We start from the raw sequence: 58,607 nt of genomic DNA on the forward strand, positions 1-58,607 counted from the left end.
ACAGAGGTGACTTGCCCAGCGTCAAGGGTGCTCTGCGCGCCGGTGAGAGCAACGCATGCAGGGGGTAGTTACCTCAGTGGCTTTCAATTCCTTCCCTTCTCAATATACCGTGCCCTTCCCACACATTGTCCCTTAGAAACAGGACTCGTTTTATTTCCTGTTCTGCTATTTAGCCCTTTTCAAAAAGGAAGACTTTCTTCTGCTCCCCCCACTGCTTTTACTAGAGATATTTGTATATTTTTCTTGCCCTCCCACCCCTCAGAAAATTAGCTGTTAGGCCTTTTCCATCCTAAGATATACACTGTTCCCAAAATATTTATCTTTTCTGTTTTGCACTTTTATCTTCTGTGTGGAGATTTTAACCCTTAGGAACCCCTCTCCTACAGGCTAGCCCAACTCTGCTCTGGCTAATTGGTTTTAATAGCATACCTGCCCCTCTGCTGCTCCAACAGGAATTATTCCATCCCATCTCGGTTCCAGACAAACACACATCTGATGAAACCTCATTTACGTCTGACTCCAGCATTGGCCTGCTTCACTTTTTGTTTAGACACAACCAGTGCAGCTAAAGAAGCCGGTTTGCCTTCATCCTGCTGACTGAATCAGTTGCTCTGCACGGCAGCGGGGAACAAGAAGATGAAAACCCTGGTCTCTAAGCAGGGGGCTTCACCCGGATGCTTCCATTCTTCCCCCTCAGCATTTCCTAACCTTGCTGGCAGGCACAAATGGCCATATTGAAGAGTTTTTTCCTTACAACTTCATGAATAGACTACAAGGGGTTGTGAGCAAAGGACGTAGTACTGGTTGCTGCTCCCATGTTTTCATCTTCTGTGGTGATCTCCACCACCAAAGATGGCCACGTGACTGTAGCAAACCCGTCATCTGCAGTGAAAATCCACTGTTACAGGTAACGTTGGAACCTTTCACTGGGTCCGCTTCTTTCTTGGTAACTGATTTTTCCCAGAACAACGACCCTCGGTTGTGGGATTGCCAAGGTTGCATCCGCTACTGCCCTGGTTCTCAACCTTGTCATCATCTGTGTTTTGACACCAGTAACTGGGTTACCACACTGTGTCACCAGCTACAGTTTGGGTAGCAACTTTACTACATCTGGAAGGATCTTACCAGGAGGGTGAAGTATCAGGTAGCTGGATTTGGGAAATTATGTACTGGCGCTATCTACCTTCTTAGTTTACATTCAGGTAGAGTAACTCTGGTCACACTAACTGCTGGTAGGACTGCAAGGCACACAGCATCCAGCTGAAAGAGCTAAGGAGAGGTAGACAAGTTCTTAAATGGAAGATGATGGCTTACTAAGTTTCATAATGAACTGGGACAGGACACCTACTCATTACTGACTTTAACAGATTCTTTTGCACAGAATCAGTTATGTAGCAACCTCTGCCTTTGCCTTGCAGCAAAGCCCTGGAACAGGAACAGCACTTCAATTCTTTGTGAGCATATGGCATTTACTTTCTTAGCAGCATCTCTCAGGTCTAGCCTGCAGCTGAGCTGGCTCCTGGCATCTGTGACAGCTAAAGGACTCTCCATACTCAGTGCACGCCTACAGGAACTTTGAACAGGCTCTTCAATGACACAGGCTTTTCTGATACTCTTGTGAGAAGTTCTTCTTGGCTTGGTGGAGGCTGCTACCTCTCCCTACACACAGAACTGTTGGGACATACAGAAAATGCTTGCATGGATGTTACACCAGCTACTGTCCTGTCTTCACCAGTGCATAGCAGGAGAGGTGACATGCACTTCAGTGCTTCTGAAAGCAGGACCAGTTATCCCCCGGACCCCTAGCTTAGGCTGCCTTGTCAGTTCTGACTGGTCAAGTCCTTTTATTTTCCTCCACATAGGAAAAAAAGCAGGAAAAAAGCATGTTATGTGCTTCCTAGCACAAAACGGTGTGGCACATTTCGCCTCCTCAGTTTTGACTGACATCAATGCCTACAAGGTGCTGCTGTAGCAACTGCCTGCTGTTGGTACAAATATCCCAGATAACAAGGATACAGCTCATCGCCCTGGACAAGTTCACAGCAGCCCTTGACTCTTCGTTCCAGGATGCTCTTAGCTGAAAATCCACTTGCTGGCTGGTCCTCATCATTACAGAACAGTCTCATTTTTGTACACCCTCAGCGCCTACTCTGTCAGCAGAGAAGGGTAACGACAGGGACACACACCTAGCAGTAGTTGGTTAGGGGTTTTTTCCCCTCCTCAGTTTAGCATGGGCTTTAAGTTATACCAGAAATCTTCTAATTGCTGATGAAGACAATGGTAGAGAATATTATAGCATTCAAGGCCACAGAGAACAAGAGGAAATCCAAGTATTATGTTAATATCGTGATAACCTGCAATATCACAAGGACTGAAATGAACAATATGCAGTGGAAAAAAAACTGCTCAAAATGAACAGAAGCGAAAAAGCAGGATGTAGAGAAATTACTTAAAGTATTGGATTTCGTGGGGAAATTAGAGTTGCTGGATTCAGTCTTTAGCCTAAATGCTACAGAGTCTGGAGACACTCTGCAAATACATAAAACGTGTTGCAAAGAAAACAGGAGCAAGCTGTTCTGTATGCCCACAGCTAAGACAAAAAGAGGTTAAGATGCAGCAAGGAAAACTAAGCTCTTCCTAGTATCCACCTTAATACTAATAATACCGAAGCCCTACAAGAACTTGGAGAGGAACGATAATCTTTATCATTAGCAATTTCTTTCAGAGCAGTCAAGTCTCTGTCCTGCCACATATGGTCAGAAAACATAGAAGCCAAGATGAGCTTTTGGTTTCTGTTCAAGGGTTTCAAGATTTCTAACACCACTATTGTTCAGAAATCTTCCAGTTGAATATCTAAGCTTTGAAGCCTTTATCCACAACCGCTTTTTGGCCAATCATGCTTTTGCTGCCTCATGTTCCTATTTTTACAATGAAGTGAAACACTTGCAAAGCTTACCAGTTTTACAGCATCTGAAAGCTGGTTTAACAATGCAGCATCACATAAAAGGGAAGGAGGAAGCAGATTTTTCTTCCTGCTATTTATTTTAAAACTACTCTTGAAAGCTCAGATTTCTATTCCACTTGCTTGTGCAGGTATTAACCTCAAATGTCACAGCAAAGCTGAAAATGTATTTTTAAAAAAATCTGTTAATCTTTTTAATATTATTTTGTAATTAGCTTACCCCTTTTCCAAGCCTCCTTCCCTAAACTGCCATGTAACTTAGAAATTTTAGTGCAGCTAGGCCAGCAGACAAGAGAAACAGGTGTTAGGTCACTATACAAACAGCAGGTCTTTAAGAGAAGGGTCACACAGGCGTTTGGGGCAGCATCCTCAGGAGTTTTGACTGGGTTGAGTGACTCTGCTGAGACGGGAAGATCAGCTCAAGCAACACGCGAGACATGACATTGCCGTTTGCAAGGCAGAGGCTGAGGGACAGCACGCGTACCCAGGCAGGCGGGCAGCAGAGGCTGCAGCTCACAGGGCGCTCGGTACCCAAGACTGCTGTGGTGAGTGCTCCAACAGCCTCCATCAGACCTGTGCTCCCAGAGTGCAACCTTAATTGAACCGAACCTTTCCTCGTTTGTGTGGCATCAGGCTCCTGCTCTCCAGGCTGCACAGGGGATCCAGGGCTGGCATTTGGGCCCCTCGCCGCATGACTGGCCCTCCTGGCACCCTCACAGCACAGCAAGAATTTAAACATTTCTGCTTTTGGGCACCTAACTTTTAGTACCCAGCTTCTGCCACAGATTCCCAAGCCAAGATAATACGCACCACCATCCAGTACCCACAAAAGCCAGCACGCTGGGCAGGGAGGCAGCTCAGGCAGGTGGAAGGAAAAAATTTTAAATCCACTGCAGCCTAAGAGAATGAAAGATGTTTTCCTGCACTTGAGAGCTTGGGGCTGTGATTTTTCAGTTAAAGTCTTTATGACCCTATTTGCAGAAGAGGAGATTTTCTGGTTTCTTTTAGCCAGCTGGTTTTCTTTCAGCCAGCTGTATGAACATTTGCTCCAGGGACACGGAGTCCCTTCTTTACCTCATGGGACCAAAATGCCCTTCCCTACATCAGAGGGAAGTAGCCTAGGTTCCAGATGTACCACAAGAGGTAACTCTTGCCGTAGCAGGCTGTTGCACCGTAACTGGCAATCCTTCTGAGGACTTTTTTACTTGCTAAGAAAGAAATGGCGAGCATGTTTTTCTGAACGCTCCCTCACAACACTGCTTCTCTTGCGCTCATAGTGTTGTGCCAAAGCTGCAGCTCAGCCTTCTACATTATCATTCCCAAGTAATTTCTGAAATAATCTTGAAGGGTAGCTCAGACTGAGTTGCATGCTGAGAAACTACTGTTAAAGGAAGTACTCTTAATTCTTTTGCTGGTGCCTAGAGCAGCTGTACCCAGTATACACCTGACACTGACCTGTGCTTAATATTTTTCATTATTAGCATGCAGTGGCATCCCCCCAAACCAACCAACCAAACACTCCTTTGGCAGGCACATTTACAACCCTGTAAGCTGTTTCAGATCTGAAGTTATTTCCAACTAGTCAGGTGTAAGTCCTTACGTGCTCCTCTTGGCTTAAGGGGGGAAAAAAAACCTAACAGATTTGCCTCTGCACAACTTTATTGATTTGCAAGGAAAAGATGCACAGAAAAGTCTAAACATGTTTACAGAATATATCCTTTAAGGCAACAATTACCACCTTCATCCTCTCTTGTAATGATCACATTGATAACATCATGCTGAGCAATACCTGCTACAGGTAAGCCAAGCACAGCAGCAGAGGAAAATATTGCTAATAAAAAATCCCTACCAAGTATTAAGCATTCATTTTCACAGAAGGAATAAAGTACATATTCACAGTTCCTTTCCTTTAGCTATGGAAAAAAATTGACTTTTTTTGTTTAAATCTGATGCAAGTTTTCCCTTAAAAAAGATCAGAGTTGACACTGTCACACAGAAATTGACACTTAAACGTTATGACCAAACTAAGTTTAATCTAAACCTAGTTTACAGTTGCATCAGAGGAAGAACAGTTTCAGTCTTTCCAGTAAAAGAATGCAACAGAAGCTATGTCTGTGTCAGCAAATAATTCAGTATGATAGGAGTGAATCCACAGAATCAAACAGTTGATGTTCAACCTCTACGCCTACAGTATACAGAGTCTGGAAATGTGAAGGCCAGGTTCAGCCTGATCCTCCAGACATCGCAACACATTGCTGTGGACTCACATCACCGTTAGGAGCTGGGGGGCATTTGGTGCACACCCAGAGCCCCATTCCCAGTTTAGATTTCTCCAGAAAAAAAGTGAACTCAAGAGCACCGAAACCGCTTTGTCAGCCAGACCAGTATGTGGCAAGAGAGGGGCATTTATTTACTCCCAAACTGTACAAACTACATCACTGCCATAGATGCAGCTGGAGCCACCCCCAAAAGAGAACACATCTGTTCAGATGTTCGGTCTCATACAATAGTTTTAACCCTGGGCTGAATGACCATTTACTAATGACCTGCGTTGCAGTGTTCCCAACTGAACCAGCCGGCAGAATTGCTTTTGGCGTGTAGAGCATAAGAAGCAGTAGTGATGCAACCAAAATTACAACAGTTTTTAAGTTTCATTCTACCTGCAGTATGAATTAAGACAGACATATTAAAAAGGGGCTACTCAGGAGAAACTGAAAGCACAATTGTCACTCCTGTTGCAGATGTTCAGAAAGAACAATTGCTTACTTGCATAAGTTAGATTCCTTCGTATAAAGGAGCATTGAGATGCATAAGATGTAATACACTTCATAAACGCAAGCATTTTACAAGTCCACATTACAAGCCATAATGTCTAGTACATCAACATTCCACAATACAAAGCTTGTCTTTATATTTAAAAATAGAATATAAACAAACAGTAATTCACATTAAGACAATTGCCACAGCAAAATTTCTCAGAGAAAGTGCTTTACCTACACAAAATACCCTAAAGCCTACCAAGCAAGCTCTAAAGTTCTCCAATTTAACAGGGATAGGGGAGAAGCAAAAAAAAAGGGCAAGTGACATCCAAAACTTTGAGAGAAATCAAGAACTCTAAATGTGCCATGTGCTTCAGCCGATACTCAGGTCAGCTTCATCTGGGGAGTCATACCCCTAAATATGATACAGCACACCATTCTGAAAAAGTAGGAGAATAATTGATTTACTTGTAAATTGCTTTATTGAAGCTATAACTTAATAAATTTGATGTTCAAGGTGTAAAATTATCTCACAGACTAAAACACAACAGGAAAAATATAAGCAGGAGAAAAAGATGTAAGTAATACAAATCTACTTATGTCAACCTACTGGTAGAATTGAACCTGTAGGATGCTATTCTTTGAGGATAAGGAATTAAGACTATCGCAGGACTGAATAAACAGAGAGGGAAACACAGTAATAGAGTACTTCACAGTAAAATACCTCTTTATTAGGAATATATTTAAAACTAGCTTTTTATTTCAGGTAAGAAAAATAGCATTCTGACTTTTAGCCAGTGCTGATTCCGGTCATACTCAATATTCTAACAGCTAGAAAAGTTATTTGCACAGTTGTTGCCCATTAACCGTTCTACTGTCTTTTTTTTTTTTAGCTTGTTCTTAAATATGTTGAAGAAATTCTTCAAACAAGGTTTGTATTTAGATCTTTGTTAAGATTGACAAGCTGACTTGACAGTGACTCAGCATTCTTACTAGCTCACATAGAGCTTTTATAAGAACAACATAGGTCAATAGCTGATCTACGAAAACAATTAAGAGGGCAACTCTCCAGGAAGACTGCGGCAGAACAAATCCCACTCTCCTACTATACAGTTTAATACTGTAAAGTAGCAGCAATTTCAAGAACTTCAGTTAATTCTATACCCCTTTATCAGAGAGCACTGAAGAACAGAAGACAGGGGTATTGCTATTACAATTCAAACAGTAAACTACTTTGTGTGTACATTTTTATACTCAGTACAAGTCTAGACTCTCTCTTGCTGTGCTGTAACTTAACAGTTTAAGGTAATGAATTGGATCATGCTGTAAACAAAGATATAAAACCTTTGTGTAAGCTTTACTGGTTCAGGAGTGTGCATAAACACCTGCCTTCTAAAAAAAGCTGTTTAGTTTTCCAACATGAGTGTATCATTTGGTAGCATATTTTAAAACAGGTTTTCATCCAATTAAAAGTGAAATCTATGCCTTTCACAGAGCATTATACAGCATTTGGAATGAAGTCTGTGTGTTTAGACACCTGACGTCCATTTTCAATTGAGAATTATCAGACAGAAAAATGTATTATTTTTGGTCTTGTAATTTCTTCCATCCTCTGTAGCCAATATGAAGCTAAAAGATATCTGTTTTAAGCAGACTTCCATATGTAGATGTTTCTTAAATGCAGATGGAAACAATGGACGGTGATACTAAAACAATCTCCAAATGCACCGAGAATAGCCAATAGGCCACAAGTTTGTGGCTGTTTTAAGCAGTATTTTACAAATATATAGGAACACCAAGAATAGGCTATATCAGGAAGCAATCTGATACTCAAATAAATAGAAAATTTGCATTTTAATGTCACATTGAATTTTAGTACATTTCAATCAAAAAAAAGACAGACAGTAATGAGTACAGGATTATATATATTACAATATTCCTTGTTATAATACATTTGTGGCTTTATGATAAAAACACCTCAAGGGCAGATGGAATTTGAGCTCATTTAAGTAACTGTCAGGAACAAAGCATTAAATGCATTTCTGAAATAAGTACTTTTATTTAATTTCAAAATCTTAAAACAGCGTTAGACCTTGGCCTTTTCTTAAAAAAAAAAAAAACAAAACAAAAAGAAATTTGGTTACTACGGAGCTAGCTAAAGAAGTATTCTGAAAGGTTTAAATGATGTAGAAAATGCTTTTCCCAATTTTACATACAATGAAAGGATAGATGATTTCAAAACCAGCACCTATTGCTAACTCCATGTTGACCTTGACCTAGAAATGCACGTTACTGATCTCGACAAGGAATCCAGCAAATTTTGCAAGTTGTTCATTTCACATGAAAGCAAGAGAAAGGGTTATCATATGCAAAAATATTTTTCAAACTGTTCTTAACATGTAATTGAAAACTAAAGGCATGGTCTCTTCATCATAAAAAAATAAAGGTACAACAGAAACTCTAAAGGAAGATATTCAGCTATACTGAAGTTGCAACCCTCTGAAAAGAAAGAAAAAGGAAAAAAGTAAATTAGCTAAGCTTTGTGCTCTAACCAAACTACTTACAGTGATTTTCAATGGCAAAAGCCCATGCTGACTGGGTGATCTGACAGTTCCAAATACTTCTTGTAATAATTCTTATTTGTATACAAGGACACTAAAATGATCCAGTCATGCAACGTTCACTTTAAGCATTCTGCATCTCTTTTCCAATCTTATAGCTAAGGATCTTGTTCCAGTCAATCTTGGTGCGGGTAACTGGCAATTGTCGACGTAAGGCCTTGAAAGTAGTGTCCGACATAGTCTGGTAATTCTCACTGATAGCAGTCTGTTAAACACAAAGTCATACAAAACAAAGACACATGAAGAACAGAACAAGGATGCTATATAAAAAGTTAAATGATTGACTAGTCTGTTACATCTTAAACAGGCTTAATAAAAATACACCAAATTAAAATATTTTATGAAGGAAAGCTGTTAGACCTCGATTCAAACTATGAGAAGAAAATTAGCAAGACAGGTGCAATAAACCTGGCTGTAGCTTGGGTGTTTCAGCAAACCAGTGTGGTTAATCAGCAGCATGGATAAAGTGCTGATCAGAGTTAGCTCATACATCATTAATTTCAGACCACCAAGCCTTCCACTGTTTTTCCTGTGGTGGTGGTAAGAGTCAGTCCGCGACACTGTATGAACCTGAATATAATGCATGTGATACATATATATTAGATTTTTATTAAAGAGCATTTTTTTAAAAACTGACAGAACATGGTACCTGAAATTTTCCTTGTGTTCAAGACCTAAATGAACACGAATCCACTTATACAGAGGATATCTAGAAGTTATCCTTTTCTAACTTTAAAATGACTAATTGAAATGGATGATGCTTACAGTCATATTTAACAAAGCTGTCTAACAGAGTAGCTTCTGAACAGAATCTGTACAAAAATTCCACTTAAGCAATGCGTTAATACTGAGAGATTAAAGTGCCGATATTTGATCACACTAGGAACTTTTCTGCTCTCAAAAAAATGCCTTCTAATGTAATGTTAAGCAGGTAAGTACAATCACCAGAAGGTATGGGAAGGGAGGATGCAGTTAGCAGCATGTAGTCTATTTCTATGGAACTGCATTGTCTTTAATATCAAAAGCTTGCTAATTATAGAATACTAGCTTTGGTCAAGAATATAGTGATGTTATACATGTGAGTAAGGATACAGGGTTTTTTTCCCAACGTACCTGATATTCATTTTCTGCAGCCTCTACGATTTTTATAAATTCCTTTGCTGTCTGGGCTTCATTCTAGAAAAAGAGCATTTGAATTAGGTCTGATGTACAGCATGACTCTAAAACCAGTTGGATTCTGTTTATTCCTATAGTTAGAGATGTCAGGAAGACTCCACAAGAACACATGACCATTTAGTGGCTAAACCAAAACTGAACAAGACGTTAATCCAAAAGGCATATATCACATTATTATTATAATTATACTATTATATTAAAAAATAAAAACAGTCCACCTGCAACAAGCATAAAGATTACCGCGGAGCTCATTAAAATATGGGGATTTAAAACTCTATGGTATGATAAGAAGACATATGGAACAGAATAGCATTTGGAAATATGACAATGCACACACACAAGTCTCTAAAAACATACAGAGTATGGGTATTAACATTAGTAATGTTAAATTTCTAGTACAAATTCAGGAAAAGTTGAAGAACACCAGCTAATCCAGAAGCATGCAGAATCCAAAAAAGCAAAACAAATTTGTTCACCTCTAAACATTCTGAATCTGGAGACTAAGCTGAGGCAAACACTAGGCTTTATATATCTGATCTTCTAAAACCATTCCCAAGTGCATCTTGCAAAAATCAAGGTGCAACACACCACCATGTCCTAATTTCATCATGACTGATAAACAGTTTCTTGGCTTTGGGCCTCACCCTTAAGTATGCAAGTGTGTGTGTGTGTGTGTGTGTGCGCGCGTGCGTGCTTCAAAAATTTAAAAATGACCCGTCAGTCAATCTGGAGATAAACGTAGCTGAAGGGCTTGAAGGAAGTCTCAAGAAGGAAGTGGGGGTTCATGAATTTTGAAACATCCAACCTGACGTTGGAGACATCCCTAAGGGTGCTTTTGCAGATGCTGTTGAAAGAGAGGAGTGTTCTTGCCCCATGTGACCCCTCGTTCCTACAAAGGCAAAGACTGGGAGAAAGCTATGGCAGCTTCAGCTACAACTGGTTCAAAGTTTTAGTGAAACTGCGCCTAGCAGCTGTGAAAGCACTCCTGGACACCGCAGAAAGAGGTGAAGGAGGCAGCAGAGACCAGGTAGAACAAATGAAAGGGTTTTGACTTTTCAGTGAACTGAGGCAATGATTTCAAGGGATCTGCTAATGAAAGGAAGTATTCAGGGGTATGAGGTCTTATTTGGCTCAGAGAGAAATTGGGGATAAGAACGTAACCTACAGCAAAACTATTCATAGCTCTAGCAACAAGAGAACTCTTCATTTATTTCAGTTGTGCCTACTGATGGTACAAAATTGTTTCTTTGCCAAACAACAAAAAAGGGAGTCACTGGGGTTCCTTTCAATCTACCTACTATTCCTTCTGTGTGAAGTAAGAACCTGTACAGCCTCTGTCCTCTATGAAGCTCAAAGCCAAGGCTAAAAATTGGTGACCAGCAACATATTTGCTTTTCTTCTAGCAGGAGGTAGGAAAGTTAGGAAAGTTATGTAAAAGGTATTTTTCTATTCATTGGTCTTCTGCTGCTTCACTAAATTGTGGAACAGGATTAGGTTTCTTTGGAATAGAAGGTGAAGAAAAAGCCAGTCTTCTATTGCTTTATGAAATTGCGGAACAGGATTAAGTTTCGTCCCAATAGAAAGCGAAGCAAAAGCTATTGAAAGGAGAACAACTTCTACATAAGCTTCCCTGAAGCAACCCTCAACTGAATGAAAGACTAAACAGATCCCTTCGCTTAGGGGGTCAAAAATAATTTTGTATCTACAGCTTCAGAAGCATTATCAGTTGGCACCACATTCCCCCATTCTTTATGGTGCCATTGCAACTGGAAAGCCAACAAGCCTTGCTTTGTATTAACAAACAATGTTCTTTATTGATGAATCGAGCTTTTGAGCCAAATTGGTCACTACTAGTCATTATCATTAAAATACTTCCACTGTTCACTTTTACAATTTCCCTTTGCCAGTTTAACCACACTGGCTTAAGTTTTATTAAAGAACACTCCAACAGAAAACGTTACTGTTTATAAACACTACCTCTAGTAGGCAAGAGCATTATTTCAAAAGCAGTAGTTGTTCACGTTGCAACATCACCAGCTCTTAAAGGATACATCTGGTACTATTCCCAAACAATTTTTATTTCTACTCTGCTCCTCATTACAATAATGATCCATTTGGAAAGAAGTTGAATAAAATTATGTTTTGTATTTAAAGCGTGTTATGCTTCTCAAACTGAAGCATCTCTGAAAGGGCTTTTTGTACAGAAAAGCAAGAGGCTGACAGCACCAGTTACAGACAGGGAGGAAATGAAGGGAGAATACCCACTACTGCTTCTCAACTGGTAGCATTTGTTTACTATTTTTAGCATACTGGTCTTTTCCCAACAAGCAAAGGAGGTGATCCCCTAAAGACTATACCAAAGTGGGTTATTATAAGACAAATCTCCTTCTTACTAAAAAATTAATTCTATAGGTCAATCTGCAGACCAAAGTTTAAATACAAAAGTGCAAAAAGACTGACAGCAAACTAATTAGATTTACAAATTTAGCTTATATAAGCCACATGCAAGCATACTTTTTTTTTTAAACAGCAACTACATGTTAGGTGAAAGTAGTAAATACTGCATACAAAATATCTATAAATTAGAACATTAATTCCTATTCATGCAGAAGAGCAAACTGGCCTCCAAACTTCTGAGTTTTTCTAAGCTTGCTTCTTTTTAAATTAAACAGTCACTTTGATATACACGCTAAGGTCTTTAAAGTTCACTTACAGACACGGTTAGAGAATCTTGTATGTCTTTATGGCTCACCAGCTGAACGTTACCATCTTCATAATAGTGAACCTACAGAAAATTAAACAAGAAACCTCATTAAATGTTGCAGACCAACAATATAAAGGAAAAATCAAAGTATTGCAGTGTTTATCAAAACAAACCTACATGAATCAAACAAAAACACACATAAAATGTTACATAGCAGGGATCTCACTACCCTGTACCAGTACTTAAGTGGTAGCTACAAATAAGACGGAGACTCCCTTTTCACAAGGAGTCACATGGTGAGGACAAGGGGGAATGGACACAAGTTGCTCTTGGGGAGATTCTGATTGGACACCAGAGGGAAATTTTTCAGTGAGGACAGTCAACCATTGGAATAATCTCCCCAGGGAAGTGGTTGACTCGGCCATGTTGGACACTTTCAAGAGTTGGCTGGACAGGGTGCTGGGCCATCTTTTCTAGACTGTGCTCTTCCTAGAAAAGTTGGACTGGATGATCCCTGAGGTCCCTTCCAACCTGGGATTCTGTGATTGCAACAAAAACAAATAGGAAAATCAAAATGTTGTAGAATTTAAATATTTTTGTGAGGGAATCGTAAAGAAGCTACTCTGGAAACATTTCTATGTTGATGTGCCTTAAATACTATTTCATGCAAAGAAGTTTAGAAACATAGCACCATAGAATCATTTAGGCTGGCAAAGACCTTTAAAATCATTGAGTACAACCGTAAACCTAACACCGCCAAGTCCACCACTAAACCAAGGTTTTGATTAACATCATGATGACAACGACATACTATTTACGTGACCTTACTAGGAACTCTTGAAATGGTGAAGATATATTTAAAATAAGAATAGTTTTGGCAAGGCTTCAGGATACTGTGAAGTTGTTTTCTAGGGACAACGCAACATGAAGCTTGCTCTTCTAGACTGGCCTGGTTTTGACATTTTCCTCTATTAGATAGAGCTCATATCAAAAGCTGGTATTTATCCAGACAAAGGAGTTATTTGGGACAAAGTTTGCCAAGGTTAGGTAACAATGCAGAATGAAATCTATTTACTCTTGAAATGTTACATCTACAGAACAGGTTCCTTGATTATTTTGCAGGAGGAGTCCAGTAAAACTCTACCCAAGCTAACTTTAGTACATTTAAATTCAGCTGGGAAGGACCTAAAAACAATCAGTTTCTAATGTAACTGTTAGAAAGCTTAAAAAATGGGAAGCTATATATAAAGTTACACGTAATCATTCACAATAACTGATGCAGAGGAGTTATACAGCTCATTGACGTTTAAATACGTATCTTTAAAGATTTTTTTACAATTTTGATAAAGTCAACATAGTCAATGTAGCTGATGTTATGAGGAATTGAAGAATGTGTCTCACCCTATTTGGCAAGAAAACATTTTAATTTCAAGATTAATGCACAATACTATCATTTCATATACATCATGATCACAATGCATGCAAGAGACCCTCAATTTTATAAATAACAATAGAAAAACACGACACCAAGTAAGACAGCTATAATACCTAAGCAAAAGAAAGGTGTTTTATAGGAGAAACATTGTTTCCTATGATTCCTCTTACATTCTTATTTCGTTTATTGTCAAATACTTGGTTTTCAAGAAGAGGTATCACCCTAACCATAAAATAAGCTTCTTTTCAAATCAAACATTACTGGGTGAAACTTCTGCCAGCCTTTTTCAATCCAGTTCCTAAAAGATGAGAAGTGCTTACTCAGTGCAAAGTTCTGAGACCTCCCAATGAAACAGCAAAACCCAGGGAAGAATAAATCTCCCTCCTTCTCTGTCACAATTCACTGCAGAGGGCCCAAACCTCCGCTGTGCTCTGAGGCCAACATCATCATAAGCATGTTATCTGTCTCACTGATTCACATTCTTGGCAAACACTCAGGCCTAAAAACTTAAAGAGTCAAATCTAATTCTGGGTTGTGTTATATATTATACAAAATATGAGAAGTAACTGTTCTGTACTATACCTCACTGCTGACATCCTTCTAGAACGCTAGGTCTGTGTTCAGAAGACTACAAGAAGGATGATGTTTATGAACAGAACCTCTTGGAAAGGTTAACTAAGGAGGGATGAGAATGACAAATTATCTAAGAGATAAAATTAGTAATCAGTTCACTTAACAGTTGTTTTCCATGCACAATTGGAGCATGTGAAGCACCACCGGGAGTTAGTTCTAGTAAAAGACTGCTGTTGCAGTCTTCCCCTTACATATAATTAAAAGAAAACTAAACAATGGAAGAGATTAATACATTCTTCTATTTTAGAGTTTATTAATAGAATTAAAAAAAGGAAGAAATTGTGCAAGTGACCTTAAAAATACTGAAAAAATACTGAAGACACCTGAGGACAGCAGGTGATGCTGGAATTTTCCCCAACATATTCATAAAAGGTTTTATCAGAAACAGGGCAATGGCTGTACTGCTGTCAAAGATTCTGCAAATAACTCTGAAATTTCAGTACTCTGAAGGCTCACTAACGTTGTAGTGAGTTCATATTCTAGATAATTATTTTGCTCCTTAAAAATATTAAAGCACTTTTTTGTTTGTTTCAAGAGGGGAAGGGGGAACGCTCCCACATACACAAGTTCTAAAAATTTGAAACTGCTTTCAAAATTCCTGGATGAAACAAGTAATTCGTATACAAGCAAAAAAGTAAAACTTTTAATCACTCTCCAAAACAGACTTTAATGAATGTAAATAATGTCTTGATTAATTATGTGAAATAGTAATAAAAGACAAAATCAGCTGGTGCCCAAATTGAGATGCTAACTAAAACCTGACTAAATTCCCTGTTCAGGCTATTTTCTAGGCTACTGGGCTAAACCTTCCCAGAATTAGGTAGACACCTGCTTCCTTGTTCTGGAAAATCTCTTAAGACATTTAACCAGTAAGTGCATGCTGTGGAGAAAATGCCTGTTTTGCTGCAAGCTGGATTTAAGTGGGAGTTTACTTAGATTCTCCCAAAGTCTTGAGAAGCCTAGAAGTTACTTAGGGTGCTTACCACGGTCATCTTGACATAATAATGGCTGTCCACATTTTGACGATCATTGCAGTTGTTACACAATTTGCCCCAGATGGGAAATCAGATTCAGTCCCCCTGCTTTGGTGGATCTGAACGCAGCTTCCACATCCTGAAATAACATCCTAGCCTCAGGCTATGGCTAGAAGAACATTCCATTGCATCTTCCTTCTGATGTCAAGTCACTGAGCAGTAAGGAAGTGTAAAACTCATGGGGGCACAAAAAGCAGGAAAAGGGAACTTGACTCTGTCTTGTAAAACAAATAATAAAGTACTATGCTGAACACCAGACTGCACTAAGATTCTAGTCCCTGATCCCAGAATTGTTTTAATAAACTCCTGCAAAATATGTGTACTCATTCCAGGGAACCAATCCAGGAAGTCAAGTCCCCCTGCCTACCACATGACAGTCAGACTTACTTCCTTTGGTATCAGGATTTCTCCATTTGTGCTTGGACAGCATCTCCTTTCTGAATGCCCCAAAGCCAACAGGAGGGGCAAATTCCGAATGGAGACCCATATTAAAAAAATCCAAATGGTGGAATGACTAAACCCAAAGGTTCTCACCTTTCTGAACAACAGGATGGGTTACATGAAAAACAACCTACTATTATCAGCTAAAAAGAAAAAAGTTCTACTTCAGAAAGAGCCTACTCTCAGGGAAGGTTTGTGCCACTGTGAATGCAAGAAACAGGAAATCAAAGAGGTATATGCCTAGGCAAGGTGAATACACCACCTGAAGTCTTCTGAATCATGATATTAAACATATTTTGTGTTTGTAAGGATTAAGCAAATATGCAATTAAGCCACCAACACTTAACTGAATGGGCATCTCTGCTTTGCTTATTGGGTCCTCAAATTCTCTCAGAATACTTGATACACTGGCCTGAGCCTCCCTTGATAATAACTGGAGTTTTTACTGATCAGGACACAGTTTGAGATAAGCATACCTGAATTTTCAAGATGCCAGCCACTTGAGTGGTTGAAGGGGTGATTGTAAACTTCCATTCTGACCTCCAACGGCCATTCCTTTAAAAAAGTAAAATAGAAAACAGATGTCACCCCACTGGTCAAGAAAAAGAACCCCAACATACAACTGACAGTCAAAGGAAAAGAGAGAATGAAATATGCTGTGCAACTACACATGCACAAAATCTTTCCCTAAAGATTCAGCACCATAATCAGTCAAGCGGAGAACAGTTTCCCAAAATATTCACTCTCAGTTTTCAATGCGGACCAAGGAGATTTGTTAGTAAGGACCTTTTAACAATAACACTTCTGAAAATACCTAAAGCCTCCAACGTTCTTTCCCTCTTTTATTATTAATTAGGCATATATAGTCAATATTTTGTTTCCAGGACCTGGATGACTTGCTGAATCAGGGAAAGCCACGCTTCACATCAAGCTATGAAAAACCTGAATGGAAGGAACGTTAAAGTAGCAAGACTTTCCGCTGTGCTGAACTGTAACTAGGCCTTTCAGCTCTTCTAGCATTTCTGTTCCAGGACAACAATTTCCTTCCAGTTTCCTCCCACAAATTCAATATCCTTGCCAAATTGCTTAAAGGGAGTTTCAAACATCTGGAAAACAGTATGGGAAGGTTGCAGTTTCACTTGATTTCTTTCCTGTAGGCTAGACATTTTCTTTCTTAGTTATGAGGTTAGTGGATTAGAAGGTTAGTACATTAGAGCTATATTAAGAATGCACTGTGGCTGTCTCTTGATACTTCCTTTGTTTGCACTTGAAGGAAAGGAAGCTGATACTATGAGTTCAAATCCTACTGTTAGGTGTAGATTTCAGTGCATTCAAAGGGAGAGAAAGAGATAAAGACTTAAAGATTAACAGCTACTAATGGATCTATATCGACACATCTTAGATACTAACGTTAACTCAATTATTGGGTATTACTTCAGACAATATCCAAATTACAGATTATCACTGAAAATTCAGACTAAGGCAATTCAGAAGCCTATTGGCATCTCTAAGAAAACTGAAAGGGTCACCCAACTCAGCGACACTAATACTACTGCTAGCCTTAAGACCGACCCATTAGTTACAAGAAAGCTTACATGCTGAACTACATTTTAAGTACAATATTAGTTTTTAGATGCACGGGATTCAATGACTAGCTAACAGGTTTTTTTGCTTCTTAGTCACTTTGCGGTCATCTTAACTTCAAGGACCACAATGTTTCTACGCTGGGATATCATTTTTGTCCTTAAGATGCTATTCCAAGAAAAGAGTTCAAGTTCAGAAGGAACCTTCTGGAGGAAATGCTGCAAGTTAAAAACAATGTATCATTACTTTATTTACTGCTGCTGACTTAAGATGTTTTGTAAGAGATTAACTGTCCTTCCTTTTCTTTCACAATCTTTAATAAACCATCTATCCTACTAAGTTGATAGTATTTCAGAAATTCACAGAACATTTTTCTTCGGCATGTGTTGGTCTTCTATCATGCAACAAACTTGCTTTCATGGTAGGTTGCCAGCCTTCCAAATGCCTAAAGAGCCGGGACATCTTGAGAACAAATACTGACTGTGGCTTGAGCTAGACATCCTGATATACAGCTGGATAACTGAGGAGCCTGGTTAACTTTGAATCCATTCTTTCGTCCCCAAAAAACCAATATGCATTTATTAAAACTTGCTAAGAATGAGAATTAGAGTCTGACTATCCTTCTGTAAAACTTTCGGAAACATGGGTCAGTATTTACCCATAGATGTCTGACCATAACTTTATTAAAAAGGTTGTTGCATGTCTATTCCCCTTCTTTAATAGAAAGACTACAGTATACTAAAGTAAATACTAAAGTAACTATTTGAAATACCATAATTCATTCATACTTGTCAACTAAAAAGGAAATCAGTATTATTTCAAGTTACTTTTAATATTGATGGAAAACATGCGGACTTAACTAATCAACTTTAAGTCAGCAGGGAAAAATTATTTATTAACTGTGCAAATTCAATTAAAATCTATGGAACAGTACACTGGGCAAATCATTTAACTGATAGCCACATACTGAAATTACTATGCATATGTAATGTTCACCTTCAGCATCAGGAAGCAAAGGTTCCTGCACTTTCATTCATTACCCATGAGATTACTAAATATAAAATCAAGCAGATGCAAAATAGCAAATAATAGTGAAATACATTTATTCAGACAACTGCATATATTAGCTATCTTTAGGAGATAATTCCTTAACCCAATTCTGATACTGTGATATTTATCTCAACTCTGGCCAGTTTCCTGCTAGGAGCTATCCAAAGTTCACTCCGGACTGTGGAAAACACCTTTCAACCAAGTACAGAAAAAAGTCAAGCTGCAATTTATAAGAGTTCAATTAATCCAAGATCACCTTTATCCTCCTCACCCAAGAATTAATGATTCAAGTCTTTTGGCAAATTAATCTTTGATCACCTTCTTTCTCTGCAACATGCAAACTAGAAGGAGCTGGTTTTATTCTGTCAGTCACAAAGGAAGCAACACAAGCAGAAGCAACTGTATTAGGGAACACAGGTATGGGTAGTGGTGCCAGTGTGATAAACTGCAAGAGTCATAAGGAATATTACAAAGTTGCCAAAGGTCTCCAAAGGAGATGCAGATGTGCAGCCTGCCATTTTACCTACCACAAAGGAAAAGATTTCTACATAGTTTTTGCAGAAAAACTTGGGGTGGGGTGGAGGAAGAAAAAGGTCACATGTAAGGCATGCATGTACCTCCTTCTCTGAACTAAGGATTATCAGTGTAATAGCACTAGTGCAATTATTCAGTTGGCTGTATTTTACTGTATTTGTATCCATACAGAAACTTACCAGAAATTTTTTGCTTGGAACTGATGGCTCTCTATGCATGCAATAATGGTTTGCTGTCCATCAATTGTTTTACCATACACCTTAAATAGAAACGAGAAAGAAAAACAAAAGAACAGAGTTAAAGTTTCAGTATCTCTCTTGCTCAAACTGCTTAGAGATATCTAGTTCTATTATTATTACATAAACTCTAAAATTTACTGCCTATAGCAGTGACTGCTGTGACAATATATATTAATAGCTGGGTTTCAGATGCAAGTTATTGTATAACTAAAAGATGATTTAAGCCTATACAGACTACCAAAAAGCTGATTAAAAGGGTGGGTTTGGTCCTCTGTTCTACTTTATCCCCTAAAATAAAATACTGCTAAACACCATCTCAATGAACACACGAGCTAGTTTCCTTTACAGAAGCTGGAATTCATTTGGCTACCTGGGAATCCAATTCAACTTGTTAACTCAGCAACTGATTTTTTCCCCCCTAGTTAATTTTTCCATCAGGTTAATACAAACCACAGGACAGCTATCATTAGATCAGTTTGCTGAACTTTAGATACTCATAGGGCTCTTAACAGCAAATGAATGCTAATTTAAGTCCAGACTGAGAGATTTTATTTTAAGATATCAGAACCCACTGATTCTGGTGGTAAGGATATAGCACCTTCAAAGACAGGAGATGTGATGGAAGAAAAACCAGTTTGCTTTACTGACAGTTTTGTCAATAAACCAAGCCAAGACAGACATTTGTATCTTATGGATTTTTTTTTTTTTTTTTTTAGTTTAAAAAGTAACCAGCCAGGTAGCCAGGATCAATGGGCTCTACCTGCAGTAGTCAACCTCCAGTAGAAAGAAGGTCTTAATGCTTTAAGAAATTTAAATAAAAATTCTTCACAACTGGGAGGTAAGTCTTCACTATAACCTGCAGTAACCACTCACTAGTAATCCAACAGCTGAAATATTAAACTTTCTGAAGCAGAACTTCCCTCATTTCCCTGTATAAGCCCTTGACAGGACTCAATTCTTTACAGTTTCAACTGCCTATTTTCCGGGTTTACAAACTTCTATCTATAGTAGTACAGTGGTTATATAATGTAGTACTTACTGTGCAGACACCATTTGGGTAGTGTTCTTTCACATATGCTTTCATTGCTGTTTCAACTGAATTTCTCCAGGATTCTATGGCATTTTCAACTTCGTGAGGTCTAGGATCAGTAGCCTCCTTTCTTAAGTGATCAAATTTAAAGGAAATCTTGTTCTTGGGATCCAAAAACTTTCCATTTCCCAAATCACCATGTTCTGTTATCAAAACCTACATTATAAAATTTTAGTTAATAACATTTGCTATTGAATAAAGATGAAAAAATACCACGCCAAATCTAATGATATCCTATATTTAACTGGAGCGTGCTCATATCCAAAGACTCACATTTTAAACAATACATGCATATACCAAGTGAGGATGAAGCTAACATGACACGCTGACTCAAAAATAATCCTGAATCTTACCCTCTTACTGCAAACAACAATACAACATAGAAATTAATGTCTTCTAGTACTAAAGATGGAGCAAATTGATTCTATAGCTCCAAATCAGGTCTGACTGAATTCAGGCTGACACCACAGACTGAAACTTCAAGCTCTTTAGGTACCCTAAATGATTAACTTATAGAACCGGTACTACTGGAGGGCTAGAATCTCTGTATTTTGGCAGGGAAGATGCCCCTCTCTTCATTTTCTTGCCAAGATATGTTCCAATACCAGAACATATTTAACAGTTTAAGGAACATTTAAAAGTATTTAACTGTATTCATACCTGTTCGTCGTAACCGTCAATTTTTACTGGAGTAAACTGGTCCAAGTTGTACTGTGCAAATGCACTACAAGAGAAAAAAAAAACACCTGAAGCCTGCATTAAGCACAATCTTTTTCCTTAGTAGCTGTAAGAGATTTAAATAACAGCTAATAATCTGGGCAATGATGCATCAAAAAAAATATATCAATGCTTCATTAACTAGCAGGCCCAAATTCTTGGAATCACCTCAGTTCATTCAGTGCTCATCTTACAGATTCCAACCACCATTACACAATGATTTATGTTCAAAAGTAACCAGATATAGACAAACATGTAAGCTTTACAGTAACACAGAAACTGAAGGAACAGGTGAAGTTTAAATTCCACAGGGATCCAACCTAAGCCAGACATCTCCATTCTTACGGATGAAATCAATTTTGGCATAAAATACAGCAGCCATAATGTGTTTTGATATAAAAGTGGGGTCTAAGGAAGCAGTATTTTACGGATGTTCAGTGCCTACAATATCTACCAAGAAACAGAAAATGAAATGCAGAAAGGTGGAGACTAGTTCCAAAATCCAGGTCAGTCATTTCCAGAACAGTTACTCTAATCATTAGGATACAATACAGATGTCTCCTCTGCCAAGAATTTAATCTTGATCAAAGATGCACAACACACATAATAGCGTTTTACCTGCCAAGCACACATCTTTTTAAACAGAACACTTACTGACACTCACAGTCTTACTGAAAAACATCTTTCTTTTATGCAACTGAGTATTTGATGTCTGGTACTTACTGGGCTGCTCCTTCCCTGAGAAGATTGTCATTATTAAGCAGCAACCGAACATCTAAAAGGAGATATTTATAATGCAATAGTACAGTTAACTCAGAAACTTGTTTCAGTCATATAACAAATTTCAACAGACTGTACAAAACAAAAAGCCCAAACCACCCCACACCCATATGGATTACTAGGTAGGAAATTTATTGCTTGATATTTCATAATTTTGACTGAACAAAGTGAGAGGAGTAGTATGGAAATGGATTCCCTTCCAACACAATCTGGTAAGCATATATAAGCTGTATTCTGAAGGCTGTGTGACAGCTCTAGGAATCTGTCAAACTAGTTTATAGAAAACTTCTGAATGAGAACTGCACAGGATTCAAATGAGTTCACTTTTAAGATGTAAACTACCAAATCCCTCACACTATACTGACGGTAGTGGTTACTGCATTCTGCCGACACTAACATGGTGTGCTGGTTTTGGCTGGGATAGAGTTAATTCTCCTCACTGTAGATGGTGCAGTGCTGATGGCACATTGATGCTTTAGTTGCTGCCAAGTACCGGCTAGGTGTTGCTACGCAGCGCCCATAGTAGTCAGGGACCTTTCCAGTTTCCCATGTGCTCCCACGTGGGCAGGAGGCCAGGAGGGGCAGGGCCACAGCCAAGACACCTGACCCCGACTGGCCAATGGGATGTTCATTCCATACCATGTGACACCATGACCGGTATGTAAATATACCGGGGCAGCTGGCGGTTGTGGCTTGGGGCCTGGCGGCGTCGGGTCGGTGGGCACCTGCGTCACTTGCAGGTTGTTCATTTCCCCCGCCCCGTGTTTCACACCTTTCATGGTTTTCCGTTTCATTGCATTATTGTCGCTGTTGTTGCTGTTATTGTTTTAGTTTAGTTATTAAACTGTTCTTATCTCAACCCACGAGCGTTACCCTTCTGATTCTCTCCCCCATCTCACCAGTGAGGGAAGGAGTGAGCAGCTGTGTGGGGCTGAGTTGTCAGCTAAACCACAACACATGGTACATTGTATTAAGTTTTTTTTAAAGTGTCATTCCCTAGTGACACTTAGTAGTCAGAGCACAATATATCACAGTACCATTTCTTCTACCACCATACAAGAAACATGAATAGTCAATACTCTCCTCAGAATGACTTCACATTTACTATGCAGTAAGTAGTTAAGTACTTCACTTACTGAATTATTAGTTACTAGGCACTGTTTTAGTACAATTTAATGCACTGATCATGAACTGATCATTAGTCTCACTATAACATTTTAAACTCTTCTAAAGATTCCCAAGTTATCATGCAAGTCAAAAAAAATACCCACCCAGAATATATTTAAAGTATTTTTTCTTAACCCCACCACCCAACAAAAACCAACACACAGAACAACACCCCAGGTGAAAAAAACAATCCCACAAACCCAGAAAACCCCAAACCTATCAACCAAAATAATTTACAGAACTAAAATTTAAAGCTTTCTCTGTTTATCAAAAGTCAGTCTGAATCTCACTGGACACTGGTCATGCATTTATGATCAAATATTCTGTTATGTGTTTTCAAACACATTCTGCTACGGAGCAGGTAGTTGCAACTATGAACCAGCTTATCAATAAAGTTTATAGCAGTACTTCTATAAGAACTGTATTAACCTTCAGGGAGCAGGATTAATGAGCTGCTCACCAACAGTTCATTTCACAAATGCAGTGTAAGCTAAGTTTAAATAATCAGTGGGTCACAGTTTAACTGAAGAACAAGGTACTCGTGAAAACATTACATTCTTTAACAAATTTAAGCTCTCTCCAGCCTGACACTGACTAGAAGTTTAGCTTACTAAACCTACTTTACTTAAATAGCACCAGGGCTATTTGTAAGCTACAGCTACAAAACATATGCCTTCTCTCATGGTATCTATGCCCACATGTCTTGATGCAAGACAAACACGATTTTCAAAGAAATATAACATCTTAGGTAAATTACAGGCAACAATAGTTGACAGAAGCTAATTTCAAGTTTCCTTTCAGCTTACCAATACACTCAGTAAAATGAAGCGTGCCCAGAATTTAAGGGTTAAAAATATTTGCAGAAGATTAATATTCCTTCCACAGCTGGCATTTGGCCTTTGTATATTCAAGGTTAAGTATTTGTAACAATACTCCTTTAACAAAAGAAGACCATTTTAATTTCAGCTAGTTTAATTTCTGCTGAAAAACGTAATTGTCTATCAAAGTTTGAAAAAAAAAAAAAAAAAAGAGTACATGAACAAAACCCCTAGCAACTCTTAATTCATGACTGATTAAAAACAAAAAGAAAGCTCATTCTCACAGCAAAGAGAAGTGGTACTTTCCTCCTTTTGCATTTAAACTCCAAGCTGTCTTGTGACTGCAAAACTTAATATGCCAAGCTACAAAACCAGCTCTTACAGCAAGTGAGCTGCTAAAATATAAGCTACATGAAATTCAGGAGGGTAATCGGCAATACAATTTTGGGTAAAGATGCCTTATGTGAAAGGACAGAGCAGACATACTCACCATTGAACACCTCATTGAATTCCCCAGGAGGAGCATGAATTATGAATTTTGCTGCTATACGCACCTTAAATACAAAAACAATTATGTGGTTGGAATGAATACAAGTATATACTACTCAAACCAATGATGCATTGTATAGCTTTAATACCCAGACATGAAATTGTACAATTCCCACCGTTTCATGTATTTGTTCACATTATTTAAACTATTCTGTCCTTGTTAGAAACACAGAATATAAAGTTTCACCTCTTCAAACAGAATAGAGGAGGTATATGTTATGGAAGCAGATCGAAATTGAGTCACTCATTTTGTATTGGCAAAAAGATTATCCTAACAAATAAGTTCAATAATACATTCATAATCTATTTCAACTTTCAGTGCATGGATGTCTGGGAATCAACACACATTCCAAGGGAGCCAAAACCCATGATGAAGATACATTCAATCTTCAAAGCTTCTACTCTGATTTTACTACACTTCTAAACATTCCAAAAGGCCCACAGTTAGACAGTAACTGATAGATTACATAAGCTTAAAAACACTTGTGTAGACACTGAAGCATGCGATTTCACCTGCATCTACCGGTAAGGTCTCTTAGTACCACAGTATCAGCAGATAAAGTTTTTTTTAAAAAAAAACACAACAAAGGCATCCTGCAAACTTCTTTAATTCAAGTCCTCAAGCAATTGCCTTCAGCCACAACTTCTTGCAGACAAAACAAGCATAAGCCAGTACTTCCACTAAAGGTACATGCACCTGCCCTGGCTTTCTCCCGCCTTCTGCTTGCACAAGCACTTGTACAACCACACAGCAAGCTTTAGTTTTTTTTGTTGTTGCTGCCTGAACTGGTTCACTGCACAGCTGCCAACACATGTGCTTGCAGACTTACTTTCATTAATTCTTGTTTCCGCCTTAAACTGTTAAGAGGACCCATATAAAAATAAACAAACAAACATTGGTTTCCTAACTTAACCTGACAAAAGTTCCTATCCTTCACACTTTACAGTTATCTAAGTTCAGGAGACATTCAAAGCTCTCTTGCATCCTTGATAGGATGTCACTACTCAAATACCAGATACTACCTGAACCATAGCTCCCATTTCTAATACCTTTGGTTATATTTCTGTGGAATAAAGAGCTGGGAGATTCAGTGCCTGCACTCTCTGGGCCTCCTGTTTGAAATAAAGGTGTTTGAGAAGCACATACTCAATTAAGAGATACCTAAAAATAACTGAAAAATGCTTTACATTTACAAATTTTATATATATATTTGAAACTACAGAAGAATTGAGCATGCTAGAGCTCTTGAATTGACTTCCAAATAGCTTTTATAGTCGAGGGTTTCAATACAGCCAGTGCTGGGGCCCCAGGTTCTTGACAGAGCCCAAGTTTCAGACCATGATCTCCAGGAGAGATGGTTCAAGCTTAGAGTGCCCTGAGAGCACGCTTAGCTGCCTCATTAGCGGTGTTCAAACCCCAATGAGATCCCTAATGGCTAGCCCAGGCAGCTTTCTGCCCACTAACAGTCAGTGCACAACCACTCAGAGCTGGCTAATGGAAACTGAAAGGCTGTCAGTTCCTGACTTTCTAAACTGAATGCTACATTTTGGATGGCAGACAGCATTTATCTGCTGCTTCTAATACCTAAATCAGATCTCCTTTTTCCATGTAAACATAAATTTGCATTATACCGAGATAAAAACATTTACTCTTCTCAGAGGAGCAGAGAGTAATAAACTGCCATAGAAGATGCTCTTGAAAGCACTTGCCCAGATGAGAAGAAAGAGTGACTTGGATTGTCTCCTTTGACCCGAAGGAATGTAAACTCATCTGCATTAGCCAGATATTACCCCAACCACCAGTCTGTATACTTGGTTCCAGAGTGAGGACATACTCCATAGCTATCCTGCTAGAGTCAGGACCCTCTGTACACAGCATACACAGCTCAGTGCTCAATCCAAAGCAGTCTAAAGGATATGAAATATAGCTAACCTACAGAACTATTAAGGCACTCATGAAGGAGAAAGGCAAGACAGGCTCCAAGGCTCTATTACCATGACCTTTTATCAAATGACCAATTAAGGGAGTTGGGGATCAGACTGGAATTTAGCCTCACTTATAAGCAGGTATTTAGTTTTGCTTTCAACATGATACTCAGGCCGACTCCCAGCTCAAAGTTAGATGAAGGGACGCCTTTTTGGGATTCTGACTCGACTTCAGGACATGAACAGGACTGCTTACCCCTGCCAAGGCTGGGTTAGCTCTGGTTAGAGCAAGCAGAGAAACAAGACTTGGTTAAATGACCAAAATTAAGCAAAACTTGGGTGACCAAACTGCACGCTGAATGACCATGGGCCTTAAACTGGTAATATCTGTAAGGTGAGATGTTAGTCTGTAGTAAAATTGGAATACCACTTCATTTTCAGCTATTTTTGTAATGTCAAACTAGTTTTGTTTCTTTTTTCACTATCAGTAAGAGCTACTCTTATCGGTCAGGTTATCTATAGTATGAGTAATATCCATTCAGAAGTATTCAATAGTAACAGATGTTTCCTCAGGACAGGCCAACCTAAATGTTGCTTTTAATGAACATTTTACTAGTAAATTCAATTCTTCAATGAAAATTTTTCCGTGTGATAATTCATCATAGATACCACTTTTTGTAGGACAGATAAACAATTCACAACGAACATCAAGAAGTAGAAAGCATATTCATGCTTACAGAGGCAAAAAACTTAATGTGTCTTCTGAAGATGAGAGTCTGTCAGCTAAGGCACTCTGCATTTTGCTAACGTGCCTTTGTGAACTCCATTTAAAACTAATCCACTTTTCTTCAGCAGTTAAACCAATTTAACTTGTCTGTGGAGATCAGTATCTGAAAAAGCCATATATCCCGAATTTGTACATACAAGAAGCCCATATAAAAGAATTAAATCCAGTAGTCTCACTTAACACTTATGAACTGAAAAGCAGTTATGGCTTCTTTATTGCCACTGGGTTTTTCCAGAAATAAATGCTCTAAAGGAGGTTTCTCCGTTTCCCCAAACCAGACTGATATGAAGGATAAGCGACTACGCTTCCACACGCCTCAATGGGATGAAGATCTCCCCCTTTTGGCAGTAAAAAGCCACTGTCTCAGCCACCTCTTGAGGAAGCACTATTTAAACAAAGTGACAGTCCCTATAAAATGTGATGTTTATGGGCAAATAAAAAAAAAAAGCACATATAGCAAGAGGCACATTACTTGTAATACAAAATGACAAGCAAAAAACTGAACTCCAATATAGTCCAGTGGAGATAGGAAGTTATTTTTACTGAGAACTGTTTAAGACAACACTTCAATCGATGCATTACAGTTGAAGCCAATGCTGGATATTAAATACATTGAGAATTTTAAAAATTTATCAGAACTGATTTGAACAAGTCAAGACAAACAATAACATTTTAAAAAGTCTAAATGACAAAACCTTTTTCATTCAAGAGAACTGCACATGCACACAGAGTACAAGAGCCTCATACACATATCAGCAAGTAAAAAAACTTAGGTTACAGTTGAGTATTCCTTTAGAAAACTCAAAAGCCAAGACTGAGAAATGACCTTAAGTTTCTCCACTTTAATTACTAATTACTCCCAAAACACCACCTGAAGTTTAAGACAGCATTTTATTGATGTAGTTCCCAAGATTTACAGCCACTGTTTTCAGTTAAACGTCTGCAGAGAGGCTTGCAAGAAACTATGAAGTTTATAGTTCACTAATCCAGAACATCTGATCAGCACAGTTTTTACCGCAAGCCTATGTAAGGAATTGCACATTTACTACATTAAATTCCTTGAATGCACAAAGCCAATCTAAATACATTTTCACGAAATGTAACTTCGTTCAGGTTTGAGCATTAATTTGGACAAATCATACAAAAGATGAGGGGAAGTTACAAAAAACCAAACCCCAAAACACCAGATTTCTGAAACACTTGAAGGGAAGCATTCCCCACAGCAGGTGTTCTCTTTATCCAATTTTCACATATACACCAGTCACAGTCTCACTTAAATGGAAGTTTGATACCAGCAGGTAAGAGCTAGCAAGATTTACTTTCTCAATTCAAGTGAAGTCAAATGCTGCCCATCACATCAGTTACAAGTGCTGTAGATTTTATAAAGTAAACTATTTCAGTTAAGGTAAAAATTCAGACTGAAAAGCTTAGCAAACCAGAAAAGGACAGGTTTGTTGTATATGATGAGCATGGATATTAAGAATAATAATGCCTAATTCTTTATTCTGCTAGAGATTAAAACAATTGGTCTATCAACAAATCCCTACTACACTCAGTTACTACAGTATTTACAGTTTTCAGATTACACAAGCACACAGATAGCAATGCACAGAATGGCGTTAGTTACGCTAAATCTACCTTGTTTTCATACTTCTGCCTTTATTTCACAATCTGATTTCTCTCAAGGTGTGACAGCCATCAGATACACAGAGAAATCTTACTTCTCTACCTTCTCCAGTCTGTGACATTTTGAAGCTTTTATTTTAAAGAAGTTATACAGAGAGACTTCAAATGCCCCCAAACCACTCTTCCTGTTCCTGTGCTGTACGTGCCTATATATGGTCATGAATACGTGCTTGCAGAAGTGCAGGGGCTCCCGCCACTCTACTGTCAGGGCCACTGAGATATCCTCATTCCTGATAATCAGCTAGGGTACACCTAACAATAAAAGAGACATTAGAACTTAAGGTAGCTTTTATTCCCCCCCCTTCCCTTTTTCTTTTCCCTTTTTTAAGTTAACTGGAATGCAGCTGTATTTGCCACGCACCCTGACAGCTCACTCCTTCAATCAGCAGCCATGCTGCACAGGAAATACACGCTGGTAAGCAAGATGCTGTGAAACCACATACTTTGCCCTTACTCCTTCCTACACATCACTTCTTTCAAGTTCAGCTGTGAAATCCTTGCAGCAGGGAGACCCACCTTTCCTCTACACTCATACCAGGTTAACATTTACTGCTCTGCAGCAATAAAAATGGAATAATGAAGTACGTATTAAAAGCCCTTTTTACCTAAAAACTGCATTCAAACCTGAAAAGTAAAAAAATGACAGACCTCCACAATGTATTTCCACCCAAAGACAACTTTGCTGGCAATGACAGGTGAGGAAAAAAAAAAAAAGACCTTCCAGCAGTTACTTTTATCAGTGATTATAGAAAGTGTTATAGCAGGAGCCAGGCATTGTATATCATGCATGTACATTCTGCATTCCTGAAAGCACCTTTGCTTCCTTACAAAACAAACCAAATCTCCCACTCACAGGAACCTATGTTTGGCAAAAGAAAAAAAGTAGATGAGACATCACATTTAGGAGAAGGAAACTCTTTGGTTCTGTCTAGGAACAATAAAGAGTCCAGAGCACCCTAGTCCTGGTGTCATGCCTACTGCCACAGTTCTCCTTGTTGGTTCAGAAAACCTTTCTGCAGGCAACTAAGCAAATGGCTTTGTCTTGACCCACTGAACTCTATTTACAGGCAGCTACAGGGGTTTCTCACAATTAGCCTGTAGTTACAGAAATATTAACGCAGTTGAGCTGATTCAGGCTAGATAAAAAAGGTTACAATTCTCTCAAGATCCTGTAATTCACACAAGGCATTCAGGGGTCCTGCTTGTACTACCTGGAGTGATACTGGACAAAAGCCTTGTCCAGTTTTATTGAGTTCCGAGTTTGATTCAAACCTGTGTTTTCAGTTCAGCTGAGTCACTATTTTTCAATATCCAGCTTTACTTTCTAATGAACAAAACTGCACTGACATCTTCTATCAGTCAGTTGTGGGTTGACACACATAGGACATCAAGGAACACAATCTAAGGTTCAATCATTTGCAAGATACTATGCCTGATGATCTGTCAGTACTGCAAACATCAACATAGTTTGAGTTTGCAAAGCTTTCAATGTTAAAAAAAAGTAATTAGCTTCTCCTTTGGACAGGCAGATACTTGGTATTACTGGCTCCAATTGCTCATTAAATTCTAAGGTTAGATACTTCCCATGATGTCACATGGGCAATTACAATACATTTTTTAAAATAACAAAAAGAGCTGGGGGTGTTTCATAAGTGGCATAAACTGACCTAACGCCACGCTGCTGCTGCTACCAAAAGGACTAATCCCCCACCTTCTCCCAAATATACCCTGCGATCCATGTTTACAACTCCTTTGTATCACCAGTGCTCCTCTGTTTTTGTGAATATCCAGAAAAGCAAATTGATGCAGCTGAAGAATAGCTTTAGAAGGTGGCAAGAATATAGCAACCAATTCACTTATCAAGACAGCTTTAAATGGTTATTGCTTCTTGCTGCTAACAGTGTAGTGAGGTGAATAAGCCTTCAAAGGACCAGATAAGCACTGAGAACGTTTAAGTGAGAAACTGATTACCCCATGTCAGTAGCAGCAAACCGTCTTCTCAGCATCTCATGCCCATGGGTATAATTTCAAAGAGGGAAGAAGCATCCCAAAACATGCAGCATCTCACACAAACATGGAGCAAAGACAGTGAGTCTAGTAGAGAGGGAATGAATATAAAAAGTAGCATTGTGACTGCTTTCCTACCAGGCTCAACTAAAAAATGCACTGTAGTATTCAATTCACTTCTGTTTGTGGGAGAGCTGAGGAAGAAAACACTGCAAAAATGCGGTTCTGTGGCACAGGAAAGGAGGGGCACATTCCATGCCTATGGCTTTGACTGAACAGACATTTCCTTCATAGTAATGCCTGAAGCTGCACTGCGTCTGTAGACCATGTGTTCTCCTCAATTATTTTTAATACACAGGTACTTAAGAATATGTAACAGTACCAGCATTTATTAGTGGTACAAAAAGTAAACCTTATACAGTGTGAGGTATTCTAGCTGCATTCTTTCTACCTGAAGAACTGACTCAGATAATGGGATTTATTTTTACAAAAATAACTATTTTGAAAGGTGACTCCTATTTCACTGTAGGGCCTTTCAGCAGCGGTGTATCTAAATAGTATAAAAGTCTCCATGTTAAAATCACTTCACACACCACATCATATTAAGATGAAGGATTAAACAAACCCCAAACAGGACTTCTGAAAGTCAATTTATCAGGTGCAGATAGCAAAGAGGAATATGAAAGCAATGTATGTCACTTGTGTGATACACAGGTCTAACTAGAAACAAAAATAGTGAAGATTTATCTCCCCCATGTCATTTTGCAGTTACTTTTATTGCCCCTGACTATATCTAAGTGGACACCTTTTCATGTCATGGACTTCCCATATTTTAATTCAGAAACATAGTAGAAGAACTGTACTGGTCTCAAATTAGTGAAAGAAGTATGTTTTGTTTGTAGATGTTAAAGGATCAAGATCAATATGAAACTTTAGCTTCAGCTATGACTGTCAATTATGAAGAGCCCTGAACTGAAAAAATTTGCTTGTAATTATAATACAGACAGTAGAATACATTTTTCTCCACATCTGTATTTCTCTGAAAGCCTATGTTTTCTCAGTAGTTGGCTGGAAAACAAGCAAGCTGAGAAAACCACATACATGCAAAAGTGGTTCTAAAATTATTGACAGTGCTACATATCCCAAATTTGTCTTATGGAACATTCTTCCTGCAGCATCTTTACTGCAAGTTTTTATCTGTAATGCAGTAGTCCTTTTTCCAGGTATGTACATGAAAGCTCATAATATGAGCAACCAGGAAAAGTGGGGGGGGGGGAGATAGAGAACACCTCAGGTTCACAACACAGGCAAAAGTTGCTTTCAGTAACTTCCAAAGGACTTTCTGAAAACAAAAGCAAAGAGAAAAAAAGAAGAGAAATTATGAATAGGAGGCGTGTCCAATACAGCAGCATTAAGTTCCAGTCTCAGGAAACTATATATTGGGTGCTTTAAAATATCAGTATCTTAAACCATGTAATTCTTTGGTACTTCCTATTGTCACATCAATCCCCAACATATGTAACCAACCCAAGAAACAAAATACTGTTTTGAGAAGCATGTTAGAGACGAGCATTCCCTTTGCTAAATAGAAATCTCATATGATTTGACAAAGGTCTAATGCAGTCATTGGTCTGATGTAAATTTATGAGGAAACCTTATCCATAAAACCCCTAGAAGCTGAGCAATTGCAGACTTTGCTTATGGGTCAGATAGACAACAGATAATAAGCATTAAAAAATCCCTCAATTTCCTTGCAAAAGTCATTAACTGAAAAAGTAGTAAAATTTTACATTTAGTGAAAAGCAAAAGCATTAACTTTTGTTTGAAAAGTAAAAGGTATAAGAAATGGCTAACTAAGACTTCACAAAGAAAGAAACCGATAGCATCATCTCCCATATACAGAATCAAGATGTTCTGTCAGCCCAACACACACGCTCCTCAGTTGCAGCAACGAGACCTCTCTTTCTCAGCAGTCTTTACAGAGTGGTATCTACTGTAATCTAAAAAGCACTTGTTCACATTTGCAAGGCATTCTTCCACCACAAAGTCTAAATTTTTAAAGTGATCTTTCCTACTACTCCAAGTTCATTATTCATCATTGAATACTCCAAGGACATCAAGCCTGGATTCAACAGCAGCAGAGAGAAAAGGAACAAGATCAGAGCTCGTTCTATGAAAAATCCCTTTAATGAAGCCATAGAATAAGGTGCCACCTTAACTGTACGTGTGTTCCCCCCCAGTTCCAGTGTCTTAAAATTCTCTCCCTAAGTCACCTATTAGTTTGAAAGTTTTAATGCCTTCTGTCAAGTTAAGGAAGAATTTGAAATATTTCACATTTCAGAAGCTTTTAACTCAAGGATTAAAAAAAGTAATTTCCATATGCTGAAGAATCTGCTTTCATTTCTGCATGAGCAGTTCAAACTTCTTTACACTCTGCTTTTAGAAACTGGAAGTGAATATTATACAGCACTGCCCGAAAAAAATACACCGATTCGCTAAATGTGGCTAGAATCTTTACCCTATTCTTTGGCTGCCAAAATTGTAACCAACCAAAGATGGTATTTCACAGCAGAACTGTAGGCTGATGACTGTATTGGTGGGCAACAGAACTATATCTGTTTATCACAAATTATTGTCTCCAGTTTCATTACTGGATTTGCCAATAATTCATTCTATTAGTCTTCTCTATTTTTGGTTCAATTTGTTTCTCTCATCTACTTAAACTATGATGTTTCCTGGGTACAAGCTTCCACAAGAGTTCTGCGAGCACAAAGGCTTTTGATGGTCCTGAAGTGCTGCTACGTGATAAATACTCCATGACACAGGAAAACTCATAATTCACAAAAAGCATCTAATTTCTTCAACCTACTAATAACAAAAGGATATATGAACTGTAGTTTAAAAAATCACTGGTCTTATATATAGAATAACAGATTTGTATTTATCTTCAGGCTTCAGATAATTATTTTTAACTTGTCAAAAATGCAGACAATTTTGCTTTGCAGATGCACAGTGAAAAGCTAAGCAGCATTGGACACAAATTGCAACAATAAAATACTAGGAAAAGTTCTGACCGTGGGTGTAGTCAAACATTGCAACACGTCACCCAGACACCCTGTAGAGCCTCCATCCTCGGAGATATCCAAAACTCAAAGTGAAAGCCCCTAAGCACCTGACCTAAGTTGGCCTGCTTTGACCAAGCAGCATTCAGGTTATCTCCATAAGTCTCTTCCATCATGTATGCCTCTACAAACAAATGAAGTTATTATCTGCAGTTATACATACGTTATATGATAATTTTTTCAGACATTGTTGAACACTTCTGTACTTTCCCAAAAGCAATTAAAATTCCTTTCCTGGCCTTCAATCTCATGGGTATTAACACATTTTTTTTAAAAAATTAAGTCCTAACTCAAGTCAACACACTATGGTATCTCAGCATGTATATAAAAATCTTAATCTTGGGAGGACTACTATATTGAGAATTACACATCAGTCTGAGAAGCACTCCCAACTTCCTCATTCTTATTAAAGAATTCCTTTAAAACGTTATGAAAGTGTAACCACTATGTTTAACCTCACCTTTGTAAAATCAGTTCCTTCTACACAACTTCTGTTAAATTTCACTTGTGGAAAAAATGTTAACTTTCACAGTCTTGATAATGTAGTAAATTAAGCAGGAAATATGCTTAAAAGTAACTGAGTTACTTCACATTTAAGTATTAAAGGTTTTCCAACCGGTCATCAGAACCTGCTACAGCATTTCCAGTTCCATTCAGAATTTAAATATAAACAAGAACCAGAGAGCTCCCAAGGTCCTCCAGCTAGACACTTTAGCCAAGCTGCATCTTTAAATAGAAAACAAAGCATACACTGATGAACTAAAAAGAAAGAACATAAAGGACACTTGCAAAACTTTACCTTAAGTTTACCTTACAGATTACAGTGCAATTATACCCAGAAAAGACTATTGAAATCCTGCTTCTACTTCAACACATTCTGCTTCTAATCATCTATGGCCTCTAAGTCTCATTCCTGGGAACTCCAAAAATCAGAATTTGAGATCCTTCCAAAATGAAAGATTCAGAGCACATGTAATGCTTTAATACATATACAGATTTTTTTAAAAGTAACAGTTTTTCATCAAAAAATTCTGTTAATTCTTCTGAGGCAGTTTCAGGGAAAAGGTTTATGTTTGCATTCAGAAATACCTGAACCTCCCACATTGGTGGGATTTTTTGACAGCAGATCTCACTTGTGTGTATGTGTATTATGTTTTAAAGATGAAGTTACACTCAAGAGAATGCACTTTACTGGCATAGACTTTTCACCTCAAGGCACTGACTAAAGAAACAAGTTTTCCTTAAACAATCTGAAAAAACTACGCTGCAGAATTTTGTTGGTGTAAGACATCCACCTTTATTACTCAGATTTGTAGGTTTTGACACCTAATTTAAGAAGTTACAAAGTTACCCAATGCACCAGGAAATACCTGGAAGCAAGGCTGGCTCATTTTCATAAGCAGGACTACTTCCTCATCAGAAGAGAAGTTTTGCTCTAATTACAGCAGGCTGACCTCCTGTTAAACCCCACCTTAGTCAATATGCCTTCCTGAACAAGTAGAACCACTAAGCCACAACCTTACTGAAAGGGGTGTGGTTCTTTTTTATAAAATCATGTTTGACATTTCCGATGTTTATACGCTCTGCACTTTAAGGAATGCAAGAGCTAATTTTGCATTAAAAAATTTTATGTGTTAACCTTTCCTCCCTGAAGGCATCCTGATTTTCTCAGGCTTTATCTTGGTATAAACACAGCTATTTTATTCCTGTGCTTTGCAGAGAACAGGATTCAGGTCAAAAAAACCCCAAAGCAAACCTACAGTAAACACATCCCTCCGAGTCACCAAAAATGGACTACAGAACACTAGTTTTATGATTTAAATAGCTTTAGTCTTGTTTTGCATCTGTGCTGTTTGTTAATGAATATTTACATTAGTAAATGCAACTTTTACAGTAAAATCAGTACCTTCCATTAATCACTGCCTATATTCATGTAGATAAATTGTAGCTTTTATATTCACACTAATATGCCCATTAGAAAGATTTTTATACATACTTATTAGTCAGACATAGCCACAGGTAGGAAAACAATTTCTACAGAAACTGGAATAAAATTAAACTGCAAAAAACAGTTACCAGACTTTAACAAAAGTCTTAACAATACTTGTTAATTGAGGATGCATAACCCATAGGAAGGTCACAGAAGTGATGCCCTCCCACCTACCTAAAAGCTTCTGAACTTTCAGTGACCTACGAGAATAAAGCAACTACAAAACACTGTGTCTCACAAAAACTGTTTTCAGCACTGGAAAGCCCCTGGTACTGGATGCTAAAGCCAGTAACTTTCACTAGCAATGGCCCAACTTCAGATCTTCAGATGTACACAAATCTCACACACTGTATTTAGTTCTCAGATTTTTTTTCTAAAAGAGCTTTTCCGAGTTTATCCTCATGCTTACTATCATCATTTTGAAAGATAAGCAAGGATTCAAAAATCTCATGCTAAAATGTGAATCTAAGGGATAAGACTGGGTTCAAAACCAGTTACGCAATCTTACATACTGAGATCACATTCTTTCTGGCAACTGGCTCTTCTCCTTCCTTGATTTTAGAGCTTCTTTACCTGAATTGTAACTCTCTGTTTTGCCACTATTCCAACTCATGCCTTTTCTGTATTCTCAATTACACTAAATACTACAAGTTTTAAACCTTTATTATGTTAGAGCTAACTAATAGCCATCTTAAACTGTCTACTAGATAGCAAGAGGAAGGTGTAGCCACTACAAATGGAACGGCTTACTGCCTTTGCAACACTTAAATCTACTGACTATACATGCAGAAAGTCATGAATCAAAGACCTTTCAGATACTTGTCTTATTGCTACATCACTTGATCTCCTTTACTTATGCTTTCACAGCATAAGTAGTGAAAGGAGTCTGGTACAAAAAAGTTCTGTTATTTTGTTAACCTTCTTCCCTCCTCCAATTTCAGCAGTTTTGACCAGTGTAATATTTATATCTCTATAGAAGTTACCTACAAAACTATACCACCACTGTCATCTGCATCAGCCTTCAGTGCCATATCATAGGAAAAAAGTACATAAAGGAGCAATGCAATTTATTCCCCATGAAAATGAACATTTTTCTGTTTGCCTCTGCTCCTACATTTACAGTTCCAACCCGATGGATGAGAAAGGTGTGCTTTTCAAAGGCTAACCAGCCGATTTTCTTTTTAGCCTAGTAAAACTGAATGCTTGAGATAACATTTTTGTGGAGTTAGACAAGTTTTAACTTCAAAAATATTTGCAATATCTTTTATAACAAGTGTCAATTGAGAGATCAGAAATTAATCAAAACTGAAGAAACTCAGGTCAAGATCTTAATATGTATTAAGAACGTGCACTTCTAAATTTCATTCTTTATGTTCATTTAATGGCTCAGTAGAGGGCAAATCTGTCCCTCTACTCTGTTAAAATCACAGTAACTTACACTCCCCCAAAATATTTTACTCTAAACTGAGTATTCGTCCTCTATTTAATCCGCTTAAAGCATACAACCATCTAGATCTTAGTTTAATACCATCAGAAAATTACTAAAGCTTTTCAGCAATACACATTTTTGTTGTAAAATGATAGCACAACTTAAACGTATCAGAATTAAAATCTTAAGGCATCACAAGATTTGCATGGATATTTGTCTCCTTATCCAAGAGTTTGCAGTGTTACCTATTTTTGCTTTATTAGCCAATAAAATATACTGCCAGGCTTAGGAAATTCCACTCATACAGGACAATCAATTTTATATGGGACTGAAGCAGATAAAGGGATCAATTTAAATTTACAATGGAAGAGTGCTGATTCTAGTCACTTATACCAAGCCAGGAAGCATCTCTGGAAGGTCTGTACCCATTTTGGGGGAAAACACTGGAATTAATGGATAGAAGAAGGTTCAGAACTTAACTTCATCAGTCACAAAAGCACAGGCAGTGCTTCTCAGACCACAGAGGCAAGATGAAACTACCATTGTACGTTTTATTATTTGACAGAACAAGAGGCAACAGGCAGAAAAATAAACACAGCAGGTGCCATCTAGCATAAGGAAACAGTCTTTACTGCAAGGGTGACCAAGCACTGGCACAGGTTGCCCAGGGAGGTTGTGGAGTCTCCATCCTTGGGGATTTCCAAAAGCCATCTGCACATAGTCCTGGGCAGCCTGCTCTAGATGACCCTGCTCAAGTGGGGGGGTGGGGTGCAGATAAAATGACCTCCAGAGGTCCCCTCCAACCTCAACCATTCAATGATGCCAAGATAACTTGTAGTCTAAGTATTTCAAGCACACCCTCTAGAAACAATGTACTGAATTCGAGGTACTTGTATTTTCTACAACTGTTTGAAAGAATCATGGAGTACCAGATACACTTCTTGATTAAATTACTACTTGTACCAATGGAGAGGTGACATTTGAATGTGAATTACGTTGGGAAGGGCACAGCCTTCAAGCCTCCTGGGAAAAAGACAGTGAGATTCCAGCACTATGCATCTCTTGGCAGACCAGTGCATCTCTAGTTCTGAAATGTGGTCCTGTTAGCCTCAAACATGCAGAAAATCTGCCTTACTGTAACAGCCAAGACATTTTAGACATCCTTCTTCTAACTTCAAAGAAGTTAGAAACATCATTTGTGTGTGTCTCCCACATTTAAGTCATCTCACAGCTTTCATAGCCAAGAAAACCTATGTTTTTAAGGTCGGGAATGAAGAATACTGTGCATAAAGACATGAGCAGTGCACCAGCACCAATGCACACATAACACCACACCCAAGCTCTTTAACAGGCAGCTGCTGTGAAGCTGGATCCAAGGGGGAGGACAAGGAGCATTGAAAATTGAGGTCTTACAAGACACTCTGCTCCTCGATTTTTCTGGAAAAATCTATCTTATCCCTAAGAAGTTTCCAGCTGCCACGAAGAGAGACTACACGTACATCTCGTTCACACAGAACCCCTGCTCCTTGACCTTACACTTCCCCAATCGCTGTCTCCTAATAGGAAGTAAAACAGCCTTCCTCATCCCCACACCCCCGCTCCTCTCCCAAACCTCCCGTACCCCACCTCCTCCCGGAGCCCCCGGGGGTGAGAGGGGCGATGGCCATGGAAGGCCCCGCTCGGGGGTCCGGGCGCGGCGCGGAGCCCCTCTCCGGAGGGCAGGGCCGGTGCTGGGGAGCAGCCGGCTGCAAAGGGCAGGAGGCCTCGGAAACGGGAAGCGGAGGTGGGGGAAGGGGAGCGGAGAGGCCTCGGCGGGCTCTTTTCTGCCTCCCCCCGCCGGCCCCCACTCACCGGTCCCCCACCGCACACCGGGCGGGGGCGGCGGCACACAGCGGCCCTGCCCGCCGCCCGGGCGGCACCGGGAGCCCGGCAGAGCCACCGCCGCCTCCGGAGGCCGGGCCCCGCCCCCGCCGGGCCCACACCGTACAAGGAGCGGCGGGAGATGCGGCGGGGCCAGCCCTCCCCCCCTCCCGGCCTCCCGCCGACCCTCCTCCCGCCCCCACGGCTGACAGGCCCGGCAGCGGCGCCACCGTAAAAACATGAACCACAGGGTAAGAGCCGAGCGCGCCCCACCGCCTGCCACCTCAGAGGGCAGGGGGACGAAAGGGCGACGCGGCCGAGCACGGCGCCCCCACCCACCCCTACCTTCTCCTCGTCGGACAGCTGCTCCTCCAGGTCCGCCATCTTCCCTCTGGCTCCGGCCGCCGCCCCCGCCTCCTCCCTCCCAGGCAGGAAGGGCGGGGCCCCCCGCGTCTTGCGCCGCTCGCCGGGGAGGTGGCCTCTACGCATGCGCAGACGGGGGGGGTCGAGGGGGCGGGGGTCCCACTGTGGGGCGGGGGAGGGGAGCGTGGGGGGCAGGGTCGGACGGACGGGCGGACACACAGACAGACAGCGAGAGAGATAAGCAGGCCGGCAGGCAGGCAGGCAGACACAGTGTCTGTGTCCGGGGGGCGCGGGGTGGTCCTTGCTGTGGTCCTTGCTCGGGGGAGGGGGGACGAGTGGGTCGGGGAGGGGAGCAGGGCCTGCTGCGCCCCTCAGGGCGGCTTCAGAATGAAACGTAGGGGCTCTCATCTCTGTGTTAACAGCAAAATGAGGCGTTTGAGTAAGATCGCCGGAAATTTGGGCAGGCGAAACTAAAAGTCGCCAGTTTTCAGTCATCCCCTTGGCAGCATGCTCGATGCGGGTCAGTGGATGCGGGTGCTGGGGGCAGCGGAGCCAGGCGTTTGGGAGGCCGGGTTGGCTGGAGTGCCCGGCCGGGTGTGGGAAGGGTTCTGGAAAGCTCGGTTTGATGCCAGCAACGGAGGCTGAGGAAATATATTGTGTGAGATGATTTGTACCATAGAAGATTGGACATGGGAAAGGAATGTGGTCAATGGGAGGAAATGGGAAAATAAATAGATTGGAAGTTTTTTTGCAAGAGTACGAAAATGTTAAAAGAGTGTCTTCCAGAGGTGTGATGTTGCAAGTATGTAGAGAGCCTTTTGAGATGACGGCTTGCAAGGATTGCCTGGAAGAAGACATAATGGACATTTCAAGGAAAACTGTAATAGAAGAAAGAAAATATTTATGTAGCTCAAACCATGTGGGTCTGAGGCCAGTAAAATTCGGTATCGTCTTCCAACAGTGACCCGGGGCGGATGCCTAGGGAGTGGTGAGAGAACAAGGCAGTATGTGTTGGCACTTTCTGGGAATGCGTCCTCACTCCCAGCCAGCTGTGGTGCAGAAGATGGTTATCCTCCTCAGCGACTTCATTCTAATGAGGATTGTTGAACTATTCTTCAAGGGTCAGGTAGACAGTGGGAAGTTTTGTCTTCTTGCAGGAGCAAAGTCAGACTGGGAAAACAGACAAGCAGGAGAAACTGCTTTGATAATGATCTGTTCTGACAACAGTCAGACAGTTGCAGACTTCATTCTGCAGAAGGTGAAAAACTGCAGAGGCCTAAAAAGGAAACCAAAAGAGGTGTCAGACGACCTTCTTGAGAAATCATTCCTGTTCCTTGTGTTCTTTCTGGTGTTAGCCAAGTAGAGTTGTTGGGTTTTGTGGAACAGCAGGATCAAGTCTGAATAAAATTGGGTAGCTGTAGGCTTCAAGCCATTAATATGGGTGCCAATTTCCTGGATGATACAAGAGCAAGGACAGCTGCGAGAACAAAATAAATATCCTCATTCCACATTCTAAAAAAAGATGACCCTAAAGCATTATGAAGTAAATCCAAATGTTACATTGTTTGTAGGTATAATCTTTCAGTTTATTGCATCTTAATGTTAGGAAACTCAAATATGTAAGGCAGTTCGGAGCTTGAGAAAGATTACATGATTAGTATAACAAAGTTAGCAGGTAGAGTCTTGCATGATGTTGAAATTGATGGTTAGACCTTGTTCTTCAGGATGGAAAAGGTAAGGACTGGTGTATTATGCCAGAGCAGCCATTGGCTGTTTCAAAGTCAGAGAAGTTTCAGAAAAGTAAGAACTTAATAAAGTTCTGATTCTTTAAATGAAATATGGTCTGCCATGGACCACCTGATCTTGCTAGAAAGTAAGTTGAACAACTTAACGGTCTGTTCCTAATGTGTGGGAAGAATAAAGTTTTTATTGTTACTTCAGACTGAAGGAAGTGTGCTGGAGGAATTATATGTCCAATGAGAACTCTTTGGGAACATTAAAAAAATACATTTTCTTAATGTTCAACACAGTGTACTGCACCCCAGTTATGACGGACAAGGAAAAGCTGATCGTTGACTGGAAAATCACAGGTGTCAAGATACATCTAAGTCAGTCATGATTAGTGGTGTGAATGTACCCAGCTTCTAGCCAAAGGATCTTGTCATGCTACAGTGTTCATCCCTTCTTTCTTTCTTGAATGAGTATTTGTACATAATGATTAATGCTGTCACGAGCAGTATAGCAAAACATTGCCAGTATCTGTAGGATTTTGAAAGGCTATCATTCTAGATGCCCTGACTGGACTGTTGCATGGAAATGAAGGAAAGTGGTATTGGACAAGAAGTCATTACAGTCAAATGGATATGTAGAAATTACAATGGCACCAAAAATCAATATATGAGCAAAGGATGAAAATGAAAAAAAAGTCAAAATAATGAATGTACAAGTTGGACAACGTGACCAATTCAGGAAAGTTGAAAGATATAAAATACCCGTAGCCATGGACGATAAAGATAATGGACAGCAGTTTATTCATTCAAGAGCAAAATAAAGGACAACAGAACGTAATGTTTGATAAGGCCATTGCTAGATGCAGAGTGGTGAAGTGTAGAGCAGAAAATGTACATCTAAAGGATGTTTGGTTTTGGAACATCTCATATATATTATTTGGACTCAAAAAGCAATGGTCTGTAGCAGAGGAAAGCATTGTGCAACATTCAGTTTCTTGCAACAGGGCTTTATAAATTCCACCCAGGAGTCTTAAGAGTAACTTGATGTGGAGGTTTGTGAAATGCTCCCGTTAATTTTTAACACACCTTGGGATTTTCCAGCTGGGGATGTTGCCAAGGATGTTGCTTTATTTAAAATGTATTAATAGGGTAGTTAAAAAGGTAGATCATACCAGAAAAATGTGAATAGTTTTCTCATAAGATAACATATCTGGTGGATGTACCATGTTTACACTGTTTTTTTTCCTTGCAGTTTGCTGAATTAGCATGATGAAATGAATGATTCAGAGGAGGACTGTGTAGTCATCGTAGATACTAATGGGAACCTTCTGCATAGTGCCCGGGCTGGTGCTTTACTGTGACCTTAGGACTTAATGGGAAATGAATAATCATGCAGAAATAAGTACCGTTCTTGCACTGTGACTCAGTGTTTTGTGTGTCTTTTCAGGAAGAGTATGGAAATTTCTGAGGGAATTTCAAGGAGGACTAAAAGAGAGCAAATTTCAGGATATGAGGCTTAAGGATGTCAAGATTAAGAAGTGACTTAGGAAACAGCAGTGACACCTGAGTTAGTTTGGAATTTATATGCATCTTATCTGAAGTTATACATATTTACTTGCTGTTTTAAATGGAGTACAGCCAATTTCCAGCCAGTAAATCTTCTCATGCTATAAAATTCACCCACTTTAGGGATCTTTTTCATGTGCCAGTGTCTCTGTGCATTGATCAAAAGTTAATTTGCACTACAATCACATACAGAACAGCAAAATATCCTTTTGCTAACTGGCCAGCTCATATCTTAGTGTATGTCTAGTCATGAAGCTCACTGTGGGCTAGCAGATCCGTCTGATCAGCAGCGTGTGGTTTACTGATGCAATGAGAGAAAACCAAATGAATTAAAAAGAAAAAAAAAGCAGCTATTGAGTTTTCCTTAATCTAATCGGACATGATAGGGCTACCAGTCAAGTACCTTGCTATTTTGCTGTACTGCTTCTGTAATTTCTTTCTGTATTGACTCTGTAGGGCCAGACCCCTGGCCTTTGGGTAGCACTCGGAGGAAGGGCACAGCAATTCTTCCTGCAAGGTCTCCCTGCAGGGCTGTCGAAATGGCTTGAGGGAAGTGCAGTTTCTGTGCTAAAGCCATCCTGAAGACTGGTGAGAAGGCAATGGGACATAGGGTTTGGCACAGCACACTTCTTCTGGCCTTCTGTACTGGCCCCAAAGACTGAGATGAACAATGCAGAAAAAATAAATTACATTTTCATTCTTTTTATTCAAGACAGGTGATTGACATTGACCTAATGCATCTATTCAGAGGACAAATTAATGAGAAGTATATTTGGTGCCTACTTCTTTAATCTGGAGGATGTACTACTCTCCATGTACTAGACTCCTTTGTTTCCTAGGACAAAGGTGGACTCTGGCCAAGCTCCGAGACCCGCTCAGATGGTGCTCCTGGCAGTGGGACAGGAGGAGTGCCCAGAAAGGTGTGGCAGGCTGTGTCCCTGCCGCCTGCTCCTTTCTGTGCAAGTGTCTCCCTGCATCCTGATACCTGTTGGTATAAATCCTCACATTTCCTGCATGTTGGTGGGAGGCATACTCAGGTTCCTGAGATTCCCAAATACATATCCGATCTTAGGGCCTTGGGAATTGCCTGCCAATTTGTGTCCGTATTTTGGAGGGTTGGTGTTTGCAAACCTCACAATTTGCTCTTTGTACCTTATAGAACCTCAGCAGTGAAAGCAAATAGGTTTGTTCTAGAGAAGTTGAATGTTAAATCCTTACAACAGTGTTGGAAAGAAAGCTGTGACAGGAAGAAAACTATAATAAAGTGCACCTGTAGAGCAAACCTGAGACTGAGCTGCTCTCTTAAAAACACTTTGGATCTTTTAGGCCACAACAGACATTGAAGAGGATGACTCAGTAGCCCTTCACCTACTGTGGAAATCCCGTTTAGAGTCATAGAACAGACCGTGTTGGAAGGGACCTTGAAAGATCATCTGGTTCAACCTTTTGTGGGAAAGGGAGCATAGGTGAGATTATCTAGCACGCATCCAACTGCATCTTGAAAACCTCCAGTGATGGGGACTCTACCACTTTCCTGGGGAGTTTGTCAATGATTGTTCCCACTGTAAAAAATATCTTTCTTACATCAAGATTTTTGTTGATACCTTAGAATCTACTGTCCTTTGGTTTCTTTGCTCATGAAGTTCACAGTTTTGCTTACTGTGGCATTTTTAAGATTCTCACAACATTCTTTATGCTTCACAACCATAATATTTTTACAAGTTTTTTGAATTTTCCATAATATTCTTATGTTTTTCATGGAGACTATGCATGTCATAATTATTTAGATGACAAACTCGATACTGAGAGTGGATTTTTTTGGTCAGTTTTAGGGGCCTTTATTACCACATTTACCCTAGCAGCTCATTTTAGGATCCTCTTAGGATTGCATTCCGATCTTATCCAGGCTTGCTGTGTGACTTCCTACTCTGTTTCTATTCTTGGGAGTTTTCTTGGCATCTTTCTCCACCCCGTCCCCTCCAAGAATAGTCAGCTATATATCTTGCCTTATGTAATTCAAATTCAAAGTCTTGCATTTGCCTTTCTTTTGACATGTACCTATGTGCTAGGAATTAGATACCCATGTTGTTTCTTAGGTTTATCTCAAAATGCAGGCCCATAGTTTACTTCACTGGTTACAAGATTTAGTTCTCCCATAAACTGAGGTGCTTCGAAGCAGATATACTCTTTCAAGACAAAGAGTGGGATTATTTATTTGTGATATGGAATTTTTATTCAGGGATGGGAATGCACAAAAGCAGGGTGAAAAAGAGCATGTGTTGAGCATGTGTTGAGGATTTAGAGGAAGGCAACCAAAGGAAGGAAGTACACCTGAGTCTTTGCTGCTCCTGCTCCAGCAGAGATAAGGAGGTTGCAGGTCTTTGAAGGCAACAGGCAATAGTGCAGCAGCATCTGCCAAGAGCTGAAGACAACAAGAAGACGATAAGGATGAAGTGCTGCATACTAAAACATCTACTTTTGGTTCTAGTCAGTCCAAAGCTATCTTTTGGAAGGAGGAATGCTTATATAATCCAGATTGTGTACAGATTTTCAGAGGTGGCAAAAAATTTCATGTTCTATGGTTTCTGAAGCCTATAATCTTCATTCATCGGGTATGTGTCATTAGGTTTCTCCTAATGTGCTTGTTATCTTTGCTGTCTTAGTATGTTGACTATTTTAAAGTCCCAGTGTTAGCTTTTAAAATGTTGCCTCTACCTGCCAAATTCTCTACTTCACCTGTCCTTTGACTTCTTGAGTGTATTGTTTGATAAAATTGTCAGACTTGCAGAAGTGCTTAATTCAAAATTCTCTGATGAAAGACTCCAGATTTCCTTCCGAAATGTAAAATGAAGTACTGTCAAGCAAAGAAGATTAGTGACTGCTTATTAAACATTTTTCATTACAGAATATCTTCTCTCAATGCTAATTTATTTAATTCTGATGCAATGGAAGGAACAACAGCGTAGTAAAAATGCATTCTAAAATTATTCTTCAAGTTAGCAGTGCATGATAGATTGCCAGTACTGAGCAATTTTAGGGGTTTAAATTACAGCACTGGAGTTTTCAGGAAAACTAGGACAACTAGAAAAGTTTTCTCTAGCATTGTTTACAGTGTCTGTGGAAAAGTTGCTGACTTAAACATTAGTCTGTGCTACAGTGATAAATATTTTATTGATAAATTTTATCATAGTCATGTGCTCTGACAGTGGTTTGGAAGGAAGAGTTTTAGCATTTCTATTTTACAGCCTGTTCTTCTTTCTTTTTAAATAAATTAGCTATAGACAGGTACAGCTAGAGGGTTTCAAGGAGAACATTTACAAATTGTAAAGCATTCAAAGAATAACCAGGGACTAGAAAATGTGAACAATCCAATCTGGTTAGTTTTTCAGCAAAAAGCTCTAAAGGTTTGTGAGTACTTATTGGGAGATCAGTAAGTTGTTAATAGGATGTTTTGGTGTATTAGGATATTACAGGTTTCATGGCCAGAAGTTCAAACAGTTAAAACAAATTCAGGCTAAAAATAAACTTAGTATTAATAAATAAACTTAGTAGAAATTGTGAGAGTAGTTGACTACTGGAACAATTTAATCAAGGCAACACTGGCACCAGCAATTTTAGAGTAAACGTTGACCGTTTTTCTAAAAGATATATTCTAGAGTTCAGCAAGGACTTAAGGAGTCTTGTGGCCTGTGTGGCAGAAGAAGGTAGCAAGGAAAATACTGAATAATCTTCTCTGACACTATGGAATGATTCTCTGAGCCCTTTTCCTGTTCAGCAACTGATTGAGTGAAACTCAAGTGAGAACAGAAGAGCCAAAGAAGAGAGGATATTGTTGGAGTGTAAAGAGCTGGATCCAGCGAGGATGGAGGACCGAAATGGGATCTGGCTTTTGAAAGGGAGTGAAGAAAAAGCACCAGGGAAATTACTGAGGTAGGAGTGGGTATTAATGAAACAGGGAAGACCAGGCACAAATAGAAGGTTTGTAAAAAGGTTTAGTAGAGTATTTGAAATGGGATTATTTGGGGAGTATATTTGATACCTAACCTGAGTCTGAGCTGGTGACCCTCGGCTCCCATTACATCAACAGGGAGACGTGAGCACTCCAAGGGTGAGATTCATCTGACCTAGTTAAGACGTCTGTTTTAGGATAAGATTATTGTCTGTAATGAGGTGGCTAGTTCAGACCCAGCTGTCTAAATATTAGGTGCCTGTGTTATGACAGCCAAATCGCCTTTCAGTGTTAAAAGATAAATGGGCAAGAAGGTGATGGACCAAGGAAGGGAGACAAGGGCTATGGGAAAAACACAAAGGACAGCTGAAGTTACGAAGCTAAGGGAAGGGAGAAAGGGCTACACTTGTAATTCAGCATTGCTCTGTGCTCCCCAGGGAACCTGTACTCAGGGAGTTAAACCTCACACTTATCCACAAAGGACTTTGTACCAAGAGGGCTCTATTTCTGTATTGCCTTTATTGAGGCTCCTACTTGGACATCAGGAATGCTGTTTCGGTAGCTGTTGATAATACAGAGATAGAGCAGGATTAGGATTAACAAAGGGAGAGGACAGGATGGGGATTAGGAAGCAGGGGAGAATCAAAATGTAAGGGTTCTGTACCCCATAATGGCTGAAGAGGGTCTTGAAGACAACTCTGCCTTACAATAGCTCTGAGACTTCTCCAGCCTGAACCAGTCTAGCTCTCCTTTAGTGTACATCATTTGTTTGCCTTTGTGCTGTAACCAGGATAGGTTGGGAAGAGAAGGGAGGACCAGGAGGAAGCAGAACTAAGGAAAGCGAAGGAGCTGGAGCACTGCTCTCCCCAGCCATAACTTGTTACAGGAATAGGCATTAACTTACAGGAATAGAGCAGCCACCTGATTTTTAAAAGCTCCATGAGAAAACATAAGAATTCCTTTCCTTCCCTCTCACTGAGCCTGGTTCCTGTTTATATTTTTAGTTATTCCTTTCTGAAAAAAGGAAAGTGTAGTCTACTAGCTGGATTTATTTTCTTTCATTTTAAAGGAGGCATTGTTTGGCAATTTTATTTTTCAACAGGAAATGGCAAATGTGCTGATTTGTTTAATGAAGTTGAGATTCACTGGGGGAGTCCAAATTCCCTTTTTTTTTTTTTTTCACTCTTTATAGAACTGAATGTCTTATGAAGATAAAATCTCAGTAAAGGTAAACCATGCAAGCAGATGTGACTGAAGGGCTAAGAACTTCTGTGCCTGTGTAGAGAAAAATGCCTCAGAGACACTGGTACTTCAGGCTGCTTAACCGTAGCCTGGGTCCTTAATTTTTGATCTTGGTGTCACATGGAAGAAGAAATAGTAGGAAGAGGAGTTAGGATTTGAAGTAAAGCAATGTAATTCTATTCTTGATTGTTTGGCCCCAAATGATGCACAAAATTAGTACTTAAGTACACTTGCTTCTGATCTCAGTAAAAGTCCTGAATGCTAAATACCTGTGAAAATGAGGGCAGTGCCCGAATGTTGATGTGGGAACACAACTTCAGTCATCTACTTTTGAAACAGTTGCCATGTTGTGTGTTGATAAAATCATATTAATTTATTAAAAGAGGTTTTTTTTAATTATTATTCTGCCCTGTTTAGTGGGAGAGTGGTACAGATGGTGGTGCAATTTGCCTATAGCAGTCATGTAAACCCTGTCCTGCAGAGCTCACCTGTGGCCTTAGAGCCCAAGATCTTCCTTCGGAGATCTGTAATTTCTTATCTCTGCACAGCGACATGGTGAAACCACCTTAGATGTAAAAGAAACAGAGGAATTTTTCTTACCATTCTTTAGCAAAAGTAGCCCTATATATGACTGTAATAATTGCATTGTTCTCAAATTTATGGTGCTTCAGAAATTAGTAGGTCTCTGTCCAACTACAAGAGAGCCAGGATTTCACCCGCCTGGATTCTGAAGTTGATGATGACCATGGGCCTTTTCAGGTAGGATCAGATGATCAAGAATCAAGGGAGGAGGTTACAGACAAATCGGGAGTGTGGGAGGGAATGCAAAGTTGTATATATCTATATATTGTCTCACAAGAGCATTTATTTTGTTTGGCTTTAAAACCCCCATTTTCTTATTTTGAGGCCTCAATTTTGCACTTAATTGGCTTATGTAATAGTACAGAGGTCTGCTGCAAAGAACAAAATATCAGAAGCATAACAAAGCTCATTGCAGGACTTACCCATCGTAATTCATGCTTTTTTGTACTCAGCTGTGATCAGCTTCATAGGCTTCATATTGACACCCCTTTATTCAGTGGTTTACAAGGAAGAATTCCTGCCTCCTCCTCCAAGCATCTCCACTATTGATTATCTGTATGGGAATGGGATTTAGATTAGGTTAATAATTCTGTTTATTTCTGAGAAGTCTGTAAAAATGGAAGAAAGATTACTTTTTTTGTTGCAGTAAATAAGGATATAGGGATAGTTAGTCAAATTCTCCCTGAACTGGCATGAAAGACCACTGAAAAAGTCTAATGCAAAACCAGAGGAAATACATCCCACCATAATGCCCTCTGAGAAGTAATCTTTTGGTTAAGAACGGCTCAGAATAGAAGTAATACAAAGATTAAAGGTCAGATTATACTACCTTCATTTTTCCATATTCAAGAAATACACAGAGGAGTAAAACATTATGCTTACTTTGAAAAAAATGCTGCCATCTTCTTCTTTATGGCCCTTTAGAAAGCATTTTGTGAGAACTAATTGGGAGTGGAAAAATATTAAAACCAGAACTGTATTTTGGTAGTAATTAATAACTCACTAAAGAATTTCAATATCTAGATGAACTATTCTGAACAAAAGGAAATGCTTTTGATCCTAGAAAGGGAACAAAGTTTTATTCCACATGCACTTTAACCAGTTCTCTAATTTTTAGAGAATTGCATTTGCTATGTGTCTGTGCCTATTTTAACTCCTGTTGCTTCTGCTATAATGCTATCCCTGACTGATCCGGATCATTAGTCTGACAAAAAGCCTTATGTACTTTCTTTCCAGATGGTAAGCTCAGGCTTTTGCAGTCTGTAGAAAGTTAGTGCAAATACTGTGCTTCACTTCCTTCCTCACCAGACAATTTTGAACTTCTGGTTTTAGTTTCTCATGACGGATCAGGTTATACAGAAATAAAAAGGAGTCTCATCCCTGTTGTGATGAGTAGAATGATGTGATGAAGAGTTACAGACAGAAGTAGGATATCCAGATATGTAAGGTAACACCATCTAGTGTGATGGAGAGGGGTCTATATTATCAATATTCTTTTTAAAAATTTTGTGGCCCACAAGTCAAAAGTAATTTTTAGGGGAAGAGGCCAAGGGAAGCAACAAGGAGCCTTTATAGAAGTTTCAAGTCAAACACGGGAGAAGACAGAGTTTTCTTGAAAATTTAATGGTGGAAGGATGTGAGACTGATAACCTATGAAAGACCTAGAAGGAATGATAATGGGCAGGAGGTGGTGGGACTAGGTGAGCCACTGTTTTTGTGTGCTGCTTACTGACATGATGACATGAAAAGCTGTTTCTAAACCTAGCTGAGCTTATTTACAGACCTGCTGTAAATGTGTCCAGCTTCCTCATGTGACCTATGTCTTATATCCAGCACTGGATGTTGTTTCTGTCTGTTCCCCTGTGTAGCGTGTGATGGTTGGGCCTGTATGTGTTCATTTCTGGTAGTTTTTAGCTCTTTGTTGCTACTTGTTTCTGGGTTTGGCCTTCCTTTTAGTCATGGTCTTTTCTTTGCTCTGATTCACATCAGGTTGCTGCTGCCACCATTGCTCCCTGCCTTTTGTGCTGTGACTTCTGCGAGTCAGGGAAGAAAGAGAAGACCTAGGAAAGGAGTGGGAAAATGCGAGGGTGGGGAGGAGAGGGAAGCAGATCTCATGTCATGCTTTTTCCTTACAGCATATTGCCCTTCACAGTTTCCATGCAATACAGTCTGCCTCTTATGGTGGGCTATCTTCTGGGGAGAGGATTTTTCAAATGGGCTGTTCATAAACCCTCCATCTAGTCATAAAAGTCTTTTGCAGCCCTCTAAACTTGGCAAAGCTGGGTTTTGCATGTGTGCAGCGAAGGACCTGGTGGGGTCACCTGCCAGTGACCAGCCCTGCAGATGGCTGAGGCTGGGAGGGACGGTGGCAGGGGCCTGCTCCTGCCCATGGCGTGAGGTGGAAGGGAGCAGGCTAAGACAGGCCAGGTTTATGTCAGCCCAAGGGTTTGGTTTTGTTTTAACATTTACAGGAATTTCTGTTAGCCAAGCAAAACAAAACAAAAGGAAACCAAAACAAATAGTGAAGTGGTTTCAGTGGGTGTCGATGGACAAGTTCCCCTGATGTTAGGGGAGGAGCTGATGAAGAAGACAGGGAAGAATTTCAGTCTTGACAAACCTGCAAAATCTGGAGGATGTGTGCTTGACTTCTGTGCGTGCTGCACACATCTGTGTGCCCAATGTCGTCTGAGACGTGCCTGACACTATTTTGTACGGATTAAAGATTAGTGATACCAGGCTAAGGGTGCAAAAAACCCCTGGTGAAATATGAGTCCTTGGGGTAGAAAGGAATCTGAGGCAATTGGCATAGAGATTGTAATCTTTCTTTTCCTGCTGCAGGATATACGGCCTTTATTTTAGGTTCCCTTTTGTAGTTTAAGGCAATCTATGTTAAGAGCTGACAATGAATGTACATTAATCTAGTGTAGAGGGCCAAGTATGACGCTAAATCCAGTGGGAGGACTCTACAGTGTTTTGGGAGAAGGAAGCCAAGTCAGCATTCAGTGTTCCTGAAAGGGAACATTTAATAATAGGGGACATTAAAGCAGCCAGTGAGAAGCATAAATTTGGGTGGCAACAAAATGGAAGAGCAATTGTGTGGAATCGTGTCTTCTGCGAGGGGTCCTCATGTGGGTTGAACCCTGGCTCTTCTAGGAAAGAGGGTTTAGAAACAAGCCCTACATGCTTTGTCAGTGACATATGGGCAACAAAAAGTTAATGGCTTACATTTTCCTGATAAAAATTATTAGTGTCCATTAGCAAGGGGTATATTTAGCAGATCCTAAACAGATACTACCCTACAAAAAATAAAGTGGTACTGTCCTTTTTTGATTTCTATTTTTTCTCACTGGTGTGTATATGCGTACACCTACTAAAAAGCCATGAAAGATATTCAGTGATTCTTATATAATGTATTTTAGTGCATATTACAAAGGTACCATCTAAAGGCAAAAAATAGATGTTCCAATGTAGCTGTTTTGAAACAGAAGAGTTTAGAAACCTGAGAATTACTGTCAATGTAGAACTTTTATTTATTTCAGTTAATTCACAGGTAGTAGTTAAATCTACTAATCAAGAAGATTTGTCTTTACAGTTTTATTAATTATACAGGCATAAATATGGTGTAAGACTCTGTCTGGAAGTTACATATTACCCGATGGTAAGACTTGAGTCTTCAGGCGTATGGAGTGTGATAGTAATTTCTCAGTCCTTTTTTGTCAGCATTAGGAAATAGCTGAAATAAAGAATGATGCAAGTGATTCTGTGTGGTGCTCTTTAAACACAGTGATGCACTAGATGGCACTGTTGGTTTTAGTTTTACTGCTGTCTTCCTCTTCTAGGGAACTTGTCTTAATTAGCTTCCTTTTGAAAACAAACATGCCGTTTCAACAGAGGGTCAGTGTACATTGTTCTGGGCTGCTGCTTTTATGTTTATAGTCGTGTAATCAATATGTTGGAAGGGTAATTAATTTTTAACTTCAAGCCAATTGTAGATCAAATGCCAGTAGAGTTACTGGGTGGAGACAGTTTAATTTCTTTTGAAGTGATGATACTGATTAGCTGTAAAGGGTTTGCAGTGAGTTGCTAGAGATCCAGAAGACCTTCTGCTTTGAAATACTGGTGTTAACTTTAAAGTAACATTATTACTGTGATACAGATTAATGAGTTGTGGCATAATTCTGATAAAGTTCCTCTCATGTACTTGCTATATTTTGTCCTGTCAATTCCTATTTCAAAGCAGCTTTATTTGCTTTGACTATTCTGTTCCTATCAAAGGGATGGTACAAAGTCAACATTAAATTGATCAAACTCACTTTCTGCTTTTCATCCCTTTTCTCTCATTATCTGTCTTCAGGGACTCTACAGGGCCCAGAGCTAAGGATGAGATGTTACCCTCCATACAGCAGCATATAGGGTACTGTAAGAAGCTGGGGGTTCTGAAATCTCTCCAACACATGTGTGTGGGGCACACTGGTGTCTTGTCCTCCCTTCCCTTTCTCCTGCCGTGTAGGGCAGCTCTGTCTGTCTGTCTCTCAGGTTTCTTACTTGGAGATACTTGCTAGCTCAATACTTTCAGCTCGTACCCTTGATGCTTCCTTGTGCTCTGAGCTGACTTTTCTTGATCATATTTTCATTCCTTCTCTCTCTTCCATCTTCTTCCTTGCCTCTGTTCTTCAACTTTCAAACAAATTAGAATCTCAACACTCAGCTCTCCATCCCTGTCTTATAACTTTAACATCTTCTTCCTGCTCCTTTTTTACGATCAATAAACGGGCCGTTTTCATGGATAGGCTATTGATCACTTCTCCAGGTGTCTGGATTCTTTCTGATCTAGTACCTGTGCTTTCCATTACATTAAAATTTTACTACAGGCCCTGGCTATCCATTCTTGGGCAAGTCTCAGAGCCTCTCTGCTGTCCTCGTCTTCCTTGATCTGTTGGCTGGCTTTTGATACTTTGATCATTTAATTGGATTTCATGCCAAGTAAAACCATGAGCACTGGTTTAATCTGAAATTAAACTTTTGGTTAGTCTAATGTTAAAAAATAAGGTCAATTTTTTTAAAAAAATTTCCCTTTCTCCGAAAAAAGTCAGCCTCTCCTATTTTTGGGGCGTAAACTATTAACTGAATTCAGTCTGGACTGAACAGCAATTTCTGTCCTTTTGAGTCATACTTTTGAGTAAATCTTACCAGCTAACGGGACTGTGTTACTGAGCTGTGTTGTAAACGTCTCTCATTTCTGCTGGAACAAAGAATAGCCCACAGTATAGATGGACACAGCCATTAGCTACTGAGACTTGTTAGATTTTTAACCTTTTCAGGAAGACAAAATGTTATAAGGAGGATAATGATCAGCAGAGGTTAGGGTCCATGCCATTACATTTTCTGTCAGAAATTAAGATTGCGAGTAATAAAGCCAAGACTGCAGTTACTGTGGCAGACTGCTCTGTAGACTGTAGTCTACAGTTGTTTGTAAGATATTAGATTAAGATAATGAAATTTATTCTAGTTTTGAGACAAACTAGAGATGGATATTTGCAGCATACAAAAAGATGGAAAACCCAATTATCAGAACCACAAGAACTGAAGAAAAATCCATGCTGTCTTTCTAACCGTTGGTTCTGCAGGACGCAGTTTTCTGGTGATCTTAGTCACAGTGCTTCAGAGTACTACTTTTATCAAAACTGACCGTTCTGGGAAGTGGTGGGGTGGCAGAGTCATGTATGCTAACATATTTACAGTAGAGGGAGCTGATGTTCAATGAGTGCATTCATGAATTTTTACTGCTGTGCCAGTCTTTGTACGGTATGAGTCATTACCGGTGAGTGTGGAAGCACTGCAGAAGAAATCTCTTACCAGCTTGAGGGGGATACCTCTGCATCCCTCGCCCACCAGCTGCGGTCAAGACGGAGCTCTCTGGCTGGGCAAGTGGCCTCAGAGAGCACTTGTTAGAAAGAGGCACCTCCTGGGGCCCCTGGGCATTTTTCCATGCGTCAGGTTTGAGATGAGGGAGAGACTGGCAATAGTGTTTGTATAACATTGCAAACACTGAGCCTCAGTGCCCCTCCTCCCTTACCTGCTGGAGTCTGATGTTTCCATCCTTCCAAATATCATAACTCCCCATTACACTGCAAACAATGTGTCTTCTGTGCTCTTAGCTTTGCTCTGCTTCCTGGGTTTGGCCTGGTTTCTGCCTGACCCATCTCATGAATAAGCGTTCAAGAAATTCTTTGATTTACAGCACTCTATTTAGAAGCCAGAGATCTCTAGTTCTCTGGCACTGCCTGGACGGATTATGCAAGTTATTCAAAGTTAATTGATCAAAGTTAGTTAAAATAGAGACAAGGTAAGTGTGAAACAAGAGAATACATACACGTTTGAAAATATGAAGAGTTATCATTCTTAAAAGTGAGTTTTGTTGGGTAATGTGAGCTAAGGGATTGAAGGATTGGGGTTCCAACTAACTTGAGGTCCTGCTCCTGGCTTTGCCATAGCTCTTTGGGTAAAATCTGTCCTCCTGGTGAGTCAGATTTCCTAACTGCAATGGTTCAGCTAAGGTAATTACAAAGAAATTTGTTGGGGAAGGGACATAATCCCAAGACGAACGTAGGATATATACTTAAAAAAGAGAGGACTCGGAGACTTGCAGACCCATCTAACTTGTATAACCAGAAAGATCCTCAAGCAAGTTACTAATTTGCCTTGTTAGCACCTAGAGCCATAGTTCTCAATCTACATCTGTTTGTGGACAAAACCACTAAGTACGTAATGTGCTGTAGTACCTTGCTTTTCCAGACAACTTGGATTATACCACTGGTGGCTTTCTTTAGCCATGAGCTACTGAGCTGCTGACTTAATCACTCTATAAAGTAGTACATTTTGAGAGTACCGAGTTCGTCCTTGGCACCACACTTAAGAAATGTGGATAAACTGGGAAAAAACAGCAAGAAGAAAGTGATGATATTTAGAAAATAAAGGACATGAGTAAGGGTTGAAAAAAACTTTCTAGCATAGAAAAGATGAGTTTAGGATGGGACATCTTTGCTTAAAGTTTTTCTGTAAATAATGTGACAGTTATCTGTTGATTGTGTAGCCAGTGTTGGGGCAAAAAAGAAGGGAGGTGGATCTTATGCTGCGGCAAGGAGGGCATAGAAGGAAATCCAGGAGAACTTTACGATGATAGAGATAACGGAGTCCTGAAATCCTTGTAGTTGTATAGTTTTTTTGGGAGGTGGGTTTTTTTTGTTTGTTTGTTTTTGTTTTTTCAAATAAAACTTTAGACAAACATTTGCCAAGGCAGCTTATGTGCGTTCACTGTATTTTAGTGACATGGGATGGACCAAATCTCTCCTGACATTTCTTCCAGCCCTATATTTCTGTGCAAGTGCTTTGAAATTTATTGATGAAAAGCACTCTGTCCAAACTGGGTGGTACTATTCACTGTACTTCTTAGAGCAGTTACAAAGGGGAACTCTTATCTCCAAAATTGGTTCTTTCTGCTCATTCTCTGCTCATCTTTCCTCCTCAGGCCTTGGCACTAGGCATTATCATAGCAGGCTGAAATTGTCACTAGCTATTTAAACAGAGGAGTGTTTGATTAGAAGCATCAAGAAAGAAAACAAGGAGGCTTTTACAATGACATGGGCCCCCTGGTTTAAAAAGGATGTGGAACTGCTTGAGCAAGTCCAGCGGAGAGTTACCAAGATGATCAGGGGACTGGAGCATCTCCCATATGAGGAAAGGCTGAGAGACTTGGGTTTGTTCAGCCTGGAGAAGAGAAGACTGAGGGGGGATTTCATCACTACCTATAAATATCTAAAGGGTGGGTGTCAGGACGATGGGACTGGGCTCTTTTCAGTGGTGCCCAGTGACAGGACAAGGGGCAATGGGCACAAGTTGGAACACAGGAAGTTCCAGCTCAATATGAGAAAAAAACTTCTTTCCTGTGAGGGTGGCAGAGCAGTGGCACAGGCTGCCCAGGGAGGCTGTGGAGTCTCCTTCCCTGGAGACATTCAAACCCCACCTGGATGCGTTCCTGTGCCCCCTGCTCTGGGTGTGCCTGCCTAAGCAGGGGGGTTGGACGAGATGATCTCCAGAGGTCCCTTCCAACCCCTGCCATTCTGTGATTCTGTGATTTCTATTAGGGAATTCTCCCAGTGTTTCAGTATTTCCTAATCACAAGGAATTTTGATACTAATTTCCTTAACCAGTCCTCCTCCGAGTGACTGATTTTTGAGCTGTATGCTGTGGTCCCTGTTACAGGATAATACCTTCATGTTGGATGACGTACTGATGTTATCTCAGCTGATCACAGAGGATTTGCCTCTTTTTCAACAGCCTTTTATCAGTTTTCCCTTGTCTTGAAGTATAAATTATTGTAGGCTGAGGAACATCTCTCATATTCTCAAGTGTAGCTTGGCTCAGTGGGAGGATGTATTATATATTCAATCTGTAGCTAAAAAAACCCACTCCACAGCACAAGCATCTGAAGTTGTGGATACCTTTCACGTACGTGAAAAATACAACACTGGCACTGCAAAACATAGATAAACCAAAGCAGCAGCACTCCTTGTTCAGATCCCCTATATCTGACTGACACAGCTTACCTCTCAGCTATGCTTTGCCACTAAATAGAAGTTCCTTTGCAACTCTGCAAGTCTCTCACTTTATGCTTAGATACTTGGAACTTGCAATACATCTGGGAAGAGAAAAAACACTGGAAAGCATTTCAGATCTTGAAGGAGTTGAACACTTCAAACAGATGGCTTCTTTCCAGAGAAGGCTCTTCCAGCTTTCAGAAATGCTCCTCATAAAATTTGACCTAGCTGTTAGGGGTAGTATGTAACTAAGTGGGGTGGGGAGGAGTGATATTAAACTTGTAGAAAATAGCATTGGGTACCTTGAGCAGTAAAATCCTTTGATCTCATTGCAGTCTCAAATCTCCTGATTGTGGCTGAACGTATGAATGATGGACAAAGTTTCTATATTCTCCTTCAGGTGGTAAAGGAAGGTTTGGGTTTTTTTTTTTTTTTTTTTAGTTTTCACTGAAATGAGACCTGGTTAGTCTGAATACAGGTTGAAAACACCATGCTTCTGTATGTTGCACTTCATGAATTATTGTTTTATAATACTTGCTTGGCAGCCTAGTGTGTAAGTACAGTGTAACAAATATGATCTAAACCAAGCAATTAATTAAAGAAGGACATTTGTTACTGGCTTTCAGTTTGGGCCGTTAACCTTCGTGGCCACCAATTTCCCTGCAATGAAGTTACTATTTTAACATGATTCAAGGTTTTAGGTGGTAAAGTATAGGACTACATAAATTTTAATGCAGTTGTGGTAAGTGCTATAGGGACTTTGGAAGGGAGTGCATGGGAAAAGTGCTGGTTGATAATGACTTGTTTGGCACAGCAATAAGGACATGTTTAGATTGATCATCACCACCCAGACATTATCTTGCTATTCAGGATTGGCTGCAGAAAATAATATCAGGTAGATATTTGCACATAGAACCTCCATATTGTGATGCTTTCTGGTAGTGTGAAGATACTAGAGACAAAAAAAAAAGATGAAACATTTGGCAAACCAGTTCTGGTGGACAGAAGAACCCTCAAGTACTGCAGAGAACTAGAGTTTCTGACAAATAATCCAAAAACAGTTTCCCTGGACTCCTCCCCAGCCAACACAGCTTTGAGAAGAAACAAAACCTATTTCAAGACGTCCAGAATGGCTAATAGAATTCCTTTCATTTATCCAAACTGGCTGGCAGATGTATTTTGAAGGCATTAACTCTTTTAGGCATATGACATATTTAAACATGTTTTAAAATATTTTACTTACTGTTTTTGTGACGGTCGTAAGAAAACCCTGCTGCTAAAAATTAATATCAAGATACCTAGCAAATATATTTTATCATTTTTGTTGCAGATGTACAAGTATTTTTCCTGGATATTGTGGAGTAAACTTAATATTCACAAAAAGAAGTAGAAATAGTCCTGGCATAGATGCCCTTTATTTACCTGCTTTTCATACAGCAGCCCAGGTTCACACTTGTCAATGGGGTGTGTTTGTTTTC

The 58,607-nt window shown here is 39.6% G+C and overlaps 1 protein-coding gene across 1 annotated transcript; it reads right to left on the reverse strand.

Annotated features, from left to right (window-relative positions):
- Window positions 1-7,556: 7,556 nt before the first annotated feature.
- CAPZA2 (capping actin protein of muscle Z-line subunit alpha 2) lies at window positions 7,557-39,554 on the reverse strand. Its single transcript, XM_064446924.1, has 10 exons — window positions 39,446-39,554; window positions 24,235-24,298; window positions 21,703-21,754; window positions 20,923-20,986; window positions 20,212-20,418; window positions 19,113-19,192; window positions 16,242-16,320; window positions 12,232-12,303; window positions 9,456-9,518; window positions 7,557-8,547 (listed from the first exon to the last, which is right to left on the reverse strand). The coding sequence occupies exons 1-10, from the start codon at window positions 39,482-39,484 to the stop codon at window positions 8,407-8,409; spliced, it is 861 nt and encodes a 286-aa protein (XP_064302994.1). The 5' UTR covers window positions 39,485-39,554; the 3' UTR covers window positions 7,557-8,406.
- Between the last annotated feature and the right edge of the window lie 19,053 nt (window positions 39,555-58,607).

The sequence above is a fragment of the Phalacrocorax carbo genome, chromosome 1, assembly GCF_963921805.1.
Source record: "Phalacrocorax carbo chromosome 1, bPhaCar2.1, whole genome shotgun sequence".
Lineage (NCBI taxonomy): Eukaryota > Metazoa > Chordata > Aves > Suliformes > Phalacrocoracidae > Phalacrocorax > Phalacrocorax carbo.

What these genes read in the sequence shown, in the direction of transcription:
- CAPZA2 (XM_064446924.1), bottom strand. Translation starts at nt 39,484, where the DNA reads ATGGCGGACCTGGAGGAGCAGCTGTCCGACGAGGAGAAG. An exon ending in ATTCAATGAGGTGTTCAATG is followed by an intron (nt 21,755 to 24,234) that starts GTGAGTATGTCT and finishes ATCTCCTTTTAG; the next exon opens with ATGTTCGGTTGCTGCTTAAT. An exon ending in CTGGCATCTTGAAAATTCAG is followed by an intron (nt 12,304 to 16,241) that starts GTATGCTTATCT and finishes AATTTTCTGTAG; the next exon opens with GTTCACTATTATGAAGATGG.